The 72,089-nt window shown below is 36.4% G+C and overlaps 5 protein-coding genes across 5 annotated transcripts; 3 read left to right on the top strand and 2 right to left on the bottom strand.

Annotated features, from left to right (window-relative positions):
• The first annotated feature begins 6,469 nt into the window (after window positions 1–6,469).
• Window positions 6,470–7,483, top strand: LOC121427972 (5-hydroxytryptamine receptor 6-like). The gene has a single exon (XM_041624550.1). It carries the CDS (start codon window positions 6,470–6,472, stop codon window positions 7,481–7,483), a length of 1,014 nt encoding a protein of 337 aa, XP_041480484.1.
• Window positions 7,484–15,416: 7,933 nt separating this feature from the next.
• Window positions 15,417–16,076, top strand: LOC121427967 (G-protein coupled receptor 52-like). Its single transcript, XM_041624546.1, has one exon. It carries the CDS (start codon window positions 15,417–15,419, stop codon window positions 16,074–16,076), a length of 660 nt encoding a protein of 219 aa, XP_041480480.1.
• Window positions 16,077–17,010: 934 nt separating this feature from the next.
• On the bottom strand, window positions 17,011–25,292 carry LOC121427716 (proton-associated sugar transporter A-like). The gene is made up of 6 exons (XM_041624246.1): window positions 24,387–25,292; window positions 23,705–23,857; window positions 21,693–22,595; window positions 21,199–21,309; window positions 20,220–20,428; window positions 17,011–18,989 (listed from the first exon to the last, which is right to left on the bottom strand). The coding sequence occupies exons 1-6, from the start codon at window positions 24,763–24,765 to the stop codon at window positions 18,777–18,779; spliced, it is 1,968 nt and encodes a 655-aa protein (XP_041480180.1). The 5' UTR covers window positions 24,766–25,292; the 3' UTR covers window positions 17,011–18,776.
• Window positions 25,293–33,133: 7,841 nt separating this feature from the next.
• On the bottom strand, window positions 33,134–34,183 carry LOC121427966 (rhodopsin, GQ-coupled-like). The gene has a single exon (XM_041624545.1). The coding sequence runs from the start codon at window positions 34,181–34,183 to the stop codon at window positions 33,134–33,136; it is 1,050 nt and encodes a 349-aa protein (XP_041480479.1).
• An 8,312-nt stretch (window positions 34,184–42,495) lies between these two features.
• LOC121428170 lies at window positions 42,496–61,709 on the top strand. The gene is made up of 3 exons (XM_041624776.1): window positions 42,496–42,982; window positions 56,741–58,479; window positions 60,086–61,709. Exons 2-3 carry the CDS (start codon window positions 56,747–56,749, stop codon window positions 60,180–60,182), a joined length of 1,830 nt encoding a protein of 609 aa, XP_041480710.1. The 5' UTR covers window positions 42,496–42,982; window positions 56,741–56,746; the 3' UTR covers window positions 60,183–61,709.
• The last annotated feature ends 10,380 nt before the right edge of the window (window positions 61,710–72,089 follow it).

Below are 72,089 nucleotides of genomic sequence, written 5' to 3'. Positions count from 1 at the left end.
GCCTTTTATCATGTTTATTACATGCCTGTCATTACCAATCTCTTATGCTTACAGATGCTTTGAACATATCCACTGCGATGAGTTCATTTTCGCAATTCTGTGAAGTCATTATTCTGTCAAATTATCGGCGGATCATGATGTTTCCAATGCCCTAAGTAACAATATTGACGGCACTTCCCTTACTTATTCAGTTACCAATGGTAGTCATTTAAAGCAAGTACTTCTCTTGGATATCCCAGTTGAAGGTTTGGGTATGAACACGATGGCGTCTTCTAATTCTAGCTCCGAATATCTTGAGACGTATTCAACCCTGTTTTACCTTAATGTAGCACAACTTCCATTGTCTGTCATTGCGAACGCCTTTACATACTGCATTCTTCGCTATTCAACAAGTGGCTTCGACTCTGTGACCAAAATGCTTCTTATGGCACTGACCGTATGCTATGCGGCCTCCGGGGTTGGCCAGGCGATTACATCACTCCTCCAGCTTGTCCCCATGTCTGCCGATGCCAGATTTACCATCTGCATCTACCAAGGTGTGTTGACTTTTCCTTGGTCCTTCGTGATATTGACTGTTACCTGTCTTCTTAATCTAAACCGTTATATAATGGTTGCAAAACCCCTTCGGTATCATCATATTGTTACTGATCGAAGGGCCGTTGTAGTCATGTCCGTGGCCATAACTTCCTCGATTCTTCTATCCATTGTGGGGTTGCCTATACCCAAGACACCTTCAGGATACTTCATGTTGAACTTCTGTAGATCAGATATGGATGCACTCAAAGCCAATTTCTTTCTGATTTCCTGCGTTTCCTTCTTGCTGATAGCGGTGTTCACAACAGTTGTTTCAACAGTGAGCTTGCTGGTCATTGCCCGAAAGCAATCGAAGGCGATTGCAGATGGGGAGATCGCGGTGACTGCAGCGGGTAGCACGGTTAAACAGCGCAAGGACCTCAATGACACCTCATATGCCGGAGAGGAAATGGCAACGACTAGGAGACAACGGAAGAGCAACAGAAGAGCACTTTTGACCATCTTTCTCCTGAACGTTGTCGTCTTTGTTTCATGGTTACCTGTCACCATCTTTTATGTCTTGTTAAGCGTTGGTGTCACATTTCCTCCTGTCTTTGGAAGTGCTTTTTTTATCATATCCATGTCTACATCGTGGTGGCATTGCCTAGTGTACCTGATCACAAATAGAATGTTCCGGGAGACAGCCAAAGATGTCTTTAAGAAAACGCTCAGAATATACTGCTCAATTACCACAAAATAATGTAGATTAATTAATGCTTCGAATGCTTCGATTCATAATTAGTTTAGTCTTTAATCACACATAAACTTACATTTTCGTGTCCTATTTCTCTCAAGATTTCACCGTTGTGTTTTCTCATTTTTTTCTCCCTTCACACAAGTTATGATACTACGAAGACTAAATTTCTCTTCGAATAGTCAACAACATGAACAACAGCTATTGAATGTGTTGAATATTATTTTTGCAAATTGAAATTGACCTAATGGGCAGGTATCTTGCTATTTTTTTTCTTTTGTTCGTGTATTCTATTTATATAAAAGTGTTTAAAGTCAAAGTGTGGGGGTGTTCTTCATTTATCCTTAAGACTATTCATACCCGCAAAAAGGCCCAGCCGGAATAAAAAAAAGAAAACGTTTCTGTTTGTGGTAACTCCCGTAGGAACTCGGCAGGACAGCATTTTGCTGGTAAACGCCAAGCTGGTATATAACCAATTACCTTTGAAACGTTTTACGTCTAGGTTTATCAGTCATAGTGGCTGACGTTATAGACGACAGATATCACTCTCGGGCCTTTTTATCAAAGTGGAGACAATGGCAGAGTTGGGGTTCGAACTCACAACCTTGCGATTATGATTCTAATGCTCTAACCACTGGACCACACGACCCGTGTAACGTGATCATTTAGGCTTGACAGATATCCACCTTTTTATAGGTTATCAACTTTCTATTTGAAATGTGAAAAGAAATAATAACGATATAATAAACCGACCCCTTTTTAATGGCAAGATGTGTTTACAATTACTGAGTGTCGCGTGCCACTATTTTCAGAACACAAAACGTTCACTGTCCGTGGTCGTAGATGACGTCTCCATATGAAATATTCATATTCCTTCGAATATTGATTAACGATTCAAATCATGAAAGGCTTAAAGCATCGATAAGCAATTATTTGAGCACGAACCAAGTGATGATTTCACTTTTTTCACTTTTATTTATGAAAAAACCTGAAAAGTCTTTTCAAAATTATCGGAAGCCAACAAGTCTTTTTTCAGTGTTTTTTTTTCTTTCTTTTTCATACATCAGACATATGTTTAATATAGTTTTGAAGCAAATCTGAAATTTTTGTATAGAGTCGTTAATTTCAATCACACCGAGTATCATTAAATATTTCGATCTTACAAAACCTGTCGTGGCCATTGAATATTTTTTCAACCGTTTAAATTCAAATTTGTGTTTCCCATCCTCAATCCTTAATTTTTATATGACTTATAACACTTTCAGCATACATCTTTCAAAGAAAGTAATTGAATACTCAAAAGCTACATATAATTACAGCCCATTCCATCTTAAGAAGTGTGTTTTTATATATATATAAAAGTAATTAATTGATATTTTATCCAAACTGTTTTAATGATTCAATGGATGTTATTTTTTTTTCGTTTTTACAATATCTTTGAAAACAAAATTAGAGTCATATTCTCAAGCACTATAACAAAATCATGTTTCTTGGTCACCTGAGATGCCCGGGGCACTGGCGTAAATCCCGGGGGGATGGGGGGATATATCCCCCCACACTTTTCGAGGAGGGGGGATGGCCTGTACAAACATCCCCCCACTTTTTACGGAAGAAATGGAAAAAAAATCACAAGAAATAATTGTTTTGTTGGTGAAAATTCTTCCTAAAATACCGCTTAACAAATAAAACAATATTATTGGATCATAAAATGCAAATAAAGAGCCAGTTCACCATTTGCAAACGAATTACCGGAACTTCTGTCCTTATTATAAGATTGAAGAGAAACCCCCGTTTCTTCCAATTCATCAATGTTGGGGTTTTGGGGAGGGATTAAGATGTAATTTCAAAACATTTTTGAAGTAATCTATAATAAAACCATCAAACCATCATGGGGTAAAAAGGATAACAATGTCGGAGGGGTATTTACCTATGGACATACAGTGGCGTAACTACCGAGGGGGGGCATGGGGGGCACATGCCGCATCCCATCGGGTGACCCCCCCAAAAAAAAAAAAAAAAAACGGGGAAAAGGAGAAATGAGGGAGAAAGGAAGAGAAACGTAGTGGGAAAGAAGAAAATATTATTAACTATAATGTTATATGTTTTACGATACTGCAACAAATAACAATCAAAATTTTATTTACATTTCCTTTTTTTTATTACAGGAAATAATTATACATAAATAAAACAAATAATGATCTTACATAAATCTCTTGAAGTGTCCGATGTAAAATCCCGAAGTGATGATACTATATCCAAGTAATAATCCAAATGATAAAATCCCAGTTGACTGGCGAAAATTCACAATGATGGCGATGATGAAACTGATGTTGAAGTCCGATGAATAATAAGAGTCACTGCAACGAGTTGAAATGTCCGTGAAGACGATGTTGATGATGATTAACAGTTAATTTCAGTAATCCATGGGTTGAAACGTGTTCATTGAACAGGTTGATGATGTTGATGATCTCGATGAGAACTGATAATTTCTCTCTCAAAATAACTGCAAACAGTTCATTGATGGTGGGCATAAACTGCTCTGATCTGATCTGGTGAAGTGATCTCATATGATGTGATGATGTGATCTCCTGTTCTCATATGATGTGATGTGATCTCCTGCTCTCATATGATGTGATGATCATCTTGAAAAATCTGCAGCTTTATACTAATTACAAGTGTTCTAGATCATTCTCAAATTTCAACTAATCTACAAGCTTCTAGAATTCACTCTTCTGGAAGCTTCTTTATTTCTAAAACATTCTTGAATGACCTCATTGAAATCAACATGTGTAAACAAAATACCTAAGCCTATTCATTTCCACTACCAATACAATTCTATTGTTTGGCTTTTCCCTATTCAACAATAAAACTCCTTGGCCTTTAAATAGGCAAGGCCTGCATAATAAAAAGACATTCTGGAAAGTTCTTTACAAACATGCTGTGGAATGTACTTGATCATTCTAGGCTATTCTTAAAGAGGAAATAACTAATAGATTAATGTAACTGCTTTCACAATTCTTCTACAATTATTCTTATATATAACATATGATAATTATTTATGTTACATTACATAAGAAACATTTTTATCATAACTTTATGAAACATAATTTGCCCAGGGCCTACGTCTTCATTGTTCCGGGTGCTCGCATTGTCTGTTTAACAAGATATACAATCCAGTTGTACTAAAACATCACGTTTTTAAGTCAAAATAAACCAAATATATTTCCTAGCACTTGAGTTATCATAAGTGACATATGCTTCTTTTACATGACTCAAAAAGTGATTGCCCAATGTTAAGGTCTTCGTATATAAACATTTCCTGTCCGTGATTACGTTCGCATTAGTGGATTGGTGATATATGTCTGCTCTTCATGAATTCCTAAAATCAGTCCTTAAAATGTCCCTTCTTCTGATCTGAATATCAAATATTTTCAGCTCGCGCTTCGCGCTCGCATCATTTGGTTAATGAAATACATATATGGTCCTAGTTAATTCCTACAAACAAACCTTAAAATGCCCCACTTCAGGTCTGAATTACCTAAATTTTCAGATCGCGCTTGGCGCTCGCAATATTTGATTGGTGCGATGCTTATGATAATCATGATTGCAAAGACTACAAAAAGGGTGTTTCATGTGTTCAGATGTAATTCTAATAAAATCAGCAAGCGCTTGGCACTCGTATTAGATGACTATGGTGAGATATGCATACTCCTATATATTCCTTAAAATCTCGCTGTTTGGGTTAAAATCTCGCTGTTTGGGTCAAAATATACGAAAATTTCCGCTCGCGCTTCGTGCTCGCATTGTTTAGCAAGACATCTGCCTATCATGATTACATAAATTTGATCATAATGTCCCTTTTTAGGTGTGAATATAAAAAAAATCAGCTCGCGCTTCGCGCACTCACTCAGTGGTTCAAAAAAATTGCTGGTGCCCCCACAATGCCTTGACCCACGGAACGCCAGTGTGGACATATCAATGACAATTCCTTGCATATCTAAAAACATGATTGCAAAAAAAATGCCAAATTATTTCAGTCAACCCCCCACCCATCAACACGGATTTATGCCAGTGGCCCGGGGGGCCACTTATATTGACGAGTGGATACCAAAAAAAAACACGTAAAAGGGATGACTTTTTCACGATAGGGCACCCTACGTACATTTTGTGATAAGGGTATCAAAACACAAAATAATTAAAAAAGGTATCTATTTCGCTAGGAAAGCTACGTGTTTAGGTAAAAATTTGCGGGGATGGTAAAACAAAATTAAATTTTTTTATAAAGGATGACCTTTTTGCCCCAACACTACGTGTTTAGAGATGTAGAAGGCGGCGTCGTAATATTAACCAAAATTGATGTGTATAAAGGTAAAACCGACGACCGAAGAACCCTTGACATAACAATAAAGTATTCCTGTACTTGTTTAGAGGTTCATTTTAGGGAATATTTGCCAAGAGTATCGTTTTGTTTCAAATACTTGTTAAGGGTAGGGGTTCACACGCCAATACTTATTAAGGGGATCATTTTCAGAATATAGATCGTGTTTAGGGTGCTTTTCGAGACCCCATGGTCGCGCATGGTATCAACTCGTCAATGAAAGTGCCCCCCCCCCCCGGGCTGAGATACTCACGTAGATTTTCGAACCTTTATACGGGTTTTCAATACCTTTCACATTCTTTTCAGAACCAGATAAGAATCCGATTTGCTGAAGATTAATATTTGTAGATAGTACTCAATTTATGGCGCATTTTTCAAAATAAAGAGAGCATGATTGCCATTTCAATATCACCATCGATCTCATTAACTTTTACTCTTACCTACGCATCCCAGAGTTTATTATTAAAGAAGCAATATTTGTCAGCGAAAGAGATAGCGAACTTGTGAGTCGCCTTGCCCATTAACCAATTTATATGTTGGCGAAGCCATGCACGAAGCGATTGAACGGCCTTTTATCATGTTCATTACATGCCTGTCATTACCAATCTCTTATGGTTACAGATGCCTTGAGCATATCCGCTGCGACGAGTTCATTTCGCAATTCTGTGAAGTCATTATTCTGTCAAATTATCGTCGGTGATGTTTCCAATGCCCTAAGTAACAATATTGACGGCACTTCCTATACTTATTCAGTTGCCAATTGTAGTAATTTAAAGGAGGTATTTCTCTTGGATATCCCAGTTGAAGGTTTGGGTATGAACACGATGGCGTCTTCTAATTCTAGCTCCGAATATCTTGAGACGTATTCAACCCTGTTTTACCTTAATGTAGCACAACTTCCATTGTCTGTCCTTGCGAACGCCTTTACATACTGCATTCTTCGCTATTCAACAAGTGGCTTCGACTCTGTGACCAAAATGCTTCTTATTGCACTGACCGTATGCTATGCGGCCTACGGGGTTGGCCAGGCGATTACATCACTCCTCCAGCTTGTCCCCATGTCTGCCGAGGCCGGATTTACCATCTGCATCTACCAAGGTGTGTTGACTTTTCCTTGGTTCTTCGTGACATTGACTGTTACCTGTCTTCTTAATCTAAACCGTTATATAATGGTTGCAAAACCCCTTCGGTATCATCATATTGTTACTGATCGAAGGGCCGTTGTAGTCATGTCCGTGTCCATAACTTCCTCGATTCTTCTATCCATTGTGGGGTTGCCTATACCCAAGACACCTTCAGGATACTTCATGTTGAACTTCTGTAGTTCAAATATGGATGAACTCAAAGCCAATTTCGTCCTGATTTTTTGCGTTTCCTTCTTGCTGATAGCAGTGTTTACAACAGTCGTTTCAACAGTGAGCTTGCTGGTCATTGCCCGAAAGCAATCGAAGGCGATTGCAGATGGGGAGATCGCGGTGACTGCAGCGGGTAGCACGGTTAAACAGCGCAAGGACCGCAATGACACCTCAGCTGATGCTGGAGAGGAAATGGCAACGACTAGGAGACAACGGAAGAGCAACAGAAGAGCACTTTTGACCATCTTTCTCCTGAACGTTGTCATCTTTGTCTCCTGGTTACCTCTCGCCATCTTCTTTGTCTTGATAGGCGTAGGTGCCAATCTTCCTCCAGTCTTTGCAAGTGTGCATATGTTTCTGTCTATGTCTACATCGTGGTGGCATTGCCTAGTCTACCTTATTACAAATAAGATGTTCCGGGAGACAGCCAAAGATGTCTTTAAGAAAACACTCGGAATATACTGCTTAACTACCACGAAATGATATAGATTTTTTTAATTGCTTCAAATGACATTTTCTTTTGTTATTGTACTATATTTCTGTGAAGAGAATTTGACCCTTGAAAAGTAATCCCTTAATTAATCATAACTTCATAAATTTCCATTTTAGTGGTTCGTGATGAGTTATTTTTTTACTTTCTTTTTAGGAGTGGGTGTGAAATAATTTCTTTATTGGTATACTGAAGGTACAATTAGATTTTTTTTATAATATTCTGAGAAAATGACACATTTATAATATTCTGAGAAAATGACACATTTATGATATTCTGAGAAAATGACAAATCATTGACCTTTACCATATACGATATGTAGGAAAGCTGCTCGCATCTGAAATCACAAATCAAAATAATCACAATTCTAATAACTTTTTTTATTCTTTAAAGGATTATCGTTAAACCTTTGCCAATTTTCTGCTTTATTTTAATAAGCTTTTATGTTTTTTTTTTAGGTTCTCTTAAGTATTGGCAAAATGTATCATACTGTGAGATTTTTATACCTTAAAAGGAAAAACTTTACCCCACCCCCTATTTATTTTTTGGAGGGGGCTCAAACACGCGTAACTTGTATTGTTTCCTTGACCAGTAAAGGCTCTGACACAAAAGGTTCAGGTAGACGACTCCAGAACTGTACCCTCCCGGAAGTGAGATCTTATCATATGAAAACTTAAAACCCATATTTTTGTCTCACTTGGTTACACGGGCCTAATTACAACTGGCAGGCAAAAGATATTCATTCGAGTCAGATCGATCACCACGTTGGTGTAATGAGCTTGTGATCTAATTCTAGTGGATTAAACCTTTTTTCATCAAAATTTTCTCCTTTTCTTAAAGTTGGAAAAGAAATCGTTTAAGTCAATAAAGTCCCTGAAGATTATGCTAACTTTCACAATGTTAGCAGGGCTCATCACCAGGCGACATTTTGAAAACCGTGTTAACAAAGAAAAATGGCTTTAGCATTAACACAAATGGTATTCTAATATTTTGAGCTGTAAGAACGATATAAGTGCCGAAACGAGCCACTATTTTGTTCGTTCGGGCAGAAGCCGTGATACAGAATACAATTAATGGTAATTTGGGAGCAAATGAAGTTTACGAGTTAAGCCTGCATAAAATCACCATTTTGCATGTGAGAAGTAATGATGTTATGGATTTAGTCATTTATTTCATCTCAGTCTGACCTCTCCTCAGAAAGGAAAGTATTCTGATCGATATAGGTTTCAGATAGGCAAATGTGTGTAATTTTTCCAACTCATTTTTGTAAACATACCATGCAATTTAATGATACCTCTATCGAATTTCACTAGATATTACATAACGATGTGGACAACCAATTTGAAATCAAAATATTCTAATTCAGTTTGCGGGATGGGGGTTGTCATTTTGGCACGTCGGACAAAGCTTTTTGATTTTGATGTTCATTCAATAAGCGTACAAAATCGCACAGAACGTGTTTTGGAGATAGGTATAGGCTAGAATTATTCAGGGACTTTGCTTTGATAATTTATAAACGTAGAGAAATGAAGATTTGTCAAATAATTAGTATTATTATGCGAGGATTGAGTTGGCAAACAATATAATTTCCGATAAGAAACACCAAAAAATAATCACTAAGCCAGTGCACTCTTAAAAATCTGGGTAAAAAATTTGCTTATTTGGATAATAATTGCCCAAAATATATATAGATATATATACATGTATATATTCCGCATGTTGGACATAGATGATATAAAAGAGGCAAAAGTGGTAATGCATTGTACTTTGTTCCAACAGAGTTTATTTTATGTTAGTTTAAACAAGAAGTTTCTAGGACTGTAGTTCCAACAGGCAACAAATTTATTCAAGCAGCCGTTCATTTCTAAAGAAGCAAGAAGAAAGAACGGCAGTTAAGACCTTTTTTATGTCCGCCCTCGAAGCCGCCAGTTTCAGTGAAAAAATCAGAAGTGCAATTTTACGTATATCCTTTTAGATAAATTTTCCACATTTTATATTAATAAACGAACATATTTTTTACGCATGACAAGACATCAATAACCAAGCACTATTACGCTGAGATATTTGCCAAGATTGTATCAATTTACCTTCAATTAGTGGAAAAAGTAAGAATTTGACCTTTACTGAAACCAGATTTTAACACTTTTCCAATCGTTTGCGGCTAATGAAAATTTCAAAAGTGGTCGATTGATTATTGCTATTCATAATTGTATATGTGAGATCAGTGCCTGCAGGTGCCCAGTCGAGGAAATTGGAGTCATATTTCTTGACATATTGCATAATTTATTTTCGCATGCCTCCGAGTGAAATGGGGTGTGTGTGTTTGGGTGCTTATGTGTGTTTCTGATGAGGATTGGGATTTTTAAAGGTTTAATTCTTCTATATTTTGCATATTATGTACTTTATAATTTGTATGTATTTTGATTAACAGGGCCCAATTGCAAACCAGCTTTTTATCTTTCTTAATGTTTTTTTATCGTGTATAGCTGAATTGGTTACCCTGTATAAAGATGTGAAATAAATAAATAAATTATGTACTACACATATAACCAGACCAGATGCGGCGAAAAAGTAATTATCATCCCAATAGCATATTTCCCTTTATATATGACCAATAGCTGCGGAGTCACGCGGAAATCATTTGTCTACACAATTGCAAGAGACGTTGAGCAAATCGCACGCCTGACATACTTTCTGTTGGCTTCTTCGAAGCTTGTTCAAAGGGATTTTGTTTGCTGTTATTCCATCTCATTTAAACCATCTTGGTTTAAATAAACTCTGTTGAAGTACAATGCATTGCCACTTTACCTCTTATATATATATATATATATATATATATATATATATATATGTGTGTGTGTGTGTGTGTGTGTGTGTGTGTGTGTGTGTGTGTGTGTGTGTGTGTGTGTGTGTGTGTGTGTGTGTGTGTGTGTGTGTGTGTGTGTGTGTGAAGTAATACATGTTCAACAGCTTTGGCAACTCTTTTATTTAAATATTTTGTGACAGGAATGGATGAAAAGAACAATGGTAGGCGTAGCTTGAATCACGGTTCCCCAGAGTTATCTACCCTTTGGAAAAATTGGTGATGCCGAAAAAATGTCTCTGCTGAGAATCGAACCCCAGCTTTGAACGCCGGTGCCTTAATCAATAGTCAAGTAAATCCAAATTCTTACAAAATTACGTGTCCCCGTTTACATTGTAGATAATAGTGCTCGGGCTTAAAGGTCAAGTCCACCTCAGAAAATGTTGATTTGAATCAATAGAGAAAAATCAGACAAGCACAATGCTGAAAATTTCATCAAAATCGGATGTAAAATAAGAAAGTTATGACATTTCAAAGTTTCGCTTATTTTCAACAAAATAGTTATATGAACGAGCCAGTTACATGTACATCCAAATGAGAGTCGATGATGTCACTCACTCACTACTTCTTTTGTTTTTTATTGTTTGAATATTATTATACAATATTTCAATTTTTACGAATTTGACGATTAGGACCTCCTTGCCTGAAGCACAAAATGCTAAACTAATGGAACTCCACGTGTTCAGGGCAAAATAAAACTTTGTTTCACAGGACAATGATTATTAGAATTAGATTATTTTCTATTTCATATAATAAAATACAAAAGAAATAGTGAGTGAGTGATGTCATCAACTCTTTCATTTGGATGTAACTGGCTCGTTCATATAACTATTTTGTTGAAAATAAGCGAAACTTTAAAATGCCATAACTTTCTTATTTTACATCCGATTTTGATGAAATTTTCAGTGTTATGCTTGTTGATTTTTTTTTATTCAAATCAAGTTTTTGTTGGGGTGGACTTGTCCTTTAAAGGGGGCCATTTTGAATTTCACAATACAGCATTTATCTCATGCATGGCAAAAGATATATGTTTTGCTAGAAAACATGTTTTCAAACTAAGCATTTCAGACATTATTTTACTCGGTGATCACAGTTACATGCATTTTATAGTTCTTACTCTTGTGAAAATTAATTTCTCCAATCGCATTGTACATATTGTATAATGGGCCTATGGCGGCCATTTTGAATGACAAAGCACAGCATTTATCACATGAATTGCATTTATATTTCGTTAAAAAAATCCTGTTTCTAGCCAGTATTCCATTCGCTTATCTTGATACTAGAAATATGCATTTTGGCACTCACCCTTGTGATTTTCTTTTGTCCCCATTAACATTGTACATTACAATGTCGGGGCATTTGGTGGCTTTTTAATATCAAAATGCGTCATTTATAACAAACATGACATTAAAAATTATACATTTCGTTAGCAATCATGTTTTCATCCATTATTTCACTAAAAATCACAATTACTTGCATTTATTGCTCACTTTTGTGAAATTTAGTTTTCCTCATTTATACTGTACATAATATAGAATGCAGGGGTCTATTGCGGCCATTTTGAATATCTTGAAAATATTTTTTGTCAAAAATTGGGGGGGGGTTCAGAGTATTTCACTCCTGCAGCACATAAACGTAGATTTTATAACTAATGTGTTGGCAATTTTATGATTTTCATGGGTAATTTGCATATTTTGGCGGCCATTGTATTTTACTAATCTATGGAAAATGCTCAAGGTTACACGAGTGCCATCATTCAGAATCGTAATCAGCACCCTCGAAATGACAAGAAACTATCAAATAATATTGTATATATAAAAAACAATGTTAGGTCAATTTTCTATGGGACCTATCCTGGACTAGAGGCCTTCTTCTTTTTTGTTGAAGGATGGGCTTTCCACTATTTCCCATGCAGATGGCTTTTCCGCTTTCAAACCGCCCGGATTCCTTGTCCAATAATCATAATAAATTCCAGGGTTTTTTTATCTATTGCTTAAATTGACCACGACTGGATAAATGAGTAGAATTTACATCAGTTCATACGAAGTAAAGAATTGTTGCCCAAATTGGTAATCAAGTTATCCGAATTTAAAAAGGAATTCAGTTGGTGGGTTTATTTTTCTCGAAGCGTATGAATCCTGAAAATACTGAAAAGTTCGAATCTATACACAACTCTTGAATAAAAACGGTCCCCCCCAGCGTACCTACCGGGGGCAGGGGCAGACGCGTCACAACCCATGCAAAAGACGTATCCCTGTCCCCCTGATGAGCTTGAAGACCTTTATTGACCCCCGCCCCCTGACGAGCTTGAAGACTTTTTTTTTGCTTGTCAATCTTTTTTCTGTTACGAAATCCTATATTTGTGGTTGAAGACCTTTTTTGGGGCTTGTCAAATTTTCGGTGCACGACTTTGCCCCCCCCCCCTCCCGTGAAAAATCCTAGGTACGCCACTGTACCCTCCCCCCCATGATTGTTGAAGTGAATAAAGGGATAAGGTGGAGGTGAATAAAAAGGAATGAAGAAAGAATAGCAGGGCTATGGAAACGATTTTTAATGTTGGAGCTGATGTAAATTTGAAAAGCAAAAAATAATAACAGTAAAATAAAGGTTTCCACTACAAAATGGAGAATCGAATTTGTCCCGAAGGATTCGAAGAGCAAATAAAATTTTAAAAAAGGGGAAGGTTCACTTCAAAATGAAAGTCATTTTGGTAACATTTTTACAAATCTTCCAGGATTCCCGGGGATGGAGAATAACGCATGCAGCACCCCCAAGGAAAGTTTTTTTTTGCAGTGCTTCAGCACTCCCGCTTCCCAGGGCCATGCAAAATAGTATAATTTCATTGAATTAAGAAAAAAGACGTAAATTTTAGGTCGTCTTTCTCCCCCACACTACCACAATATCATGGAACCTGTGAGGACATAAAACACCACTGAACACTATAATTATCGAGTAATACACATGATCAGGATGGGTCAATAAAGGAGTCGGTGATACAGACAATCCTTAATTCAATTTGATACACGAAACGATTATAAAAACACATTTATCAATGTTTTACTCAATAGTGGCATTTGATAAGGTCATATGAAAATATGCTAGCCATATCATTTATGATATACAGTATGTATGCATTGTTTAGCACCTACATGTGTTATTGTGATTCTTTGTTTCTTGTTGAAAAAAAGTACAAAAGAGCTGGAGAGTTGCCCCCAACCACCAGATACTATTTACTCACCAAGATTCCTGTTCAAGATTCATAATTAGTTTAGTCTTTTATCACACACAAACTAATATCTTCGTGTCCTATTTCTCTCAAGACTTCGCCGTTATGTTTTTCTTATTTTTTTTCTCCCTTCACACAAGTTATGATATTACGAAGCTTGCATTCTTCTTCGAATAATCAATAACATGAACGATAGGTATTGAATATGTTAAATATTGTTTTCGCATATTGAAATTGCGCTAATGGGCAGGTATCTTGTCATTTTTCTTAGTTTATTCGTGTATTCTATTTATATAAAAGTGTGGGTGTGTTCTTCATTTATCTGAAGAACGTTTCATATCCGCTAAAGACGCTGCCAGAATTAAAAAAAAAAGAAAACGTGATCATCTAGGCTTGACAGATATCCACTATTGTATAGGTTATTAACTATTTTTTGAAACTTAAAAAAAAAACAATAACGATATAATAAGACGACTCTTTTTTTTAATGGCAAGATCATATTTGTTTACGGTTACTGGGTGTCGCGTGCCACTAAATTTAAAACACAAAAACGTTCACCGTCCATGGTCGTAGATGACGTCTCTATATGAAATATTATTGCTTCCAATATTGATTAATAATTCAAATCAGTAAAGGTTTAAAGGGTCGATAAGCAATTATTTGAGCACGAACCAAGTGATGACTTCACTTTTTTTAATTTTTAATTATGAAAAACCTGACAAGTCTTTTCAAAATGATCGGAAGCCAACAAGATTTTTTTTCAGCTGTTGGTTTCTCCTTCAAACATCAGTCATATGTTAATTGTCATTTTTAAAGCCAATTTATAGCTTTTTATAAAGAAAAATAATAAACTGATATTGAGACCAAACTGTTTTAACCATTAAATGGATTTTTTTTTTACTACAGTCATATTTTCATGCACTAAAAAGGAAATTGTGCTCCTTGATCATCTGAAGGTTCGGGTAGATTTTCAAACTTTTATACGGGGTTTTCTCTACCTTTCATAATCTTTAGAATCAGATAAAAATCGAATTTGCTACTAGATTAAGAGCACTTTCGATAAGTGTACTCAATGCGTATTTTTCAAAATGAAGAGAGAATGATTGTCATTTCAATGTCACCCTCTCGTTAATCTGATCCGCTTACCTACATGATTTAGCGTATATTATAAAAGATCCAATATTTGTCAGCGAGAGATAGTGGACTTGTGAGTCGCTTTGCCCATTAACCACTTTGTGTCAATGCAAAGCCATGATGCGATTGGGCGACATTTTGTTGTGCCTTTCATCATGAACATCTTATGCTTACAGATGCCTTGAGAATATCGGGTGCCACAAGTTCATTTCACAAATCTGTGAATTCATACTGTCAAATTATTGTATTTTTTTTTCCAATAGCGTAACGACACTTGCTACAATTCAGTTACCAATTTGTTAATTTGTAGGAAGTACGGCTCTTGGATACCTCAGTTGAAGGTTTGAGTATGAGCACGATGGCGTCTTCTAATTCTAGCTCTGAATATTTTGAGACGTATTCCACGCTATTTTACCTTAATGTAGCACAACTTCCCTTGTCTGTCCTTGCGAACGCCTTTACATACTGCATTCTTCGCCATTCAACAAGTGGCTTCGACTCTGTGACCAAAATGCTTCTTGTGGCACTGACTTTATGTTATGCGGCCTACGGGGTTGGCCAGGCGATTACATCTCTCCTCCAGCTTGTCCCCATGTCTGCCAATGCCAGATTTACCATCTGCATTTACCAAGGCTTGTTGAGTTGTCCTTGCTTTTTCGCGACATTGACTCTTAATTGTCTTCTTAATCTGAACCGATATATAATGGTTGCAAAACCCCTTCGGTACCATCATATAGTTACTGATCGAAGGGCTGTTGCAGTCATGTCCGTGGCCATAACTTCCTCGATTCTTCTGGCCATTGTAGGATTGCCTATACCCGAGACACCTTCAGGTGACTTCATGATGAACATATGTGAATTTAATGTTGATGCACTCAAAGGCAATTTCGTCCTGATTTTCTGCGTTTCCTTCTTGCTTATGGCGGCGTTCACGTCAGTCCTTTCAACAGTGAGCTTGCTGGTCATTGCCCGAAAGCAATCAAAGGCGATTGCACATGGGGAAATCACGGTGACTGCAGCGGTTAGCACGGTTAATCAGCGCAACGACACCTCAGCTGATGCCGGAGAGGAAATGTCAACGACTAGGAGACAACGAAAGAGCAACAGAAGAGCACTTTTGACCATCTTTCTCCTGAACGTTGTCGTCTTTGTTTCATGGTTACCTCTCGCCATCTTCTATGTCTTGTTAGGCGTTGGTGTTAATATTCCTCCAGTCTTTGGAAGTGTGGTTGTGTTCCTTTCCATGTCTGCGACGTGGTGGCATTGCCTAGTGTACCTGATCACAAATAGGATGTTCCGGGAGACAGCAAAAGATGTCTTTAAGAAAACACTCAGAATATACTGCTCAACTACCACAAAATAATATAGATTAGTAATTGCTTCAAATCATCACTTTCTTTTGTTACTGTGCTATTTTTCTGTGACGTTGATTTTTTTTAATTCGATTCTGGAACTTGGACCCTTGAAAAAGCAATCCCTCAATTAAGCATGACTCTCCGTGGATTTCAACATTTTTTAACATACATGGGGTTCGAACTCTCTGATGGAATGATGCAATGGCTGGTAGATATAGTACCGAGTGTAAATACTTCGGAAATGATATGTGAATCTGTACGCACCAATCATTGATTCAGGTAGAGAGAGTTTGATCATTCTGCTAACGTATGGAGCAAGTGCTTTGAAGTAAAGAAGTTGCCTAATCGCCTTCTGATGATGTGATAGATAGAGAGCATGGTGCTTCGTGCAAGGAGACGACGTATTTGTCCAGTTACTCCCATCCACACATTGCAGCAACCCCAGCAACACATCAGCATCATAATCACGTAGGATAACGTGGATACTATGAAGTATTGCAAGCTGTAAAAGACAGGTTGCCCATTTGATATTGACAGAGGAGAAAGTTTTCTTTTAATATTATTTTTAAGAACTAATGGCTGGACAAACGATTAGAAGAATTTATAAGAACTTAATGTGCCAAGACATAATATTCATGAATAGTTCTTGTTTGTGTTTGTTTGTAGGATTTTCGGCCCGTTGCATTTGAACGCAATTAAAATTTAAAAAACAGGTACAAATATGAGCTTCTGATTGGTTGAAAATCAAGTTGCATTAGATTTCTTGAGTTTTATTCCATTGCATATCTTTCTACAAAGAGTCTTATAAAATGTTACATTATAATTTTGAATGACCAAATATGATTGTATTGGCGAAATATATTTGTATTGCACTTTCGTATTTTAGGGAGAAGAAAGTACTTAAAACTTTTGCTTGGCCATTGTGCGTTCAAGAAGTACACAATAATTTCTTCTTTAATACATGTAATATCTATGATCACTTCTGAAAGAATTCTCAATCGGTAAAATTCAAAGAAAAATAACACATCACACTGACCATGTTAACCATGGTGACCACAGCCATATGTGTTTTACATAATTACACATAAGACTGTGTAATTATTAAGTATAATAATGTATTTTTATGAGCATTATAGCAATGATACAGATTATGTCAAAATTACTTCATGTGAAATGAAAGAACGCTTGTATGGCTAATGTTTGAAGTTCTATTTGAGTATAATTATGTCTCAGTAAATTTAGATAAAATTGTCAAGAGAGATACTGACAACAAATATTGATTCTATATGAAGACGGTAACCATGACAACCAAATTTCACCATAATATGACACATTTTAGTGGTGCATCTTACAATGAAATAATATATAGAACTCAACGTAACTCATATTTTTGTTTCTATAGGCTTTCAACTTTTAATAGGTGTCAATGATCGTCCCTTACAAACTGTCTGGTCTCATACTTGCAATATTTTGATGATTGGTTTCATTTTTTTTCATTCGAACTATGCTCTTATAAAGATTCTCGTAAGAACGTTTATTTAAGGAAATATAGCGATTGTGTGAAATACTCCTTCTCCCTTTGGCATAAAACAATGTCAATCAACATGTGAGCGATGACAAAATTATTAGGGGGAAAACTATTCAATTTCAAAATCGATTTTATCGGACGAATTCGGCTTTGTAGGAGGATTTTGTATCATTCTGCAAGTGTAATAAATTTCGATATTAAAAGGTAATCAATAAATGCACTTTCATGGTAATAGAATTATCCAATCTATGATCTTGAATTTTCTGACCCGACCATAATCTGATAATAGACGTTATGCATATTACGTCACAATTTCGAATCGTCCTCCACAGAGAATAGATAGTTTTTGCATTACCTTCGGAGCTGCTCTCTGTTACTGATAACGCACCAATTCCTTTGAAAATGCAAGTCGAATCATAATGGAGAGCTGAGAGGCTTTTGCCGAAAGTTGGTGGACCGGAAAAGCAGCGTAGTCTCTTGCTTTTGGAAAATCCTGAATCCGCCCCTAGGCCTGCTCTGTAAAACCAAATATTGCAATTGTTCGTCTGGTGCACGGTGCAAATCTTCGGATGATCTGCTGTCCCGGTCCACCCACTTTCAACAAATCCTCATCTCTACATTGAGATTTGACTTGTATTTTCAAGGGACACGGTGCATTGTAGAGAGCGGCTCCGAGTTATGTGCGAAAACTCTTTATATATGCGCCAGCTGAAGGTCACCAACGCATGCCAGGCAGGCAAATGGCATCTGCCTCGAAGATGACGTTAATGCGCAAGGTCAATGCTCATGTTACCGAATCTCACCTTCGGCGTGTGCACTGTGCACCTAACTCTCTCTCTCCCTCTCTCTCTTGCTCCTACTTCTCTATCTCTGGTCCTCCGCCCTTCATTTAAAAGAAAACAACACAACATTTGAAATATAAGACATCAACATACTGAAATAATAATTTAGACTACCATACGAGCGTTATTATTCCAATAAAGTAAAATGATATGAATTCACACAATCTTTTACTTTGTCCAAACCGACAAAAGTGACTTTGTCCCATCACATTCACCGATAGTGATTATTTGTTTTATTATGATGCAGACTCGAGTAAGATGTTTAAAAACGCAATAGCTATATCCTCATAGCTATGCTGGAAATGTCTAGCTCTCTCACCCAAAACACTGTTCGGCCATCATAACTCGTAATTTACAAAACAAGCTGAGAGGATACACGAAATAAAGGCAGTTGATGACGCAAAGACGACGAGGGCGAGTCGAGTACCGGTCGAATGGACGATGGGACCGATCAGCGTGGAGACCGTGATTTGAGCGAATAGGACTTGACTTCCAAGACCAGCCAGATCACTAGACGAACTGCGAACCAAGCCACCATCAGGATTTTTAAACTGAAAAAAAAATAACAGTAGAAATCTGTGAAATCAATTGAATAAGAAACATAAGACTGGTATAAGGGCAAAATGAAATCAGTTGACTTGCCTTGAGTCACTCGAATTGGAAATGATAGACATGATATTGGGGAGAAATAAAATTCATTTGATTTGTTTGTGTATTTCGGTTTTATGGCAATGAAATATGAAGATCATCTTTGTTGCCCTGAAAAGGATGAAACCTGACAAATACTTGGGTACGGGGTAGCGAAATGCGGACTAACATTGGGAGTACGACCCACCCCCTTCCCCGTCAATAAACCAACTACTCGTTGCTGATGTGGTGTACGGTACAGCATGTGGAGTGTTATAGAAACAGTGGATGGAAGAAGAGAAGAAATGGATAGGCGAGAAAGTGGAGATTTGGAGACGGACAGTCAACCTGCCCGAAACGTCGAGTCTCTCTACTACTCATCATCTCTACTCGCCGACTCAAGCCAGCATCTCCTCATCAGCTCTACTACTCAAGCTGTTCTCACTCAACATTCCTTCTGGTTTACAGTCCTTTTCAGGACTAGTTTCAAGAAAGAATACTCTACTCTCAAATCTCCACTTTCTCACCTATCCATTTCTTCTCTTCTTCTATCCACTGTTTCTATAACACTCAACATGGTGTACTGTAAACCACATCAGCAATTGTACATGCCAACATGCAAACCTTCAATCAACTACACGTTATCATCTGATTTTGTGCTTGTACGGTCAGCCATCTTTCCACCTTCATGTCAACATCCCCCGCCCCCCCCCCCCAAAAGAAAAACCTCTCAGTGACCCCTGGTAATTATCCTCGGGGCAACGTTGTTACGCTGCGAGAATGTTAAAACTGACACCAATTGGTGTTAATAGAGGACCACACAGTGAGGTGTTAAAATTACACCCTAGAGATTAAACATAACACCAAAGAGTGTAAATGTAACAACAAAAGGTAATAACACCTATAGGTGTAAAACTAACACCACCAATTTAACACCGGTGTAAAAAAAACTGGTGTGGTCCTCTATGTACACCGGTTAACACCACAGTTAGTGCTGTGTACTAAACCTTTGGCAGATCAGTGCTGAAAACTCAACGTCCAAACAGAACATGATGAAAACGCAGATCGAGTTAAAAAGCATTTTCCACTTAAATTTTTCAATCTCTATGAAGCCTTTCTTTCTTTGAAAATAAACTAGGTTTTAACAACTGTACCTTATGAGAGCGATGGTAGGCTGCGATGATACATTCTGGTATCCTTCTGATTACAGCTAACTTGATTCCGAACGTCACACACAGAGAGATGGTCACGAATGGGTAACTGATTGTCAGGAACATCGACCCGATACCGACGGCGTAAATGAGTTGACCAAATACGTAAATTGTTCGCAAGCTCCAGCGTTTTTCGAGAAATTTGAGCACAACTGTAGTGTGTTAGGGGGGATGTAAACAAACAGAATTTAAAAAAAACATTGAAAAGCTTTTTAGTATTTGACGTATATAAAGGTAAAGAATGTATGGTTATGTCTAAATTGCAAGATGATGAAGAGGATTATGATGATGATAACGACGATGATGTTGTTGGTGGTGATGATGAATATGATGATGACGAAGATGATAATGTTGATGATGATAATGACTTATAGATATACCGTGTGCATATATATATATATATATATATGTATATATATATAGATATATATATATATGTGTATATATATTATATATACCAGATATTTATATATGTATATATATATATATGTGTATATATATATATATATATATATATATATATATATATGTATATATATATATATATATATATATATATATATATATATATATATATACATGTATGTATATATATAGATATATACATATACATACAATTACATATATATACATATATATATATATATATATATATATATATATATACATATATTTAATTGTGACAAAATTAATCCTTGATATAAAAGTTTGTATTTAGGAATGTTGGAAAAAATAATGACATCATTTCATAATTAATATAAAAAGAATAAAGAATATATTAAGGTACATGTCATGGCCCCCAAAACATATTAATAACATCATAAAATGAAAATGAAAATATTGATGACTCAGTTTGTAAGATTTTTTTTAAAGATAAAAGAAAAAAAAAATCATTTTGAACGAGGATGAAATAAATACGTACGGCTAGAAATAGCAGCGGAAAATGAGAATACACATAGTCCCCAACATCCCATCTTTACACCATGTTGATATCTTGAGTAAGCTGTGGAGTTTGAAGAGGCGCTGGGATCACCTGGGAATAGACATCAGATTGATGGTGGGTGTTAAAAAAAAGTTGTTCGTAAGTTATTACGACTAGTGATCATTTTTTTTTCATGCTAAAGGATATATCCTTGTCACCTAGCACAAAAGAACATAGTCCAATGGTGCGTAACTCTAAGAAACGCTTCCAAAAAGCACGCGTCGGACCTTCATAACAAAATTTTAATTTTTCAAAGCAATATTTTTCGAGTAAGATTTTTTCTGGTTACATTTTAAGAACAGTCGAATTTCTCAGACAAATTATTTTTTAAGATTACACATACATGTACGGAAAAAAATAAAAATGGAGTCGCATAGAACCAAAGAAGTGACCTGAATTTGATCTAAACAAACAAATGACATAGATTTCCTTACCAAGATATACAGTACAACCAATGAAATCGGTGAAGTATAAAAGCATCGTTAAGAAGGCTATCCAAGAGATGTAACTGCAGAACATTAACTTCCGGAGAACACATGGCATGAATATGGCTGACATCATCAAATGTTTCACGGAAACTAATTCTTTCTCATCCGAAGACAACATTCTCTCTTCATCACCAGCACTACTGCTTTCAGCCACCAGGCTAATTCCGTGGCTGGACGCATCACCGTGTGTTGTCGATGTCACGGGTAAGATCGCAGCCGAACTACTGGCGATGGTAGAACGATCCGTACTGACGTCGCAGTCGAAATCGATGTTGAGTCCGTTATTCGTGTTCGATGATGACACCCTGAAGGGACCTCCCGCGAAGTTATCGTGTATTTGAACGTCATTGCCGTCTAAATTTGGGAAGAACTCTAAATGTGATGGCTCGGGATTTCTTGCAGCCGATTTCTTAAACCGTTCCGCATCATATCCACACATACTGCGATCCCTTATCGTTTTTCTAGAAGGTGCGTTCCTTTTTAGGGGACGTTCAGGTGTGGGTAGATCAGAGTGAGCTATGTTGCTTTTTTCGCCAAGTAAAGGCTGTCTCTCATCTACATTTATGTTAACATGTACGGATGTATTTCGAATTGACGATGGTTGTACGTGTTCGTCGTTGTTGTCTACATAAGTGTATGAAACCGGCGCGGATAACGATGAGGAATTCGTTTGTTGTTCGGCTTGATGTGCAGTCTCGGGGATGCTGAAGAGTGTAAGTGCCAGGGTGATCGACAGGAAGGCAACGTTGAACAGGCAGATGACGCGTAGTTGACTACCCAGCGCTCCCCCGATAGACGTCGACATCCAGTCGATGGCTACGAAGATGTATCCAACCCCGCCACCAAGACCTCAAATTATGGGAAGAAAGTAAATATTCAGAGAGAAAATATGTTTCATATACACTCTAAAAAAAGGTTTACCCAATATTGGGTAAAATGGGGACATGCATGTTGGTTGGGTAAAAAAAGATACTCAATTGCAATATTTTGTACATTTTATACAATGTTTCTTAGAAATAGCACAATATTGGGGTAAAAAAGAAATGCAGAAAACAAGCATGTTACCTTTCTACCCAATATTGAGTAAAATTGGACTCAGTGTTTTTAGAGTATAGACTGCGGAAAGCTGGCTAAAAATAAAAAAGCCCTTATGCATGAAATAAAACTGTACAGGAGATTAAGATCTTAGGCAAATATTATGTAAGGTTTTTGTACACACGGGCTATCTCCATCGTTATACTGTACTGTAACCAAACCTTCACTGTTTCGGGTCATACACCAAAAAGAGGTAAATATTTCGATAATCATACTATGGACAGTTATTCCACATAAGATTCACCGTAGAAGTAGGCTTTAAGTTTTGATTGAACACCATCATGATGAACAACACAATAAATTAATCATCTGTCTTTATAGCCTCATGAGAGCGATCTTTATGAGATCGTAGCTGCGTCGTTCCTATGTATTCGATGTAAATACTCGAAGGATATCATACGAACAGAACATTTTATTGACTGACTCATAAGAAAAACTGTGCAGTTCGCCTTGATGTGTGATCCACTCCGGGGACCCACTATAATTCTTCAGCCATCTTTCCATCTATATGATAAGTTTCAGGTATAATAATCATTTTTTTATCCTTTGCGTGCTAAAGTTTACCAATTTACTTATAGCAGCTGCTATTCCTTTATTTACATTCAAGAAAGGGATACATAGGGAGAAGAGAAAGTGCAAAAGAAGAAAATGCAAAAGGATCTCAATGTTTTAAGCAATCAGAAGAAAAATCGACCCCATTTGCCTATGAAATGATCATTGCCATGTTAAGTGTCTAACAGAATTAATATCTTGGTTGCATGTGGTCAAATCAAGTTCTGGTCAGATTATATCAGAGATTTGATTATTTAGACTACATATCATTCCTTTATGCATGTTAAGAGTGTATATCTGATCATTTATACCTGAAAAGATGATTCGGATGTTGTTTCCTGTGATGAAGTCGTCCTGGTCACAAACGTCGACTAGGTAGGCCTTTGATGGTATGTCACTGGCGTTGCTGCAGAAGTCCACGAGCACAAGACCAAAGACAGTCAGAAGAATACAAGCCAACCTGTCTTTAAACGATTGATTAAAAAGTAGAAACGATAATCCATGAAGTTTGAGAAGCTTAGTGTAATTTTTTAAGAAGAAAAATTGTCTTGATTTATCTATTTGGGTCTGCTATAAGCATCTGAAGGATGGTCCTCTTGAAAGATCTACTGCACGAGGATTTTTTACTTTCTAGGACAATTTCACCTAAATGTGGTTTCGCCTCCCTGGGTAGATGCATACATGAGGGGTGCGTAATGTGTCTTACATGTAAGTTGTCTATTACCCTTGGAAGAAAATCATAGTCTGATGTGATGATCGCTACAGTCAACGAAACGAAATCATCACCAAACCAGACGGTGTGATATCATATGAAATAACGTAAAATGTTTCGTCAGTCTAGAGTAGTCAAATGATAAGATAGTTTTCAAGTAAAATGGAATATTGTAGAATTAGTAACACTGCTTAATTGGGAATAATCTGTTAAGCAAATCGATAGTAGACGACTTAGCATGGGGATGGGGGGAAATAATTGGACCCTATAATGCAGCCTACCTTGTGTGTCGTCAGTGATTATGAATCCAATATCTCTTCCGTTTAGGAAGAGGACAACCCCGACGATGAGACCCATACCAAGAACAAGAAGAAACGGTCTCCTGCGTCCCCAACTGCTCCTGCATCTCTCACTGGTAGCCATGATGATAGGGGAGAGGAAGTACCCCATGACTGGCCCTCCAAGCCATCCGATCCCGAACAACTGGTTCGGGAGACCAAGGGCAAGGAGCAGTGGAGTAGCGAGGGATGTTGCAACTGCATATCCGAAAGCCACACCGAACACAGACGCGTTGAGACGCAGTAGTTGCCATAGTGTTTTCTTTGGTTTTCTGCGTCCAAGGTACTGGGAGTCATGAGGGTGTTGCACGTCTACGTCCATAGCTGCAACGTTGCAAATTAGCTCGATTCCTTAATCATATTTGTCTCGGCATTGTTTATTGCTGACACAGCTAGAAACAAGAAATACATCTCCAATTTTGCTCATTTGTGAAGGTTGTGAAAAATCGTTGTGATACTGCGGTACGTAACCTCCTATCATTTTCTTTTCCAAACGATATTACACTGAATACCACTAAAGCACATGACTGTAAAACGTATTATAGCGAGTGGATGCTGTTCTTTGTTTTTATCAAAGGCATCTTAGTGCGTAAACATGGCAGCTTTATTCTGTACACAAACCTTCCTAGGTCTCTACCTCGACAGCCTAATCACTTTGTTTAAATATTAACCCAAAACATTACCTTAGCGATGTTTGTCTACCGCAATTGCAAACTGTACTGATATGTCCCAATAAACATCAATCAACATGATCAATGCATAATGTGAAAATCTCGTTCACTCTTGAAAATGTATAAAAGTAGAGACGTACCCTCGTAAAAAATGCTTACAGACTTGTAAAAAAGAGGTGTACGATTAACTTAGGAGAAAGCTAGAAATGTCATTATATAATAATGTGTTGGGAATTTATCCTGTGCTTTGTTTTTGTACAATATCTAGAAAAGGAAATGAATATATCATCAACAATATGCAGAATCGTATCGACAATATTCTGATCCCTCAAACATGTCAAATTGCTTGCAACAACCTTGAAACCATCAAATTTGAACTTAAAATCTCTCTTTTCCAGCATCTGTGTGCATAACGTGTTGTATTTATGGGAGTCGGCGCCTTTGAATGTAGCCTATTGTCGAGGTCCTGGTGGCTGCTTCCCGAGCGAAACGAGGGATATAGCGGAGCATCGCGCAGCCCGGCTCGCTTCGCTCAGGAAGCAGCCGCCATGGCCTCGACAAGAGGCTACTTTGAAAGTTTTTCACAGATAATTGGAGCTATAAAAATGCTGTTCATCATCAACATCATCATAATGGATATTATACCAGAGGTCTATAGTGGAACTGCCCCCATATTGTAAACACACAACAAATAGAAATACATTATAATAATGTAAATCGAATGTTACAAAAACAAGGGAGTCACATTCCTCAAAAATAATGCCTGTATTTTTTTTTAAGACGGGTCAAATTTTTAACCGCACTATCACAGTTTCTTCACGCTTTTTTCCTCTTTCCATCTCTCTCATCACCTCTCTTGCACCATCTATTCACTACATATCACTACAAACAGTTCAAACGGGAAACGACTAAATGGGAAAAAAACCTTTAATATGTAACAGGGACTAATGGTGGAATCAATTTTATTCTTTCTCCTCATTTTGTACATATTTTATCTCTTTTCATGTGTATATACTGTTTTCGCTTAGTTTTAGGTAACATCTGTACAGTATCATATTTTATTTGTTCTGTTATTTTCCATAGTGAATTATGCTTATTTCATTTCATTTTTTCAATATTAGTATTAATGCTCTATTCTTTGTTTATATTTGAATAATACCATGTTTTATATTTGTGTTTGTTCACGAAGGGCCTCAACGAAAACCAGCTTGTTGCTGATTGAGCTACCCTTCTTTTAAATATTTGAAATAAATAAATAAATCACACACGCACACATACCTCCCCTGTCCCTTTCTCTCCCCCCCCCCTCTCTCTCTCTCTCCCTCCCCCCCCCCCCCCCCCTCTCTATCTCTCTTTTACTCTACATGTTTCATTCAATTTGAAATAAAGCTAATCACTTAACCCTCATCTTGTTTTCATTTTCTTTCTTTTTTCCCTTTTTTTGCTCAATACTATTCATAAATGTAATTCCGAAAGTGCCAGTGCATTTAAACTAGGGTTCCAAATGGTTACAATAATTAATCTGACTTACGCGTGTAATATTGATTACATTGTAATATTAGATTTTCAAGATGAAATAATAGGCCTTTTATCATCAAGAAATGCTTAATTTTTTTAACAAGTTTACTATCAGTCACTCAAATTCAATGATTTCAGAAGCTTTAAACTGCTATTGAAATTTTGTTATAATGACAAGTGTTATGAAACGGTCCGGCCAGATTTGGTGTGAAGCTTATCTCCGATTTTATTTGAAAAAAAAACACGCGATACATTCTACTTTTCATCATTAAGCATTTATTGAACATCCATCAAGCAAACATAATTACTCAAATAATGATAAAATAAACAGACTTGATCACGATGGTATAAAGCATATAATTGATCACGAAAGTATAATCACGATACACGCAGCTGATGTGGCGGTATGGAAAGTAGAGAAAGGCATTTAATTTGTCAAAGCCGACTCCATTCCTTACTACCTAACTATATAATGTTAAATATAAAGCGTACAACAGTATAAAAATTACATCATGTGTACAAATAGAAAACAATAGCATCTTGAAATTACACCCCTTTTTCCTTTCTTTTAAAATAGACAGGCTGGCACATCCAACGATAATTGGAAAGTTGTTTTAGTTCCAATATACGTTTAATAAACATAAAAGTAGAACATGTGTGCCAATCGATAATTCGTTCCAAATACCTGGCCTTTTTAAAGCGTTTTTTTTTCTTTCCTTTTTATTCCAGAGAATAAAAAAGAACCTTTATTTCATAATATAAACAAAACGATAACGAATCAAATTATTTTACATAACTCTTTTACGTACAATGTTTTACATACATTCATTCTTTTTAAATCTTGTCCGCATAACATACACTATTTTATATAAAAAGTACTAGTGATGCCTACTTCATGAAATAATTTACAAATAGCGACCACTTCTGATGGTATTTCTCACATTGATTGTTTTTCATAAAAATGTAATTTTCCAAAAAAATCTTTGAATTTCACTTTTAAGTAGATTGAAATAAGGTTATTTATTATTCATTTTCATTATATATATATATATAAACAACATAACTTAATAGAATGATATTAAAGCACAAATATTAATTGATCTAATTCCAAATAAAAACATTTCTCGATCAAGCTGTAAATTAATAAAATGGTAGGAGGTTGGTGTTGTATTGTGCCCCTGTAGTCCAAGCTATGTTGGAAAGTTACAAATGCAGAGGTTGGCGGTTCGAGCTCTGGTCACCTCTTTCAGATGGTGAACTTAAAGGTTGGTCCCAGACGTAAATCATCATCATATCTGATTGATACACATTTGACAAAACTCGATTTTAAAACACACAATCATGAGCGTTTTGTTTAGTCAATTGTTGTAACATCCTACATTTCAGATCCCTCAGATCCCGTGAAAACTATTTCTTAATCAAATCATACATATTAGTGTTCGGAAATGTTGGTATTAGATTTCAAATTACCAAATCGATGATAACGATAATACTAATAAACAATTTAAATGATGCAGATTTACAAAGCACAAACACGCCGTTAAAAGACATTCATGGTGCTTGCCCAGCAATAGTTCTCCTGCAAAGCTTCAAATTATACAAAATCTGAAAATTAATCCTAAATAAAAGGATAGAAGCGTTTGCTAGTATGTACAGTTTTTAAACATTGGCAGAATTCCTCGCTACCTCCTGGTGGCATCCGGTGCCCTCCTGCTGGCTGCTGCGTTACCAACAATTTAAGAGACGAGTCAGGTTGAATCAATACTAACCATTGTAATATGTTTCATTACAGGAGCTCTAACAAATGAAGACACTAGCCCCCAACAGGAAACCAATTAGATCAATGAGTGATGAAAAACAAGATCTAGATGTGCGTAATATACAAAACATTAATTTCTCTAACGATGGCATGTAGGCCCTACTGTAGATCTAGAACGATTCCAAATAATCGCCGTGGTATACGAGAAGGACACAATATCCCCTTATAAAGTACATGACTTAATATCATGTTTAGTTAATAAACCGTTTAATTACACTTTCGTTCTAGTTAAACTTACAAAAACCGCTTTCGGGCACCCAATGTTGAAAAACACAATGACTAAATATTATGTTTCCTAGCTAATAAACCGATAATGACTTATTTTCTCTTTGAACCAACAAAAAATGTCGCCTTGCAGCACCCTAATTGAAAACCACAATACCTTTCGAGTCCAAACCATAAGCGCATATGTGAAACTCAATGTTGTGATTAGTGCCAACGTTTACCAATTGACACAGATCGAGATGAAAGTACAAGGTGGTATTATTACTCTGTATTTTTATACAAATCACTCGGATGCCGATGAAGATGGGAATTCCAGCTCATTCCAGCGGACTGGAGTGTATCTCGAAATGCGAAACCTCCGGGTGTACACGGTGCATGCCGTCAGCATATTCCAGCTATCCAACCAACCTTTCAAGGTAGGTTGTGTAATAAGAAGCTATCGAATCCGCCAGCATGAACTTGAATTTGAATTCTCTGAATGAACATGAAAATAAAACCATGCCCATGTTGGCGCAAATTCGAGAGGTTTCTATATAAACATGCTCTCTCTCTCTACCGGGCAAAAAAGGCCGGCGTATGCTTGTCAGAGGCGTCGATCCTTGGGGAAAGGGGGGGGGGCGATCGCCCCACCAATGAAAATATTGGGGGGCAAACACATCGTTTCCCCCCCCCCAAAAAAAAAAAATTCCGCATGTGCAAAAATAAAATAAGATTGTAATGTTACATAGAAATTAGCAAGCGAGATTGAGATACACAACTCATTCTTTATTTAAAATTCTGCTCAAAATGTCCGCTTTTCAGATTGGAAACGAAAGGTTTTCAGCTCGCGCTTCGCGCTCGCATCATTTTTGTAGCAAACACTCATACTTTTCATGATTATATAGGTGAATAGAATGTCCCGTTTTCAGTTTCAAACCCCAAAAGAACTCCCGCTTCGATTTGCAATAATCTTTTATTGGATCTTATTTTATTTATCTTGTTCTTTATGAAAAACGTCTATAAAACTCAATTTTGTTCAGATCGAAATATAAAATTGTTCAGCTCGTGCTTCACGCTCGCATCTATTGTTTTTATTAAATACCCATCTTAATCATTGGTACCAAAAATGCTAAGAATATCAAGCTTTCAGGCCTCAGCTCGCTCTCGGCACTCGCATTATCTGTGTAGTGGGATATGTATTCTCATTAGTTACTACAAACAGTGCTAAACAGGCACCTCTTTCCTGTTATCAGGTCAGTATATTCAAAAAAATTTAGCTCGCGCTTCGTGCTCGCATTAATTTGTTGGTGAGATATGTGTCTCTATCTCATGAGTCACATATATGTGAGTGTATATATATATATATATATTCTTTTTTTTTTGCCTTTGGAAAGTTCATCCCTGATTTTGCCCCCCCCCCCCATCTGAAAAATGGATCGACGACCCTGATGCTGTAAGTATAAGCCGTGTGCAGAATTCGAGAGGACCACACTGATAGACATTCCTTCGAATCGACCGGAATAACCTGGAATTTGGATCCTCACTATAAACACGACTAATGACCGTCAAACCAGTAACAATCATAAGTCAACATTCGGGAACACGAAACTTCTTTTTTTATCTAAATTTGAACAAACTAGGCGATTTTATCGGTCTTTACCATGTTTATCGAGATAAATTTCCATTTTGATGTGGCAATATATTCATTACATATTCCTACTGTAAACATTACAATATGAAAGAAAGAGATATTGAAGGAAGTAAATGAAAAACAAGAAAATTATCAGGAATTATGAGAACGAGAAATGAGCTCCCTAACGCTGGGATAATCTGGCCCAGAATTTCTGAAGGATATCCAAGGTTGTTTCACGAAACAACTTGTTGGTTGTGATATAAACGAGCCAATGCCAGCAAGTTGCTGACATGATGGATATCATCATAACGCACTTCATGATTGGCGACACCTTGACACCGCTAAAGGCAAGGCTGTAGAAGATAATCAGAGGGATCCATGAGACAATGACCACAATGTTCAAGATAAAGATGGTCAGGAAGGCTCTCCTATTACGAAAATGCTGTCTCTTCGTGATTGCAGCCACGTTGTCACTCCCATCCGATTTGGAATTAGCAGCCGATGTGTTGACTGTCTGAAGGCTCTTTCGGGTGACATGGGTCTCTCCTGAACTACTGGAGGCTCCTTTAACGGTATGTTCTTGAAAAACTGCAATGGCTTTCGATTGCCTTCTGGAAATACCCAGCAACCCGATTGTCGAGATTACTGTTATACCAGCCACTAGGATCACGTAGGCAATCAAGAACATGAGATAGTAACTGCCTTTTACTTTTTCTTCGTCCTGCGAGCACAAGTGTCTGTTAAACTGTTCCGCGGGAGTTCCTGGAAATGGTGCTATGATTGTGGTCAGAAGAAGGGCTTCCACTATTGCTATTCCAATAGCCACTGACACTCTGTGTTCAGTTACTATCAAGTGATATCTAAGGGGTCTTGTGACCGTGATATAACGAATCATGTTCAGGAGACAAGTTAAAGATAGTATAAAAAAGAAACAAAGATAGAGGAATGGGCCGTGGTAAAGGCAAACAATGTCTCTCGTCAAGTCCGTTGAGAGATAAAGCTGTGCCAGCGATACCAGTGCTTCTCCGATCCCGAGGACAATGTTCGCTATCGTAAATGACTTCAGAATTTTTTTCGTAACATCGTCAAAACCACTCGTCTCTCTGCTTAGGACGCTGAAGGTAAATCCATTTCCTAGAAGTGAAACAGGGGCCATCACCAAAAGGCAATAATATAAGGAGACAATTTCTGGATCGTATGTCGGAATTATCAAAGCAGGGCCAAGGCCCGTACTTGAAGTGCTTACGCCTTTTGCAAAACTTCTGGTGTAACGCATGATCATCATTGTCACAAATAAGAAAGGTTGCAGAGAACTCAAAACAGACCTGCACTTATTAGGATCAGCTAGTTCTGCGAGTGAGAAGAAGCTTCAAGCGAGGTTGGATATATACTGAACCAGCCACACGAATGTATAGGGAACTTTATCATCCATTATGTTCAACGTCAATCATAATGTTTAATTTTAATCTGTAAGCGATTGATCAAATGGGGATAAGTAAACTGAAATAAATTTGCAACCCTTTTATTGACCGTCTTTTTTAAAAAAAGGAAGTTCATTACGATGGGTTAGCAACCTAATTACTTCATGGCGATTACTTCACTGTCGGCATCATTTTAAATTACTCGAATTTCGAATGTTAATCGAATCCACCACAGACTTGAAAGACAGGCCTAAAATACAACTTAGACCTAATTAGCTTCCAGTCGTCAAAGAAGAACGGGGGCACTTGACTCAAAGAAGGTAAAAAGAAACTGATTATGACATTTAAAAGGAGAAGCTTTGCTCCGCGATAAGTATCCAGTCAATCAACATGGATATGGCTCTGGGACATGGTTAATTTGCACTCGGGCAGCACCACTTGAGTAGCAACCCTTTTGATTTTTCAAGTCGGGAGAATAGAATGATAGGGAAATAAATCAGGGCCCTGTCTTACAAAGAGTTGTGATCATGGGCGAAAATCCCGGGCGGACGTGTCCCCCCCTACTCAAAGAAGTAGGGGGGACACAATATCAAATGTCCCCCCTACTATTTGTGGTCTTTTATGATGGTAAGAAATACATCACTCAAAATCGAAATAAACCATGTATATATTTTTGAACGAGATGACCTTACTTTTGGGAAGAAAACCTTTTTTTTTTGCTTGTCAAATTTATTTTTGTCGAAATGCCCTTAAATTTGGGGTGATTACCTTTTTTTCCTTGTCAAATTTTCCAGCCCCTTACCTTTTGGGAGAGATTTCCACCCCTGGTTGTGACTGATCTGATCAATTACAACTATAGACGACCAGCAACGTCAACATCTATTATTCATGTTCACAATATTTTCGAACTATGATGTATAATCATGCATTCAATGTTTTCTTGAAAAGTTCGTCTTTCCATGCTAAGTAAAAACAACGTGAAACTAGATTTATGATTTTAATAAGAATTTTAAAGAAATTGTCGTCACTTTTAGGTCTTTTTACGACCCCTCTTTTTTCCTACAGAATACACTGGCGCAGCCGCTGCAGACTTTTCACATTCTGCTGCAGATTGAAGCGTCAAGAGAAGAAAGCAGCCGTGCCCCCTCTCATACCGTCTAGCTCATGGTCATATGAGACGATGTATATGTTACAATAAGTAATTTAGATAGTACAAGTAGTAGTAGAAGTATTATTATTATTTTATTATTATTATTATTGTCAATATCATCATCATCATTATTACTATTATCATAAAATGAAAAGAAATCAGACGCCCAATAATGTCCCATATCTCCCGTTTACATGCATACATACATAAACGTCGTACGATCATGACGATAAGATACATTTTTGCGACTGACACACCTTCGTCTGTAGGCCTACTACCAAGAGAGATTGGCCCGGAATTTCTTGAGGATGGACAGGGTTGTTTCACGAAACACCTTGTTAGTTGTGATATAAATCAGCCAATGCCAACATGTTGTTGACATGATAGAGATCATCATAACGCACTTCAAAATTGGTGAAACCTTGACACCACTAAAGGCAAGTATGTAAAAGATAATCAGAGGGATCCACGAGAAAATGACCACAATATTCAAGATAAAGATGGTGAAGAAGGCTCTCCTGTTACGGGAATGCTGCTTCTTCGTAATATTAGCCACATCGTCGCTTCCATCTGAGTTTGAATTACCAGCTGATGTGTTGACGGCCTGTATGCTCTTGCCGGTGACTTTCGTTCCTCCCGAACTGGAGACCACATTATCTGTATGTTTGCGAAAACCTGCAATGGCTCTCGACTGCCTTCTGGAAATACCCAACAACCGGACCGTCGAGATGACTGTTATACCAGTGCCTAGGACTACGTAGGCAATCAAGAATATGAGATAGTAGCTGCCCTTAGTACCTTCCTCGTTCTGCGTACAGGAGTGTCTCTGAAGTTGTTCTGCAGGAGTTCCTGGAAAAGGTGTCGCGGGGATGGTCAGGAGCACCGATTTAGCTATGACCACTCCAATCATTACTGATGCTCTCCGATCCGTTACTATCAGGTGATGTCGAAGGGGTCTTGTGACCGTGATGTAACGATTAATTTTCAGGAGGCAGGTTAAGCTTATAGACAAAAAGAGACACATATAGATCAGTGGGGCTTGGTACATACACACCTTTTCTTTCACGTTCAGGTCTAAAGGGGCAATCTGTAATAGAGACACCAATGCTTCCCCTATGGCGAAAACAGCATAGGATGTGGTTAACGAGTTCAAGATCTTTTTCATGACGTCATCAAAGCCACTCCTGTCATCCCGAAGTATTTTGTATGTTAGTCCATTTCCCACAACTGCAACAGGGGCTATCGCTAGAAGAATGTAATACAAGGCTGCAAGACTTGGGTCGTATATCGGGATTTGCACATCTTGAGGTATGCTAATGTCCATCGTATTATCTACCATGACTTCATCACTACTGCTATAATTGCCGAACTTCCTATTCCTGAATCCATGCTACGCGACAAGCTTTCATTTTGGAACAACTTGCTACTTGCCGAAATTTTCGGACTTTCAATTCCGAAATCCATCATTTCAGTTTTAATATTTGTCTCCAGCAACGTCAAATGCTTCTCTTAGTTTTATCGAGAACCAAAAACAGGCTCTTTGAAGCTCATCTAGGCGCATGCCGATCCGCTCAAGCAATCTACGTTAATGATTTTTTGTTGTAAAGTCTTCCTCTAAAAAGAGGTTGCATAGAAACCAAAAAAGACCTCCACTTATTAGGATCAGTTACTTCTGGGAGTGCGAAAGAGAGTCAAGCGCGGTTGGAGATATACTGAAGCAGTCACACGAATTTATTGTATAGCGAGCCTTATAATCCATCATGTTCAACGTCAATCCTTATGGTTATTTTTAATCTGTGGGAGGTTGATCAAATGGGGGTAATTAAACTGACATAAAATTTCCAACCGTCCGTTGAAGCTCATCTTAGTTCATGCCGAATCGCTCAAGCAATCTACATGTACGGTAAAGATTTTTTGTAGACTGCATCAACCATGTCAACGGTATAAATTAATACAGATTTATGAAGCCCTCTCCACCTATGAAAAGCATTCTGATTTTATATAACCTTGATGCAATATGAAAAAAAATCCAATCAAGGTGTATTGAAAAAAATACTACTACAGTGTAAAATGAATAATTCGTGATGGACGACCGCATTTTCATCGCGATGGGATGTCAACTGCCACAATTATCCCCGTCATATCGGGTTAGCTATAAAAGCACAACTTTTAAGTGGTGCTTAAAAGCCTGGCATTCTAAGCGGCACCACTTTACTTGACATTGAATTATTTCGTCTGAATCACGCATCGTACGCAGAAAGCAGGGCCCCATTTCACAAAAAAACAAACGCACATTTGCTATCACAAATTTACCATCAGCCAATCGGATTGAAGGATTTCAGTAGGTTTAGCCGTTATCGTACAACCAAACTTTGATAAAGCCCCATACTAAATGCGAGCCAACATTGGAGAGGTGGTGGTTCTTAAGCCATCCTACCAACTGTAAGTCATTACCCTCTGTGAAAATGTCAGAAAATCGAGCTCAAGTTTTGTGAAAAAAGAAAAATAATTGGTGTCGCAACAGTATGCAATATATATTACGTTAACTAGGCCGGATGTGGAGCTCTACGGTTTATGATATCCAATTCAAAACAAAATAGTTCATATACTATATTCTGGCAAAATGTATTGAGAAGAACGATTTTCAACTTGGTGGGAACGGAACAACGTACTGGCACGGCTTATAGATGTACACTCAAAAAAATATTGAGTACAAGTGCTCCATGAGGGTAATTATGTGTCAAGCCAAAATTTGCCATTTCTTTGGAAATTTTTATTTATCCAGTGTGATGAAAATTTTGCCCATTCAAAATAAATTACTGCTGAATGTTTAACGTTACTGGACAATTATGCTTCCCTCATTGGGTAAAATACTGCCGCAAATTGGTTGGACACATAATTACCCTCGTGGTGGTAAACAAAACTTACCCGATATTTTTACAGTGTAGTTGAGAATGGTCTGAGGATGGTTTGGATGTGAAGGAAAGTTTATAATATTATGATATCATAAAACAGCATATTTGTTCAAGGTATCCCCACTCAGTGTTTCAGACAAATTCTGGCCCATCACATAGCGCTAATATTATTTTAAAATAGAAAACCTTGCACAATAACACACAACAAATGTTGAAATGTGCGAACTACTAAGTTAAATATCAACTAAGCAATTCAATATTGTAAGCATCTTCAGAAAGGAATCGTCTGATTTGTTTCATTGTCTACCCGTTTCAGACCCAATTAGAGCAAGCTGTCTTGGAAATGATGATCAATAAGTGAACGTTATTTTTAAGTGCTGATTTATTGTGGAGGTTAAAACGTTATTGAAGCCAAGGTAGATCACTCGTGCTTGAATAAAATATTTGGAAAACGTCACAAGCGACATTCATTAATGCTGAATCAAATGGAAAGAGAGACGCAAAGAAAATCTATTCCATTAGCACTTAGACATGGCGGTGCTGCAAGAAGTGTATAGATTTTTAGTAGATCTCTAAGATGGTACCAAAGAAAAGTCTAAAACGCCAAAGAAAGGTCACCTTTTTTCAAAAGGGGTTAGGTCCATTTCAGTTTTGTTGCCAAAAGAGTTAGGTCCACAGAGATTTTTTGGGAAGGAATATCTAAAAAAATATCAAGACAGGTAGATTTCTTGTATACTCAATTTTATGTTCTCATGGTAAGGTATCATGAAAATTTAGTTTCGCATAAAAATATTGTAATATGGGAGAATAAAAAAACGGATTTTCTTGGAGTGGACCTAACCCCTTTTGCAAACAAACTATTCTGAACAGCTCATTTTTCAAAAGGGGTTAGGTCCATTGTTCTTAATTTTTTTGTTTTCTGTCTCAAAACCTCTAAATTTTTATTCGTTCTGATGAGAACAAAGAAAATTTGAAATTCATATGAAAACGTAAATTAAAAGTGGCAAATAAAAGTCACTTTTTTATCAAAATAGATTGGATTCATTCCAATCTAAAAGGGGTTAGGTCCACAATGATAAATTTTAAAAGAATATTATAGAAAAAAATTGAAGACAGGTAAATTTCTTTGATATCCAATTTCATGTTCACATAGTAGGGTAGTACATCATGACAATCTAGTGAAAATAAGAAACATGTTTTTTCTCGGGATGGTAAAAAGTGGACCTAACCCGTTTTGCAACTAAACTCTTCATATATATATATATACTGAAGCCCCCCCCCCCCCCAACACCTACGTAGGCAAATTCGCCATCAGCATCGTGAAAAGGAATAAGAATGAATCAGCGATGCGCTTTTTATGATTTTGAAAAGTTAGGAATGAGTACGGTGCTTATAATTCAATGGAATTTCTCTTTTCAGTGGAATTCCGATAAAGGTTCTCAACTCGATGATTCGAATCAAATTACTTTCCAAACTTAACAATTCATTAATAAATTTATAATCCAATCCAAATAAAAACTTGTTTTTAGGGGAAAAAGAAAAATGAGACAAGCTAATAGGTGAAAATTTGCACAATTTATGAATTTCTAAGACTTCAAAAAAAAAATCATTATACCCATGGATACTTCAAATTGGTTATATGTTCGGCAATGACTACTTTTCCATGTACTCCAATACATAATAGTAATAATAATACTTAAGAAACGTTATTCACGTTTGTACCTAGCGCTTTACAAAAATTTGCATCGAATACAATAATACAACATAATCATAAACCATACAAAACAAAATAAATCATGCATTAAAGAGACATGACTTCAGGTGCTTCTTAAACGTAGGGGTATTGGCAATTTCATTAATGCTTTTTGGTATGTTAATCCAAATATTGGGTGCTGCCATTCCAATGCGTTTGCCGACGAGTGTGAAGAGGAATCTTGGTTTTAATAATTGGGTCTTGTTATCTGATGATCGGAGTGTGTAGACTGATAGATTGTTGTTAAAATAAGATGGAGTTTGATTGGTGACAATTTTAATTACATATAGACAAAGTTTGAAATCAATTCTACGATTAATAGGCAGCCAGTGTTATTGTCTTAAATAAGAAGATGTTTGTGCTTACCGCCCTAACTTAAAAATAAGTCTGGCTGCCTGATCTTGGACACCTTGTAGACGCTTTACATCTTTGGCAGACAAGGGAGAAAACAGACCATTACAGTAATCGAGTCTGGAAATTATCAGAGCGTGAACAGCATGATGACATGTCTTCTGATCTATAAATCGTCTTATTCGCCACATGTTTCTTATATGAAAATTGCATGTGCGTACTACATTGCTAACATGGTTGGTCAAAGAAAAGGATGAATCTAGACTAACACCAAGGTTGACTACACTACGTGACAATGGAATGACATCATTACCTACTTTTAGAGTAAGATTAGTTGTGGATAATGGAGTACGTGTGAAGGCAATAAAATAGGTCTTTTGGACATTGAGACGTAGAAAGTTGGCAGACATCCATGTTCTTATTTCACTAATACCTGCAGCAATATTTGACAAGACATTATTAAAATCAACATTATCGAAATGAATAAAGAGTTGGATATCATCAGCATATACAGTATAATAAAGGTTGTAACGTTTAATTATATCTGATATTGGTGTAATATAACTTGTAAACAAGATGGGGCCAAGCAACGATCCCTGAGGGACACCATATTGTAATGGTACAGATTCAGATAGATGGCCCTCAATTACAACTTGGGGTGACCATCCTGACAAATAAGATCTCATCCACTTTAGCACAGTGTCCTTTACACATAATTTAGATTCAAGTCTATCAAGTAAGAGTTCACTTTGATCGACAGTATCAAATGCAGCACTTAAATCAAGAAGAACAAGAAAAATCCCACGTCGTTGATCAAAAGCAGATAAAACAAAGTCCTGAAGCCTCAAAAGGGCTGTTTCTGTGCTAAAGTTTGTCTTGTATGCTGATTGCATTTCATCATTCAAACCATTACTTGCTAGATGATCAGTGAATTGAGCTGCTGCCAACTTTTCAATAATCTTTGCAACATTACTTAGATTGCTAACAGGCCTATAGTTCTTAATCTCGTCCTTGTTGAGAGAGGGCTTCTTGAGGATTGGAGTAATTACAGCTTTGTGGACATCTGTGGGAAATATACCAGTTTGCAAAGACGTATTTACAATTTTAGTTAGAGAAGAAACGTTAGTCGATGCATACTTCTTTAGGAACCAAGTAGGTTGAGAGTCCAATAAACATGATGTTGAAGACATGTTAGAGATAACATATCTTACATTATCCTCAGAGATTACATCAAACTTAGAGAATGACACAGTTCAGGTGATAGGCTAATATTGTCATCAAACTTTACAGGGCTATTATCTACCAAACTCTTGCGGATGTTTTGAATCTTAGAGTGAAAAAATTATGAGAAACAGTTTGCTAATTTCATTGGACAGTCGAACGGTGGAAGAACTCTCTCATTTCGTCGGAGAAGATTATTAACTGTTTTAGATAGAGTCTTAGTTTTGGCATTCTCCAGAGTTCCAATCAGATAGTTTTGCTTGGCTAAGTTAATTGCATCATTTACATGTGTGATACTATCGCTGAGAACCTTACGAGTAGCTGTAGATGGGTGCTTTCTCTATTTCCGCTCTGCTCTTCTAACTCTGCGAGCGATTAAGATGTCCTCATTAAACCAAGGATTCCTAGTTCGTGATGACTTTCGTCGTTTATTTCTAGGAGCAAACCTATCAAGAGTCTCAAGAACAGTTCTATTATAGAACGCAACAAGAGTGTTCACTGCCAATGTGTCAGGAGTCGCAGTCAGATTTCTTTGCAAGGAATCAACATATTTGTTACCATCAATCTGTTTAAAGTTCCTCACAAAGTATTCAGATTTTGGTTTAACCGGTAACGGTAAACACAACCGGAATCGTAGAAAGTGATGATCGGAGATGAAACTATCATGAATCACAAGATCTTGCATAAAAGTCATATCATCCATTGGTCTGCAAATGCCATATGACATTACATTAGATGAGAGATCAGTTCTTGTCAGAACTAGGTCAAGAGTATGGCCCATACTGTGTGTTGGGCCTTTTACATGCTGAACAAGATTAGATGACTCAATGATGGACAGGAATCCTGCCACCTCTGGTTTGGTGGGTAAATCAAGATGAAAATTAAAATCACCTAGTACAATTACATTTCCAGGAAGTCTCGTCATTTCATTCCCGAACGATTCAAATTCTGACATGAAATCAGTGACTCGTAAACCATTGGTAGACGAAGGCGGAGGGCGATGGATAACCAAGATGGAGTAAACCAGATTCGGTCACAAGATGAGCATGTTCAAAAGTTCGACACGATGGCAGAACATCCATTTTCCGTAAGAGCTCGATGGATGATCTGAATATTACAGCTAAACCTCCTCCACAGCTGTCATATGGTCGAGGAACACTCACTGTAGAATATCCTGGCGGTGTGAACTCACCCACGATTACTTTGTCATCTTCTTGTAACCAGGTTTCAGTGATGAACATGCAATCAATGCTGTGTTCAAGGATATAATCATGCAAGAGTGCAGTTTTTTTCTCAAGAGTGTGCATTCCATAGACACATCTTAGAATCCGATAAGGAATTGAGACTGTTGGTATGTTCCACCTGCTTCAAATTGGTATAGGAGTTCTCGGTATTGGCAAAAGAACGATGGCATCTAGAAGAAATTCTAACAGGAATAATGTTATGAGAGACATCATCAGAATTAGAAGAGGCTTGGATAACTAACGAATCCTTCGCATGATGAGGAATACCACCGAGTCTAGGAGTGGCATCGAAAAGAGGGATTTCTCTGTTGCTTTCCGCTTAGCTTTAATCCCACCCTTCTTCCCACGTTTAGTAGGCTTTGATCCAAGTTCAAGGTTACATATTGATGACCAGACATTTTTTGGAAGGTACGCCTTGCTGAGAGGATTAATTCGAAGCTTGAGTAATGAATCCCTGGCATATGTAATACGACAATGGTGAGTAGTTTCATCGTGGAATTCATCAGGTCTATTACCAGTACCATATCCTGGACCAGGATTAGGGTGGACATCTCCATAGATCAAAATAATCGAAACCAGGAAGGCAGAACAGGAGTTACTGCTTTCCAATGTACTTCACACTCTCCGAATAAACTTGTGTAGAATTAAGGATGCACGGATTTGATGTGAGTTCAGAAAAATTCTTGCTTTTAATAGAAGAACGAAGATTAAGCTGATAATCTTCATAGTGTATAATCCAGTAAACTTCCCCAGTCTAATAGAGTACATGTAGCTCTTTAATAGACTATGGATCAATGGTCTCATCCCATTTCAGTGCCCTTGTAATTGGACCATGTAGACCGTGTAGAAAATGTCTACCTTGGTGGTGTAGAAAAACCAAGACCTGCAAAAACTTTGAAGTAAAAATACTCCACAAGTATTTCAAAACGAAGACTCAATTTTGGTCTAGCTGTATCCATATACATTTACTAGTACTCATTTCTAAACAGGTATCAGCTAACCTCACAGAAGAATAAAAATCAACGAGATCATTAAAGAGCACTGAACAGCTGCCTCACAGCGCTGTTCGGTTCAAGCTTGCCAGTAAATGCATAAAATGGCGAAAAATTGGATTTGATTTGATTTTATTTTATTGTTTACTTCTGCAATCACATCATTCGTATATAATACATTTTCCATAACATATATAGTATATTGAGAACTTTTTTGGCATGAATCATAACTAAGTGTACTAAAATTATCATTACAAACAAAACTGATCTCATACCAAATTAGTTAACATTTACAATTTGCAGGAGAAGGATTGTCATCAAAAGCAGATTGCTTGAAAAAATGACGGGGGATTTTGTCGGGAAAAAATGTCGGGGGATTTAAAGGTTTTACTTTATATTACTTTTTTATGAGGACATAAAACAATATACTACTTGGGTTATATTAATATTACTGCCCCAGGGGACTGGGTAGTCAAATTACTCGTTTTTCTTCAATTTTCCGAATTTTAGGGGGGCAACTGCTACGATGGGGGGGGGGCGAATGCCCCAATGTACATTTGTGTAATGAGTGTGGAAATAGCGCACAGAGATGTAATGTAACCTTTCGCAGAAGGAAAAAAACATCTTCACCCACTTTGTTGCACATTTATAAAAAAAAATGAATAAAAGGACACGATAGAAAAATAGATTTAAAACAATATTATTTGTTGTTCGGTTACTACGGTAACCAATGAAATGAGTTTTAATAAAAAATAATAATCCCTGATTCTCATGCATTCAAAATGCGGTTAGTTTTGTGTTGCTTCCCCTTCTTTTTTCAGAATTATGTGTATGGTCTTAAAGACTTGTTGACCGGGGACGTCCCTGATTGTATAGGACGTCCATAGTTGGCCAGTAAAAAAAGTTAGGAAAATGTCATCAGAAGTAGGATATTACAGGTTACGAACCATTACACACACATACACACATACATTGGAGCGTTCCTTCTGAGTGGAAAGAGGTGTGCGTGCATAGAGTTATAACTCTATGTGTGCGTGCCATTGGTGCGCGTGTGAGTAAATGTGCTCTGTGAGTGTGCGTGCGTGTGAGGATGATTTCGCAGACGCATTACAATCAAATATGTAATCCATAGTTTTTTTATGATTCCGGGGGTAGCTTCACTCATTTCAAAGTCATTCATCATCCAAACAGATAAAATACCCAGTTTGAATTAGAAACCATGATAGTCGACTTCCTGATTAGATTCGATAAAGTTGATTCCGAAATAGACTCGTCAGCTTTCTTATGGTGTATTATGAAGACGCAACATCGGACTACAGTCATTCGGAGTCGGTCACTGCAACATTTATTGGTTCCAGGTTTATAAGTTTACATCTGTCTCAGATAAAACGAAGGGATTTAAGAGTTGGTCAATGTGAAATGCTTTACTGTTTTCGGTTACTGCGAAGGAATTTCTTTGAACGGTCTACATGGTCCAAAGAAACGATAACTTTTGACCCGGTTAAACAAACCGAAGTGACTAAGGAGTTGGTCACTGCGAAAGTTACTATTTCGACCTTTTTACGAGTTTCTTTACGAATAATACCTCCGATTCGGTCGAAAAGAAAAGACACTATTTTGTCCTGTCACAATCTGTGCAATTTATAGGTAAGTATAATCCGTTAAAAAGTTATGAAGATAATAATGCTAAAAACATTGATATGTTAACGAAACCCAAATTTAAATTAGGAATGAATGTAAAATCCACAAAAAACAGTTTGGAAATCTGACTTTGATCGATTTCTCCTCGGTTTTAATGAATATCAATGTGTGATTGATATCAATGAATAGATCATTTAATTGTCTTTAAAGTGATACCCTACAAGATACTATTATGGGTCACATGGAATTGCAGTGCCATGAAATGTGGGGAAAGGTCAAAATGCAAAAGTTGCAAAATGACACAATATTGAAAGTTTCTGTTTTCTTTTCCGTGGTGATGAGTGAGTTTCTCAGCGGTTTCATTTGTTTTCATGCACCTAAACATCAACATTAACATGGAATCAAACACACCTCTGCACAAGCAAACACATACCAAACCAACAAATATACATGAAAAAACCACGACTCAAACCATGTCATCTCACGGAACCATCTCTACATAAAGCACAACATAAAAAAATGAAGAAGTAGCTAGGGGCTTGATTTGAATGGAATTTCATCTCTATTGACACCACAGACAAAAGAATCATGTACTTTATTTACCCTTCATGACTATTTCTGCTGGTTTACAGCTTTTCAATTCAGACTTCATCCAATACTATTAAATCCTGCTCTTTTCGTGATGTCATGATCATAACAAGCATGGTAACGTTGTAAAGAGAATTAAATGGTCGTTTAAATGATGTCAATAATGCATTGTGTAAAATTAGGATTTGGGAGAATTAATGGCCAAGCTCAGATTTTAAAACTTTTTTGATCGTTTTGCAGCTTTTCAATTCAGACTTCATCCAATACTTTTAAATCCTGCTCTTTTCGTGACGTCATGACCATAACAAGCATGGTATCGTAAAGAAAATTAAATGATCGTTTAAATGGTGTCAATAATGCATTGTGTAAAATTAGGAGTTGGGAGAAATTAATGGCCACACTCAGATTTCCAGAACTTATTGAGGGGTTTATGTCTTCTAGGATCGAATATATGTGTATATTTTCAGCCAGCTATTCATTCTGACATTGGAAAGAAACAAGTCATTCGCCTTGTTATTTATAAAATACTCATTTTGATAAGCTACACTGTAAATAATAATGGGTAAAATTTTAACCAGCAAGAGGGTAATTTATTTGTCCAACCAATTCGAGGCAGTATTTACCCAAAGCGGGAAACATTGTCCAGTAAGGTTAAAAACATAGGCAGCAATTACTTTAGAATGGGCAATATGCTGTCCTGCCGAGTTATACGGGAGTTAGCACAAACAAATTGTCATCATACTGGATAAATAAAAATGCCCCAAAGAAATGCCAAATGTTGGTTGGACATATAATTACCTTATGGAGCATTTTCACCTAATACTTTTTTGAAGTTTATATATTTCAATTTCAGCGGATCTACTTTAGAGTCAGTGAAATATAAATACGCCTAAAGTTAACTCTTTTTTAATATCATAATTATGATAATAAACTCCATTTATATAGCGCAAAAACTATTTCTCTATATTCTATTGGGCTGGAAGAGCTTCCAAGAAGCTTACATACTACTGCAATAGATATATTTTTTATTTTAATTTGAAATTATGTAGAGTTATTGAATTCCTAATGCCGCGGGAAAGTTTGTTCCGCATTTGTGGGGCTGATATGAGAAATCTCCTAGTGTTGCTTTAATCTTGTGGGAGGGTACTTGCAGTGTGAGTATATCTTGTGAGCTACGAGCCGGTGGTCATGAAATCAATATTTTAATTTCAAGAGGTCTGAGATATAACTAGCAGTCTCACCGTTAAGAACTTTTTAGACAATCATCACATTTTTTTTCCATATTTTGGAATGCGCAATTTCATTTATTGTAAATGAGAAGTTGCACACAAAAACAGATGTCAAAATATGGAAATAATATCCATTATTTAAATTAATGGTACTCTGATTCATAATAAACCTGATTATCTTGTCATTCATAATAGAAAGGTATAACTTTCATTTAGACAGTAAATTCACATTACCCTTTATATTTTTTTAAAGAAAAAACAGATACCTTTGTTCAACAGTTGAGAAATATTTTTCCCGAGAACAATACAGCATTTCATTTTCTTCGTGACTATATAACAAAGATGTAATCTGTGAGTAGAAATGGAGGATGATATCTACTACCTTAAATCAATATTTTCACTGAAAATACCCCCTCCCCCCACCAAAAATAATGATATTAAAAGAAGAAATAAAATAATTAAAAAAAATGTTAACAAAATTGATTAGGTTACCATTCTCCAGTCCACAAATGTGCTATATCTTAAGTGACTTATGGTACTCTCACACCAACGAAGCTGACGCCATATAGACCAATGGCTTGTGAGTTGTAAAAAATATATATATATTTTGTCGATTTGTAATCGGTCTCTTAGGTGTAACTGTAGAATGAGCAACTGCCACCAAAAGATAACTAATCTTCACTCCAATCCACGTGACTGAAGCTCACGATGGTCAGATTGAATTATACCATTAATACAAGTTTTGTTCATGAGCATGATAAAGAAAATCATTTCGACATACCTACCACATTCATTTGATAATTGAACACTTACTACAATTGAAATCTGAATGATTTATGTCCCCCAATGCACGTTCAAAAGCAATCAATCAAGTGGGTTTTTAAGAGGGTTTTTTAGTGGGTTGTGGGTTGTAAGCAATCAATCAAGTGGGTTTTTAAGAGGGTTTTTAGTGGGTTGTTAAGAGAGATTAACAGATCTAATATGCAGGGGGAAGCAATACTAATATTCATATTGTCGTGTTTTTTTTGCTAACGCACAACATCTCATCCTCGCACGCACACACGCGCAAAGCACATTTACTCACACACACCAATGGCATGCACACTACTTCGCACGAAGAAGGAACGCTCCAAGTAAATGTGTGTGTGTGACTGTATGCATGTGTAAGAGCGTTTGTAAAAACTGTAATATCCTGCTTCTACTGCAATACTATTGACATCCTATACAACCGGGGACATCCCCGGTCAGCAAGTCGTCAAGACCATATGCATAATTCTGAAAAAAAGAAGGGGAAGTAACACAAAAGTGACTGCATGTATGAGAATCAGAGGCTAATTTTAGTTTTGTTATCAAAACTCATTTAATTGTTTTCAATAGTAACCAAACAACATACAATTTTTTTGTTTCTGTCTTTTATTCTTTTTTTATATAAAAGTGCAAAATATATTACAATATAAACTTCTCAAATTTACATATTATGTAAATTTGAGAAGTTTATATTGTAATATATAAAAAAACACCAAAATCACAGAATACCAGTGATATTTACTGGAAGGATTATGAACATCAGTACGCATGGTCTTTTTCTGCGTTGATCATGCAGCCATAAATCAAACAAGTAAAAACATAATTTTAGCTGTGATTGCTTCCACTTAAGTAGATTAAGCTTATTCCAAAATGCAATTGTAGACATATCATTTGTATTTAAATACCCAGCAATGTATTTTCGGAGGTTAGCGAAGCCGTTTTTAAACCTCTACCGTTAGTATTAATTATAAAGAAATTAAGCATTGAAGCTTTACAGAATGTAGTTTACCAAAATGTAAATTTTTTTAATATATCATTATTCCAATGAGGGCGCTTAGATTAGTACATTACATTTCATTCTTGAAGGCTTGGTATTGGTTAGAGCAATGTTGAAGTAATAATTTTTATTTAACAATGACATAATGAGTGATCCAAATCGATGAAAAATACATGTTTGTGGGGGAATAAGAGCGTTATGATAATTATAATACTAGCCAGTTTTTATATAGCGCTTTTCACAATGTATAGATCAAAGCGCTTTCCCGCACTGACTCCCGTCATTGGATTCGTTTCAAAGTGCACAATTTCCACTTGCATTCATCGCAGGCTCAAAAGGCGCTAGCAGATTCAAACATACAATAACTTTCGCATCCTCCCGGGTACCAATTAATACCTGGGTGGAGAGTGGCAAATGCAGATCGACGTCTTTTCAATGGACGCTAGCGCGTGGGATTCGAACACACGACCCTCTGATTGAAAGGCGAGAGTCAGAACCGCTGTACCACGACACGTAGCTCGCGTACCACTCAGATGTAAATATTTACACCTATATGAATGATTATTCATATTTTTGTGATTAGGAAATGATGCACTGCTTCACCTGCAATTCGTTTAGATCTTCTCGTTACAAATTATTATTAAAATAAATATTTTATGGTAAACCTGGAGCAGTACTTTGAAGGAATATTAAAAATATATATTCTCTCGTCAACCTGGTGCATTACCCTGAGCGAGTTTATCAGCTTGGGCTTGCTTTCAAAAAAATAGTATTCAATTGCACATTATAAGTCCTAATACAGTCTAAAATCACTTCTTTATTTTGTTTTGTATTGTTTTTTCTTTAAGTTTCTTCGTTTTTTTTTTTGGGGGGGGGGGCTTATCGGTATTATGATATGCTTACTAATATTTGCATAATGGATGATTTTTCATAAGATGAATAAGAGGGTTGAATATGGAATAGGCATTTCATTCTCAGCCAATATCAATGCTCCTCCAAAACATCAATAGTTTTACGTCACGACGATAAAAGACCCATCACCACCATCATCAGGTTCAATCTTTTCTTGCGTCCCACAGATAAAGAGTAGATAAATATTCGGTTAATCGATCTCGATTTAGGATGTATATCCATTGACCATATTTATCTAAGAGTGAACAGTGAAAGCTAATATTAATTCAGCTCGATGGATATATCAACAAATTCAGATAAATACTGTGGACAACGGGAAAGTACTATGGAATCTATATATTATAAGATTAAAGTGATTGGTTAACATAGGTTTGACTTTTAAAAAATCTGAGCTAGAAGGTCACACTTGTCACCTGTGTCTGTGATATGTTACAAAAATGAAGCCCAGAAAAAATTGCGTTCGAAAATTATTATTTAGTGCTTCAAAAATTGAAATATAAAGTGACCGGAAACACCATCTTAATTTCATCCCATACACTTATGTGTACTATTTAGGCGTCTATAAGACGCCTATTTACAAAATCGGGGTTTGCCTTGTAGTTTTATCTTTTCATTCTCAATAATGGTTGTTTTCTGGGTTTATTAGCTCTAATTACTTGTACACATGTTTTATCTTGGTTTTGAGAATTTTTTAAATCGGCTGCTCACAAAGTTAAACAATACCTTTAAGATGTTTCCGAACTCATTAATAGTTGGCCGCCTGCTGGGAATCATGAAATCATTGCTTGGTTCAAGGTTTTTTTTTCATTGGTTCAAATTGTTTAGGGGCGGCATTCTGGGGCAGGGTCGAGCGCCCCCCCCCCCCCCATGATTTCAAAATAGTGAAAGATAACTGGAAACGAGCAATAAATAGAAAAGGGGAAAATGAGATATAGATTGTGTAACACTACCTTATAATTCAATTGGCATGCATTCCCACCCCCCCCCCTGCCATAATAACCCGGCCCCTACCCTTGTGCTAACATTATTCCTCATTTGCTAGTTTGCCTTTCTCCACCAAGGTGAAGTATGTATACCTGGTTTCACTGACATATATATATATATATATGGGGGCTTAACGGCGCCATGGACCCCAGAAGTTTCACCACTAAGAAACAAAAGAGAAAAGGGAAAGAAAAGGAGAGAAAAGAATGAAATATAAAATCATTTTCTGAATATCTCTGAAACGGAATGATTTTTGTATGAAAAAAGTTTAAATGAAAAAGGTCCCCCTTTTTTTTTTTGCTCATTAGGCCATTCACGGTCCGGTTTTAAGAATATGAAGGTAGATTCACCTTTTAAATGCCCTGTATGAAATATTTAAGGCTTTTTTTAAAAAATCACCTCAAGCTATCAATTTCAGGATCGTCCTTGGGAATTTTCGCTGACAGATTTAACTGGAAACAATGCGATAAATGATATCATCCCGCATTATGTATCAAATGACCTAGTTAACCCCCCCCCCCCCTAAAAAAAATTATTACATTTATTGATATGGTAGGTTCTCCGTATGTCCATGCCTCGATATCATATTTCCTGGTACCATTGATTGCGGATATACGTCTTTTTTTTATAATACACCATCCGGGTTAAGTATAACATTGCAATTTATCATAAAAAGCTTATATGCCCAGATATATCAGCTTTTTAAACTTCCGCCCTTCATATAATCTTGTATCTGTCTCATGTCTATTTAGTGAAAAAGCGTGCGAAAGAGCTATATAGGGTAACAATTTCAAATAGATTGTTTTACTGTTGATGTACATGTAGGCTTTTGTAGTAATGTAACACAAAATATGTGAAGGGGTGGGTGCGCGCGCCTGTGAGAGTGGGCGTTTTTGAGAATGTGTTTTGTTGTGAATGATTGATTTATGAAAAGTGTGTGTCTGAGGGTGTATCGGTATGAGAGAAAGGGTTGTCAGGGTGTGGGGGTGTGCGTGCGAGTGTGGAGGTGTCATAATGCGTTATATAGGTAATATATATCTACAGTGCGTCCCAAAAAAAACTATACACTTTTAAAATGGCTGCCAAATAAAAAATGTAGCACTTTGGGGGGAAAGACTAATAGATATGGAAAGCCAATAAAGTCAACTTTCAACTGACACCAAAAAGTTGGAAAACTGTTCATGCTTGAGCGAGCACTGCCCACTGAAACAAAGGGTATGCAAATTAGGATGGGCTGGAATTAGCCTTCCAATTTCTTTCAGGTTTTTTCGTTTGGTACTTGCAAAGTTGAAGGTTATTTGATGAATTAAAGATCAGATGTGATCAGTTTGTTGTTTGTGAAAATTTCATGCGTTAATAAATTGAAATTTAATGCATGAGTGATCATGACTTTCAAGTTTTAGTGCATCCTTATCATGTGGATCTCAACAATGTGTTCATGACAGTCAGGAGAAGAGGGGGTAATATGACTTAGGTAGGTGAAGTAAGTTGATGGGGCAAAGGTCAACAGAATATTTAGCAACCCCTCCCCCCCCCCCACTTCTCTCCTCCTGAGAGACTAAGCTTGGCTAGGCTGGGCAGGAATTAGCCTTACAGTTTTTTGAGAGGTTAGTCCTTTGGAAATTACAAAGCTAAGGGCGTTATGGTATTCAAGAGTGAGATAAGTTTTGGTTTTAATAGGCAAATTTCATGAATTACTAAATTGAAATGTAATGCATGAGTGAACAGGAATTGTAATTTTAGTGTAGCATATTCATCTTGTGGACCTCAGAAGTGTGTTCGTGAAGTAATGTGATGGTACCTGTTACAAGCAAGAGGACGAGATATGCTAAGACTTGGTTAAATGGGCATTCCTCTTCTTTTTGTCCTTTTCCAAATTTCACATGTAGCCTCCCATCTCCACCTCCATTTCCCAGCCCCCCATCCCCTCCCCTCTCTCTCTGTCTCACTTCCTGGATTGTAGCCTATTCAAAACTTAACTGCCAAGTGACCGGTGGCTGATGGTCAGTTTGAACGATTACCAAGAAATTTAATGATTATGATGATTAATGAAATAATTTATTGGAAAAAAAAATTTTGATTGATCACATTGCACATTGAATGAATTGTTTTACTGATAAATTGTTGATTAAATGATTGATAGAAAAAAGTTGATGTCCTAATTCAGAATTAAGCATTAAACCAAACATTCTGCTCTGGACTTCACGCGTACATAGCGATCAGTCTCTCAACAGGAGGGGAGGGCGGGAAAAAGGGAGGGGGCGGGGCTGAATGTTCTGTTGACCTTTATTCCATCAACCTACCTCTCCCACTTAGCCCTATCTCACCCCCTATTCTCCCGACTGGCCGACTCCCATGAACACATTGCTGAGATCCCCATGATAAAGTTGAAATGCTGCCCCAAAAGTGTAATTTGTGTTCACTCATGCATTAAAGTTCAATTTAATAATTCATAAAATTTGCTTAAGTTATCAAAACTGATCACGGTTGATCATTTATCACAACACTCTTTACTTTGCAAGTTCGAAAGGATTTGCCTCTCAAAAACTGACATTAATTGGAAGGCTAATTCCAGCCCACCCTAATTTTCATACCCTTTGTTTCAGGGGGCAGTGCTCGCTCAAGCATGAATAGTTATCCAACTTTTTGGTGTCATTTGAAAGTTGACTTTATTGGCTTTCCATATACATGATATATGTGAGTCTTTTTCCCCAAAGTGCTAGATTTTTTATTTGGCAGCCATTTCAAAAGTGTATAGTTTTGGGGGGGACGCACTGTAGAAGTGAATGGGAATGGGGGTCAAACATGGAAGATGTATGATATTTTGAATGTGCCCAGGTTCAGGGAATGTGTGTGGATGTGGGTGATTGATTTGTAAGTATTTTGCGAGTGCGGCGTTCGTGTGCTTTTATGTGCATGCCTATTATTGGATCTACGGCGTGTGGGAGAGGCTATACGGTTGTGTCGTGTGTAAATAATTATGTACCGTTTGTCTTAATTTACCACCAACGCACTCCCGCACATGGAATTATAAGAACTACTACGTTATGATCTTCATGCATCATATCAAATCATAATGTGGTGGCCATCAGTATTAAAATAGGCATATTTATTTCATACACCCTTTACCTTCTAAGAGACCAACTTAGGAGAGAGATTGTGAATGATCATACCAAACTCTTTTATTGACTTATAATCCATATCATCATGAAGTATGATACCCACTGATATATAGATGAAAGAGGCATAGGCGATACTTGACTCCCAAACGATCCACTGACAAAAATAAAAGAAAACAAAAAAAGAAGAGAAGAAATAAATCAAAATGAAGTAAAAGAAAAGAAAGACAGGACAAGAAAAGAAAGGAAAGGGAGTTGAACTAGATTGTTGAAGTTTTTCGAAGATTTAGAAATTTTGACTTATACGTTGTCTTCGGCCCCCTAAAAATTGGGTCTTTACAATGCTGGATTTTATACCAATGATCCCTTTGATCTCATGTGTAAGAGGGGGGGGGGCTATAACTGTACCTTGGTCATAATTGTTTAAAACTTGATCATTGTTTCATTTTACTCCCTGCCAGTGACCAGACTCCAGTATTTCCCGGAATTGTCCCGTATTTTGGTCCTTTTTCCGGCGTCCCGACAAACCCTCCCCGGGACGCCTATTTGTCCCGTATTTAAGAATATTGAAAAAAAATGTAGTTAATACATTTAAAAGTGATGAATTTTCATCAAATAACCAACAGATGACGAAGCAGAGATACATGTAACAATAAAACTAAATTGGAGATGTAATCGGTGGAACAAATTATTGAGTTTTCATAACTAGATCTTGTTGTTTCAGCTTTCGTTTTGAGTCTTTTTGTGTATGATGCCGCTATGTTTCATCTAATTTTTAAGTTTGACAATGTTTCAGTTTGAAATTTATTATCTAAAATATTTTAGTTTTTCAAAATTCTAAAAATGTATTAAAAAACATCAAATATCGTTCTGATTTTTGTTAGATGACTGGATTTTTTGTTTGCTTGAAGTTTGAACTTTTTTCCTCTTTCTTTCTTTTGTATCATTCTTTGTTCATCTTTATGTCCTTTTCTGCTTACCCTTTTTTGTTTCATCTATCTTTATTTCCGATCTTCTTTTTTCCTGAACCTTTCTCTCTCTGTCCATTTGTCTTTCTTTCCTTCTTTCTGTTACTTTCCTTTATTAAATTTCCATTTTCTATTTCCTGAATTCATTCTTTCTTTCCTTAAACTTTTCTATGCTTCCTTCTCCCTTAATTTTTTCGTACTTTCTCTCCTTCCATTATTTTCTTTCTTTCATTCTCTCTTCCCTTCATTCTTTCCTCCCCCTCTTCCCTCCTTTCTTTCATTATCTATTTCATTTTCCCTTCTAATTCTTTTCCCTTATTTCTTCACCTTCCTTCCTTCCTCCCTTCCTGTTTTCTTCTTTCTTTGTTTGTTTCTTTTTTCCAAAGAATGAAGGAAACATTTTTCTTTCCTTCACTCTTTCTTTCCACCCATTTTTTCTTATTTTCTTTTTTCCTTTCTCTCCTTTATTTTGTCTTTCACACATTTATTCATCTTCTCTTCCTTTCTTTTTCTTTCTTTCTATATTCATTTCAAAGAATGACGGTAACCTTTTCTCTCTCTTTTATTCTTTCATCCTTCTTTTATAACTTTCTTTCATTTTTTCTCTTCATTTCGTTTTTTCTTTCTTTCTTTTCAATTCATCTCTTTTCTTTTGTCTTTTCTTCCTCTCCTTCATTCTTTCGTTTACCCTCCTTTCAATTCTTATATTTTTCACAAGTCTAACACTGTGTATCTTTGTTGATCCTTTATGTTGATTGTTCCGTAATTCATTTTGTGAAATCTGGTCACCCTGTACATATCTTTGATTTTATATTTTTATGCGTGGACTTGTATGGACAAATTATGATTAGAGTTATTTAGCATGAATTAAGATAACTTATGAACTTTAATTGTTGATGCCGTAATTGTTGCATCACTACAACCCTTCTGTTGACTATATTCATATACATCTTTATTCTTTTTATTTGGCAATATTTCTCTTCATTTGTACAGCATTGTGAATAATTACTGTCTTCAATATTATAATTGTAATTAGCCCTTTTGTTATTGTTGTAGCATATCAAATCATTAATAAAACACAATGGGTTGGTCATTATAACTCAGGGGGGTTTCTTTAATACATGCGTTCTCTCTGAATGGTTTGAATTTACGCATTGATTCTCATTAGGTTTTCCCTAAACAGCTGTTTAAGTCTACATCGAATTGGCATTTATTACGAAAACAAAACTCGAATAATGAGTTTGTGTTATTACGTATAGCCTACATTGGCAATAACAATACATCCCAAGTTATCTCTTTCATCCTGTGTGTGTGTGTGTTTTTCATTAAAAAATCCAGCTCATTCTGTGAGAATGCGGAATACCTTGCCATTGTTCTGTGGTGCCTTTTATATACAAATCATGCACTTAGTGTTATCCTTCAGAACCGTTCTTCTCGCACAAAAGTAATTTATTCTATTGTTCAACTACAAGGTTATGATGAGTATACCTCCTCTCTTAATACGAGCAGTATATCACCTCAATAAGTTATCCCATCAATAACTATAATTCATTCCCTTAATTCTTTATCAATTTCCGCTACAATGCGCAAAGGAAATTATAGGAGTGTGTGGGTGTGTGCGTGTTTGTGGGAAGTGTATGTGAAGGTAAAACTTCTATGTAAAATATCATAGAGGGTGAAAGCGACATTGGAAAGAGAAAGGGGCATTTATTAAGGGAGAAAATCGGCTAATGAGTTTCTATTATTACAGTACCTTGTTAATAGCAATAGATCCCAAGCTTGTCGATGAAAGCCCGTTCTGTGAGAAAATGAAAAATCGGAAAAGAACTTCCATTATTCTGATGAGCCTTTTAAACAAGTCCTTTAATTAATGTTATCCCTTCAGAACCTCTCTCCTAGCGTGATATTCTGTTTGTTTGGGTTTTTTTTATCTTATTAGCACATGTATTTCTACTCTCTTAGTACGATCATTATATTACTGTTAATAAGTACTTTTTTACTTATTATGTTATCTTGTCTTGTACTGTATTGTCTCTTGTCATGCCCTCTCACTTTCTGCTTTTTCTCCTGCCTATATCCTTCACAGCGAAGACCACTCTGTGTGAATAACTTTGCACTTGTTCTGTAATTACGCTTACATCAATATGATTTCGACCTTTTTGTTCCTTCTCTTTTTTCTGTCCTGTATATAAACGCATATCTGAAATATTATATTTTCTTCATTTCCAAGGGGGATCCACACTTAACAAGCTTTGCCTTTTAGTTGGACCCCCCCCCCCCCTCGTGTCCATTTATGCTAAATATCATACCTTTTTTGCTTTACGAAGTAAGAATGCTCGTCTGTAAAATTGTATTTGATTTGTATTACTTTATATTACTTTGTATTATGTTTTAATGGAAATGGAATAAAGAATTGAATCGAAGAAGAAATTGAAAGTAATCCTACTAATGATTACAACCGGTTTCTCAGTTCTTTATCGATTTCTGCAACAACGCACACAAAAATATTATAGCGGGTCTATGCAGGAGGTGAATGAGGAGGTTGTCTGAAAAATAACACGGAGGCTGAAAGCGACTTTCGCAATATTAAAAAGGGGAATGGAAACCTTTTTTTAAGGGAATGGGCATAGTTTTACCAGCAAGGCATCATGTTTCCATGTTCTACTTTTCCCGACATTCTTTATATTTCTTCCATCATTTGTTTCATCAAAATCAAAAGGATGATCACCCTTTTGTCCCTGCCCCCTGTAGGATCTATGTATGATATGCTAGTCTTCTCATTTTTTCCCTCATAGATACTAATTATATCATCCTTCAGTCCAGAGTAAATAAATATCAAGTCCAATCTTCTTCATATTATTAGTTGAAAAATTATTTAAAATGCTCCTACAAAATAATGTAATGTAGGTTAGTGATGATCGTACTTTAATTAATCAAGAAGCTGTACCGCTATCAGTTTCTTAGCTTTCATTACTAGAGTCGGCCTTTTTTTTAAACTAGAATATGCCGTATGTTGACTGAAATGGTTAGCATAAAACCTTCATTTAAACATTAATAAGCCAGTAGTTTCGTCCTTGTGCACTTTTTCTGTTTTACTTGAAGTATGAATAAACACATCAAATGTGTATGTTTTAAAAAAAATATTGATTGATACAGTGTAAGATGGTAAATTTTCACGCATTTTGAAATTTGAAATACGACCTCTCTTTCATTGGAATTTCGTATCAATACGCTTTATCAAGTTTATAGGAATAAAACGCACAATTTAGCTGTATACCAAAATTAACCATTGCCGATCCGATTTTTTTTTCAATCCAGAACATTCCGTCTTAATTGGAATTAAACTCTATTATGCTAAGCTAATTAAGCAATCGTTGATCATTCGTATGAGCAATCGGTCGATAAAATAAACGGAACAATTATCGACTGATGTCAAGCGCGGGAAGAATACCACTATGTTTGATAATCACCAAGGTAGTGAATGCATATTCAATTAAACTTCTTTGCCTTTTACGCCACAGTCACATAGGACCGACTCCTGACCGATCAAAGCTTACTTTAATACCAATGACATACTAGTACCATTCCATGATGTAAAAAAAATATCGTTTTTGTTGGTGTAACTGCATCTATCGGTAGATCGCTTATTGTCATTCATTCAAAGCTGCTGATGGGAGTAACGTTTTACGCAGTGTGGCATTTTGGTGGTTCGTGGAAAACGTTATCATTATGATGTCCATCGTTTCCAAAAATATATTCATAGGTCAAAACAAAAATCATTCAATGTTCTCTCGGTATTGAAACTAAATGAGGCAATCTCGAAATTAATTAGGCCCACTGTTCATGTGATGTAATTTTGTAGATACAATTTAATTATTATCGTCTAAATAAGTATTTTTTCTGCTAACCAATGCAGGAGAGCGTTTCATCAACAGATATTGTCCGTCATGTTGCCAGATCTGAAAACTTTCATTGATTTTTGTCAGAAACACAGTTCCCACATTGTGCGGTCAGCTGGCACATTCGTTGCCGGATATATCGTCTGACAAGTCCTTTCAAGAAAACGCTCTCCAAGTTTTCATTTACATCTTTCTTTAATAAGAATATTTGCCTATTCGATTTGTTCAACGTCTGTTTGTTTGTGTGTGTTTTTTTAATAGTACATAATGGCTGAGCCAGAACCGGAAATCAGCGTTGAGCCAGAAACCCATGTTGAGCCTGAGCCTAACGTTGAGCCTGAACCCAACATAGAGCCAGAACCCACCGCAGAGCCTGGAATGTTTGGAGAGCCAGAACCCACCGCAGAGCCTGGAATGTTTGGAGAGCCAGAATCCAACACAGAGCCTGAAATCTTTGGAGAGCCAGGTCCTGATGTCAACGATGATGGACCAAATGATCATCTCTTTGGTAACCAGACGCCAGATGCAGAACCGCAGTATGACTTTTCCAGCACCCTTGGAATCTGGTGGGATCTTCACTGCTATGGACTAGGGACAATCTTCTTGTTCATTGCCATCTTCGCTGTCAGATCAACCATCCTCATGCTACGCAGAAAGCAGGGCAGAGTATCCACCACCAAACCGTTCCTCCTGTTCGTCAACATCCTAGTGGTGATTCTTTGTCTGCTCAGGGCGCTCTATCTCTTTGTAAATCCCTACAATGTGTCGGGATTTTTTCCAGTGGTAGTCAACAATATTCTCTTCAATATCCCGTTCCCATGTATGACGACTTGCTTCGCGATGATCCTGTGGGTGTTTCGTGAAGTCGGACAGGTCAAACTGACTGTGCAATCCCGCAGCAGGAGCTTGAGGGTGCTTTTGACCATAGCCGCCACTCACCTAGGTTTGGTGATCATCGCCAGCGCAATAATCGAACTTACGCGGAATGAGATCTTGTTAATTGTGATGTGCCATGGGTTCTTCGTCGTCTGGGAACTATTTCTCTGCTGTTCTGCAATCGTTTTGATGTACAGAATCAGCAAGGCGATCAAGGAGACGGGGAAAACTCTGGTCAGTATTTCAACAAGAGGACGTTCGCCAACTCACAAAGACAACAAGAATGATGAGAACATGAACAAACGTAAAGTGGAAGAGTCAATGGATGGAAACTGTGACAAATCGTCTTCTGATCGAACTCTTGACAATACTTATGACAAAATCAAAATCAGCAATACAAAACTTACAAATCCATATATTAGGCCTATTGATGAGAACCCCGATGAAAAGCTTGATTACAAAGTCAGTAAAGCCTCCCTTAAGCAACAGCTTGATCCTGCTTTGTTGGATGTCGGGACAATGGAAGAAGTCACCAAAAAGACAAGCACTAACGGAAATTGCGACTGCATAAATTCTCTTGCTTCCGGTCCTAGTAAACCTATTCGGTCAACAGTGTTCGGCGCTGCAAGAAACTTCCTCTTTTCCCTCTCTCGATGTGGCAGCAGCCGAGACAAGATGGAAATGAATGACACCAAAGGACTCTCCGTCGTGTCATCTGAATCTTTTGCCACTTCAAAAGATGGCGACTCCCTTAAAACTACGGATCACCGACCAAGTAGTTCCAATTGTGACTCCAAGAATACAATGGACATGAAAATACACCAGGACTCTGATCACAAGCTGTCCTTCGACCAGAGACAGAGCATCGAAACCAAGCAAACTGGACCTTCGGGACAACTAAAGCACCCTCAACGAGGCAACAGTCGTTCAGCTCATTCTACCTCGACAGACATGGGCAAGAGAGCGAGACTGACGAGGAAGGTCACCCGTATCACTGTGGTTACTACTTTGACAAGTTGCATCGCAGCCATCCTCAACATTTTCTTCGTCTTGTCTGTGTTTCCCGGTACCCACATCTTGAAGAATTCCGAATATTGGCTGTTTGTCTTCTATAACTGCTTCAGGTATGTGCAATCTGTTTTGAAGTAAAAGAAATCTTTTAAAAACATTAAAAAGAAGAGGGGAAACCTTTTTTTCCAATAAAATGAAACGATTGTGCTGCCCTTTTCGCCTCTACCTTTCCAAACACGATTCTCTGTCAAATTCCCTGGCGCCTTCTCTGGGATCGGGTCACAAAATATGAATTGATAAGTTTATGATTATAGTGCATATCCAATCATTAGATAAAAAAAATATAATAGGCCTATTATAGCAAAGAACCCAGCACAATTAATTTTTAAGTAAAATAACTTATAGAGAAAAGAGGAAAGGGAAGACAATAAGGGTAAATCAAACTAACAAAAGAGCACTTTGTGGTAGATAAGGAAAACAAGTGTCTGTATGGGAATAAGATATTGATCATGATTTAGCACTTGTAAAGAATACTAGTAGGTCTCTTATGACATTCTCCTCCTCTTTTTCTTCATTTTTGCATTACTTGAAATATCGTATTAGACGGTCACCAACTGTCCGCCATCGCCTATGGGAAGTATGGCACCGAACCTGTTGGTGGCAAATATCATCGCCATTCCGATACCGAAATTAGCTCTTGAATAAAACAAAGTCATTTAAACGATGGAGAGAGCACTTCGGGCTATTAAAAAGATATCGCTTTTTTTTCAAAAGTAGGCCCTATGGTGGGATTTAAAAAATGTTAACGACACGCTTTTGATTTAAGAAATCTAAGAAGAATGAAATCTTCAATAAGCTTGTGTGGAAAACTGAAAAATCAAAGGGTAATATCGTTGACAGATTGAGAGCCACATCCATGACAAATGTTAAGAAAGCTATGAGATTTTTACGAGTTGAGATTTTATGGAGATTGTCCCTTTGGCAAGACAACGATCAAGAAGTTTGATGTCACACATTTACAACTCATTAATTTGTACACTGATAATTTACACAACATCTAATGTATTTGGAGAAAAAAACATCCAAGTGTGACATTGCATATGGCATTGCCAATGTGAGGATGCCCCATAACGCATTGTGGTCTCAATTCAAAAGCTCATAAACTTTCTTAATGTTTATCCAATTGTTCTCAAACTTTCGTTCCTCTTATTCGTTGATTTTTCTGCTTTTACACTAAAGCAAACTTGATTCTAGAGTTTAATTTTCCTTTAAGCACGTTAAAGTGATTGGTTAACATTGGTTTGACTTTTTAAAAAATCTGAGCAATAGAAGGTCACACTTGTCACCTGTGTCTGTGATAGGCCTATGTTACAAAAATGAAGCCCAGAAAAAATTGTGTTCGAAAATAATTATTTAGTGCTTCAAAAATTGAAATATAAAGCGACCGGAAACACCATCTTAATGATTTCATCCAATTATGTGTACTATTTAGGCGTCTATAAGACGCCTATTTACAAAATCGGGATTTGCCTTGTAGTTTTAGCTTTTCATTCTCAATAATGGTTGTTTTCAGGGTTTATTACTTCTAATACATCCACTTGTACACATGTTTCATTTTGGTTTGAGAATTTTTTAAATCGGCTGTTCACAAAATTAAACAATACCTTTAAGCCAATTTATCTCACAGCATCTATTTTTTCTGTCTCTCATTCTATACAGGGTCACTGAGATTGCTATGGCTTGTGTCATACTCTACTTTGTAGCTCAACCCATGCCCAAATCAAGGACACAGGCAAGATCAACTGTGAAGAAATAACTTGTAAAGGGGGTGTACACCTAACTGGTCCACGAACAGAATTTTCGAGCAAATCGCATTATGCTCATTTTCTGGAAATGTGAATGAAAAAGTATCTCTTTACTAGAAGTTCAAATTAACTGAAAGAATATTAATATAACAATTTTGGATTATTGCAAGCCTCTATTTGGAGTAAAGACCAAATTTATATAGTTTGTAAGATTGCTATGACGTCATTACGACTAGATATTATTTGGTTTTTTTTATGATAATGATAGCATAGTCACAGATTTGAGCAAAGCTATTTGTACGATGATTTAGAATATTACACAATATGATATTCCGTGTCTTGATATGAGCATCAAATGACGTTCTATTCCAAACTCGGCATTTGCAGACCGATCGTAAGGTGTGCAGTGGCCTTGAGATACATTTCCCAACGTGTCATTAACATAATATGGAACTACTATTCATCTCCAGAAGACGTCATCACTATCACCTATAGATAGTTCGTCAGTTGCACTTTAAACAAAAAAAATGTACCCATAAGCATATATATTAATAGGTGGGAACAATCATGTTACGAAATATGTAAAAGATAAAAATAATACATTTTTTCTTTCTTTCCTTCAGCAAACAGGCGTGTTTATGTTTTACTAACCCGATAAAGGGCCAATTTTTACTCATAATGTTTTGAGAGCGAATGTGAAATCTCAGTTTGCAAAATCTACTTTCTTAAGTTGTAATATTTTATGTTTGTAGTCACTGGGACGGACTACAGAAGCTACAGGTATAGGTACCACATATGTACCTCACTATTACTCCGGAAACGAGATGCTGATTATCTTGAACATTATTTTGGTCCGCACGCTGCCGACGGTATACTTCGATAATAACATCAAATAAGATATTCTGTCAGTCAGTCGCTCCCTCCGCCTCTGGTCATGCTGGTGGTATATTACAGAATAGTTTCCGTCCGGACCTTAAGTGGTGAAAAATACTAAATCATATTCTGCTGTTTAAAATAATATGATCGAGAGATATCTTCATTCGCTACCGTCGCTCGTATGATACTATGTTGTAGATGTAGTATATTTTTAAATCAACATGATTCAGAGAGCCTGTTCAAGGAATAGTATTAGGTCTAATTGTGTATTTTGATGATAATCACATTATGATGGTTTTAGAAAGCAAACAAATTAGAATATGCAGGGATAGTGTATTTCGATGATGAAACCATCCTTCCTTCCTGAAAAGATTATTTGTCCTCAGTCTTCAATCGCTTTGATCACTATTGTACGACCTACATGCACCCTATACGATGATTTTGGAAAGCGAAGAATCTATACCTGGTGAGGTATAAAATCCCCTCTCTGGTAACAACAAACACAATAATAATAATAACTCTATAGTAATGATAATAATTAGTTTACTAATTAATACTTAGTAAATTAATGGTTAATCTATTGATAAAGTAATTTATTGATTTATTGATAACTGGATTGATAAAATTAATGGATAAATAAAGAAATAAATGGACAAATAGAATTAAAAAAAGAACAAATAATGATATGATTCCATACGTGTCGTACGGGACATTTAGAGAACATTTGACAGTTTTTGACAAGAAAAACAAAAAAATATTCCAGTAACTATAGGTGGTCATCAACTACTACCAGAGTGTAAGAAAAACCAAGACTTAACATGACTTGAATTCACATCCTGTATAATACAGATTAAAAATAGTAATGTGTCGTACGGACGCAGAAAAAGTGGCATTTTTAGAAACCTCAAGTTTGTACTCAAAAGTCTGTGAGTTGGGCAGATAAATTTCATAGAAACTGAACTCAAATTGACACTCAATTACCCAAGAACAAACACATTTATAAAAGAAAGCAAAATAAACATTCATGAATAAATAAAGGAAATTATAATTTTCGAGAACATTGTGGCGTACGGGACATTCAAAATGTGTCGTACGGGACATCTCTAAATTGAAGCCAAACTTTCTTACTTTATGTCACTTTGACTTCTTCAATCACATTATTTGGCTGATGGTAATGATAACCCTATCAAACTAAGACATTCATTAGGTTAGAAACCACTATTAGGTGAATATTTCTGTCAATATATCATAAACAAAATAATGTGTCGCACGGGACAATTGTGTGTCGTACAGGACACTTGTGTGTCGTACGGGACACTTGTGTGTCGTACGGGACACTTGTGTGTTGTACAGGCACTTGCGTGTTGTACAGGCACTTGCGTGTTGTACTGGGCAGCCTGAATAAATAAACATGAACTTTTCATCAATCAGAAGGAGCTTTGCCCCTAAATTCTTGCTTATTTATGAAAAATCTTTTAATAGGTAGTCATTCAGGACAATACAATTAAGTAACCTCAATATATACAATTGGGAACAATATGTTATGATTTTTTTCATGATGGGAAATGTACAAGTGTTCACAGCATTTTACGAGCTGAAAAACTTCAGGTTTTGTGTGAAGTTATATTTTAGGGAATTAATTGATGATTTCCAAACACTTAACAATGAATGAATGAAACTTTGTGTAAATTATGGGGCTAAAATGTTATAATTTTTTAATAAAATGTATATCTACATGATATATGTCACAACTGTCACTTTTTTTTTCCTTTTTTTAGTCAATTTTTTTTCTAAAGAAATGCGGTTCTACTTTTTCAAACCCATCTGCATTTCATGAAACCATATGGTTTGTCTTATTTTCCAGATTTTTTTTACAACTTGAAAAAAGTAAGGAGTTTCAATACTGTATTTAAAAAATAGTGATCATCAAGGGAAGTCCAAATAGATGATCATAATGATTGATATGTATTTTGTATACATCTTATAATAATTCCACATTAGCATGCAAGAGGAAGTAATCTTCTAGGCTAGGTTTGAAATGATTATAAAAGTTTTCTTTTCATGCTCAATGAAAAGATATTAACCTGCTCTGATCAGTGAAAATCACCAGTTTAGCTGAAGGGATTCACAAAAGAATATTAAAGCCTACATGAAATCAATTAAAATGTTTAGAATCACCTATTTCATGTTCTGTGGAGGTAAACAAAGTCATTTTTCAGTTCACTTTATGTTAAATCAATTAAATGAATTTAAATATGCCTACTCTTTATGGTTTCTGAATCCAAATCCTGCAATTAAATGCATTATTATATTGTGTGTCGTACGGGACATGTCCCGTACGACACAGCGTGTGTCGTACGGGACAACTTTTAATAGGACAATAATTGAAAAATGAAGGGCAGTAATTAGATCCTTATGGGATAAATCGATCACCCATGGGTCAAACAAAGAGAAACTGATTTTATGAAATTGCATCATCAAAAATAAAATTGTAGGAAAAACTTTTGCATTGTCATGTGTCGTACGGGACATTGCCAAAAATAGGTTCGGAAAAATCAGGGCTGCCCCTATTATCATGATTATGGATCATGAAAATGTTGTAGATATTATTTGGAACCATCATTGATATATTATTCTATTGACCTGCAATATTTTCAATCTTCTCATGCTTTGCAAATAATTGTTTCAGGCGGAATTTGTACTTGACTATTCAATGAGCAAAATTATTGAAAATTTAAAATTCCATTGTTCTCCCCAAAAAAAACTATATCTGTCTTCACTTTTGGTTAAAACTCATAATTTTCATAAAATTTAGGTATCATAGTAAAATATTACACTATTTATGACTTATTGAAAGCATCTTGAAATTTATGATATTTTTGAAGTTCTAGTGTGGAATCGCCCATATAAGCAACAATAACTTTTAAAATCCTGAAGAGAAAACTGTTCTACAACCTGTCCGTCTTCGTTACACGATACGCTCTGTCAATATGTGTAATAGCTTGTTATGTTTTTAAAGTTTGAGTGCCGGTTCGAACAAAATGTTTTATATGAACAATTAAATTGATTATTAATAGATGATCAAATTCATGTCCTATTATGTTCCAGGGATAATTACAAATGTTGAAGAGAAAAATTTATGAATAACTTGAAAAAAAAATATTAAAACTGGGCCATCCCGGTTGTTTTCTAAGTGTTATCTTAATAATATTTCTATGTCTCAAACATGATTACTGGTGTAACTCATTTTTTTATTTGGTTTGATCGAAACGCCAATGAGCTTGGTTCTTTGCAGTGGTAAAAAGTAAAACGGAAAATAGGTGAGAAAGAAGCCAGAAAGAGATTTTAGAAAGAGAAAGAGAGAAAGAAACAGGAGAAAAGGAGTCAACATATTAAAACAAGTGTAAGAGGGAGGAAGAAATGAATAATAATAAAAATAAAAATTTAGAGAGAAAGAAAGAAAGGGAAGAAAGAAAGTCTTTTTTGTGTAACTGTTCTTCACATTCTATTCCACTTTTCTTTCCTTAACTATGGCTGCTAACACCAATGCTCCATTTCACTTCTTGGATAATGACTTATATGATGCTTTTCAGTCTGATCTAGATACCAATTTCAATGACTTTTTGAACAGATTCAATGAATTATTAAATCACTCTATATGCTTTATAACTAGCACATCAATGATGTGAAGCTCATCCGGCATCTCGCAACGAGATTCAACACAATTTTAATTTCAGCCAAGTTGACGCTGTAGTGAATTATATTGGTGACATAAAATGAGGATATAGAATTGAAATTGATGAAGGAATGACATAGAAGCATTTTTGTGATCTATAAATAAATTTCATATAAACTAAGCATAGTTTTCCAGTCAAAATTTATTAACTCTGTGTAGAACCTTGGTGAACCTCATGTAATTCTCAGATGGAACAAAAAATAATCAAGATCAATCAACAAATAAATAAGTAATTTTTGTGAGTTTTGAAAATATATGAATAAATTAGCATTTTTAATGAGTTTGAAAATTCTGTGTAGAAATTTTGTATCACCACCTCGAGCTATGATATAAAACAAATTGAATTTGATCAAAGAAATGAAGAAGAATTTTTTGTGATTTATGAATAAATTTTGCATAAATAATTTTATAATGAAAATTTCAAAATTTTGTGTAGCAGTTTGGTGAACCTTATGAGGTTCTACCAGATGAAAGAAAAAAAATCAAAATCGGTCAACAAATAAAGAAGAAGCATTTTATGTGAATTTTTAAAAATATGCATAAATTAATTTCGCATAAATTTGCATAAAAATTGTCAACATTTCAAAATTCTGTGTAAAAATTTGTTGAACCTCATGAAGCTCTACCAGATGGAAGCAAAAAAATCAAAATCTCTCAACAAATAAAGAAGAAACAATTTTTTATGAAATTTGAAATGTTGACCAGAATTTTGAAAAATGCGCATAAATTAGCATATTCAATGAATTTCAAAATTCTGTGTAGAAGTTTTGAATCCCCACCTAACCAAAATTTTTTTGACATGCAAAAAAAAAAAAAAAGTTCTCAACCAAAAATTTCTAGGGAGGACGTAGGCAAATTAACTGACAACCAAAAAAAAAAAAAAAAGGTCATCAACATCAAATTTAGGGGGGACACGTCCCCCCTGTCCCCCCCGCTTCCGCCGCCTATGCCACCTAGTGATATCATATAAAGCAAACAGAATTGAAATCGGACATGAAATGGCGAAGAAGAAGCATTTTGAAACTGTGGACAGACGACGGACGCCATGCCACGGCATAAGCTCATTTAGCGTTTCGGGTCGGATGAGCTAAAAACTGCTTTTGCTAGGTGATTTCAATGCAGACCTCTTAAATAAATTATGCATTCATACAAAAACAATGGATTTATTCCTTACTGCGGTTTTTTTTACCAGCAAATACTAACCCTGCCAGAATTTTTAAAAACTTGGCTAGTCTTATTGATAATGTCTTTACAAATGTACGACTTGCGCTGTCATCTGGCATCAGTGGCATATCGTGGGTCACTGCATTGGGGGGCACCAGCAAAAATTTTGAGTCACCTAGTGAGCGCGCTTCGCGCGCTCAGTTGTCAGGTATACTGACCTAATAGAGACATTTTAAGGAAGCACTGGTAGTCATTGTAATCATGAATAAAAATACGCATCTCAGCAATCAAATAATGCGATCACGGAGCGCGAGCTGAAAATTGTTGATAGTCAGACCTAAAAAGGGACTTTATATAATCGATTTTGAATTCATGATACGTACCTGTCTCGCTAAACAATGCGACCGCGAAGCGCGAGTCGAAAATTTTGTATATATTGACCCCAAACAGGGAGATCTTAAGGACTATATTTTAGGAATCCCTTAATGGTATAAATATCTCACCATAGTCATCTAATGCAAATGCCAAGCGCTTGCTGATTTTTTTAGAATTACATCTGAACACATGAAGCACTTTTTGTAGTCATTCTAATCGTGATTACCATACGCATCTCAATAATCAAATATTGCAAGCACGAAGCGCGTGCTGAAAATTTAGATAATTCAGACCTGAAGCAGGGCATTCTAAGGCTTACCTGTAGGAATTCACTAAGACCATACGTATTTCACTAACCAAATGATGGATATTCAGATCAGAAAAAGGGACATTTTAAGGACTGATTTTAGGAATTCACGGAGAGCAGACTTATCTCACCACTCCACTGATGCGAACATAATCACGGACAGGAAATGCTTTATATGGGCAGTCAATTTAAGTAGTCATAAAAAAAAGAATGTCACTACATAAAACAATAATACGTTTGGTGAATATTGACTTGAAACGGGAGTTTTTCGTACAACAGGTTTATATATCTCTTTAAACAGACAATGCAAGCACCAGGAACAGTGACAACATAGGCCCTGAGCAAATTATGTTTCATAAAGTAATGATAAAAATGTTTCCTATGTAATATAACATAACATGATTATAATGTAATATACTATTAAAATGAATAATAATTTCTTCTTTCACACTACGTTTCTCTTCCTCTCTCCCTCTTTTTCTCCCCGCTTTTTTTTGGGGGGTCAGCCGATGGGAGGGGGCACGTGCCCCCCATGCCCCCCGTAGTTACGCCCTTATCTGGCATAATTCTCTCCGCCGATCTCACTGATCACTTTCCAATATTCCTCCATTTCCAACTCAATCATAATATCTCGGCGAACTCGGATTCTTTTAGGGAACATAGACTGGTCTGGAATCTACACTATACATGCTATAGAAAATGATAAAAATGTTTCCTATGTAATATAACATAACATGATTATAATGTAATATACTATTAAAATGAATAATAATTTCTTCTTTCACACTACGTTTCTCTTCCTCTCTTACTCTTTTTCTCCCCGCTTTTTTTTTGGGGGGGGGTCAGCCGATGGGGGGGCACGTGCCCCCCATGCCCCCCGTAGTTACGCCCTTATCTGGCATAATTCTCTCCGCCGATCTCACTGATCACTTTCCAATATTCCTCCATTTCCAACTCAATCATAATATCTCGGCGAACTCGGATTCTTTTAGGGAACATAGACTGGTCTGGAATCTACACTATAGAAAATGCAAATGATGCCTTTGATTCATTCATGAGTATAATATCTTCTAAGATGGATCACTGTTTTCCTTTAATTCGAAAAAAACAACTAACTACAAAAAGATTCTAAGATCCCCATGGATCTCCAAGAATGACGATCCAGTAACGGGAAGAATGATCTTTATTTGAAATCAGTTGTTAACCCTATCTAGGCCGGGGTATTTTGGTAGTTCATATGGCTGGGGGCCTCCTAGCCCCCCCCCCCCCCAAGATCTCGGCCGTCGACCGCGCGATCGTGCCGAAAATTGGCACGAGAAAAAGTACAAGGATTTTTAGAACATTCTTACTGGTGTTTTAGGAAAAGTATTTTTAAAAATATATTTTTGTAATCAGTTTCAGTAATTAAAACATGATATACAAAATACCTGGAAAATAATTATTAATGTTTTGCCGGGTAATTAAAAAAAATCTATTGTTTCTAAAATAGTTGTTGATGGCGAAATTATAAATCCACTTTCTTTGGCTAACGCTTTCAATGATTATTAGGCCAAAATTAGGACCAATATTAGGCCCGAACTTAGGTTCGTAATTATTCCGAAACACGTAAATTGCCTATACCTCGATGTTCGTTAATCCGAAAACGTAAAAGGGTTCGTTTACCCCGAACATTTGTAGCGTTATTCTGAAGGTTCGTTATTCTGACGGTTCGATAGTGCGAAAAAAAAAAGGTTCGTTGTTCCCCGAAAACGAAATAGGGCGATTCCACACTAGAACTTCAAAAATATCATAAATTTCAACATGCTTTCAATAAGTCATAGGTAGTGTAATATTTTACTATGATACCTAAATTTTATGAAAATTATGAGTTTTAACCAAAAGTGAAGACAGATATAGTTTTTTGGGGGGAGAACAATGGAATTTTAAATTTTCAATAATTTTGCTCATTGAATAGTCAAGTACAAATTCCACCTGAAACAATTATTTGCAAAGCAAGAGAAGATTGAAAATATTGCAGGTCAATAGAATAATATATCATTGATGGTTCCAAATAATATCTACAACATTTTCATGATCCATAATAGGGGCAGCCCTGATTTTTCCGAACCTATTTTTGGCAATGTCCCGTACGACACATGACAATGCAAAAGTTTTTCCTACAATTTTATTTTTGATGATGCAATTTCATAAAATGAGTTTCTCTTTGTTTGACCCATGGGTGATCGATTTATCCCATAAGGATCTAATTACTGCCCTTCATTTTTCAATTATTGTCCTATTAAAAAATGTCCCGTACGACACACGCTGTGTCGTACGGGACATGTCCCGTACGACACACAATATAGTAATGCATCTAATTGCAGGATTTGGATTCAGAAACCATAAATAGTAGGCATATTTAAATTCATTTAATTGATTTAACATAAAGTGAACTGAAAAAGTACTTTGTTTATCTCCATAGAACATGAAATAGGTGATTCTAAACATTTTAATTGATTTCATGTAGGCTTATTCTTTTGTGAATCCCTTCAGCTAAACTGGTGATTTTCACTGATCAGAGCAGGTTAATTTCTTTTCATTGAGCATGAAAAGAAAACTTTTATATTTCAACCTAGCCTGGAAGATGACTTCCTCTTGCATGCTAATGTGGAATTATTATAAGATGTAAAAAAAAATCATATCAGTCATCATGATCATCTATTTGGACTTCCCTTAATATTGAAATATTGAATATTGAATATTAAATATTGAAACTCCTTACGTATTTCAAGTTGTAAAAAAAATCTTGAAAATAAGACAAACCATATGGTTTCATGAAATGCAGATGGGTTTGAAAAAGTAGAACCGCATTTCTTTAGACAAAAAATTGTGACCAAAAAAGGGAAAAAAGTGACAGTTGTGACATATATCATGTAGATATACATTTTATATAAAAAATCACAACATCATGATCATTTTAGCTCCATAATTTACACAAAGTTTCATTCATTTATTGTTTAAATAGTGTTTGGAAATCATCAATTAGTTCCCTAAAATATAACTTCACACAAAACCTGAAGTTTTTCAGCTCGTAAAAATGCTGTGAACACTTGTACATTTCCCATCATAAAAAAAATTATAACATATTGCTCCCAATTGTATATATTGAGGTTACTTAATTGTATTGTCTTGAATGACTGCTTATTAAAATATTATTCATAAATAAGCAAGAATTTAGGGGCAATGCTCCTTCTGATTGATAAAAAGTTCATGTTTATTTATTCAGGCTGCCCAGTACAACACGCAGTGCCTGTACAACACACAAGTGTCCCGTACGACACACAAGTGTCCCGTACGACACACAAGTGTCCTGTACGACACACAATTGTCCCGTACGACACATTATTTTGTTTATGATATATTGACAGAAATATTCACCTAATAGCGGTTTCTAACCTAATGAATGTCTTAGTTTGATGGGATTATCATTATCATCAGCCAAATAATGTGATTGAAGAAGTCAAAGTGACATAAAGTAAGAAAGTTTGGCTTCAATTTAGAGATGTCCCGTACGACACATTTTGAATGTCCCGTACGCCACAATGTTCTCGAAAATTATAATTTGCTTTATTCATTCATGAATGTTTATTTTGCTTTCTTTTGTAAATGTGTTTGTTCTTGGGTAATTGAGTGTCAATTTGAGTTCAGTTTCTATGAAATTTATCTGCCCAACTCACAGACTTTTTAGTACAAACTTGAGGTTTCTAAAAAAGCCACTTTTTCTGCGTCCGTACGACACATTACTATTTTTAATCTGTATTATACAGGATGTGAATTCAAGTCATGTTAAGTCTTGGTTTTTCTTACACTCTGGTAGTAGTTGATGACCACCTATGGTTACTGGAATATTTTTTGTTTTTTCTTGTCAAAAACTGTCAAATGTTCTCTAAATGTCCCGTACGACACGTATGGAATCACCCAATAAGGTTCGTTGTTCCGAAGTTATAGTCCGAATAAGGTTCGTTAATCATTTCGTTTTTGGACTAAAGACCCTTCGGAATTACGAGCCTCATTTCGTTTTCGGATTAACGAACCTTCGGAATCACGAACCTCCGATTTCGTTTTCGGACTAACGAACCTTCGGAATTACGAATGTATGCGAACAATTAAAACAACAGAAAAACAAAAGCATAAGTCATGTGTAATAACATTCAGGGTTTTACAGGAGGCAGATAAAATGAGTTGGATATTAGAAAGGGATGAGAAATGGATGAAGGGGAAAGAGAGAGGGAGAGGGAAGGAGCAGGAGGGGTGAAGATGAGCAAAACTGATGACAGAGAATGGGAGCTAAATAAATTCTTAATGATCCACAGTATGGTTCAGACGTTCAGTATGGGGTGTCCAAACTTCGCGCACTTTTCAAAATATTCAGCAGGCTCAATTTTGTTCACAAATTATTCATAATTTATACAAAACCAATTCAAGAAACTGTCCTCTGCTTCATCATCAAGTAAGTCCAGATGAATAGATTTATTTTTTTCCATCGATATTTGACTTTCCTGGATGAATCAAAACATACATCAGTTTATCAATTCAAGAAATAGTTACCACATTGACGGCAAGATCGTAAACTATAAAATCATGGACGAAAATGTAAAGTAGGTCAAGGGGTTTCGCCGGTATCGCGTTCTCAAAATTCTTTTCCGATCGGCGAATGCGGGCTAGCTGTGCTGGAAAACCGTTCAGAAAAAGTGTGACCTAACTTCGCGCACCAAAGCTTTTGTGGAGATTTAAACAAAAACTTAAGCTCAAAAAGTGAAATATTTCTGGCAAAAAGCTATGGAATCGGTTAGTACCACATTTAACTCACATTTTTAAACTGAACTGAAACTGAAACTGAACTTGGGAGCATAAAAATTGTAGGGGTGAAGAAAGATGTCCGAGGCTGATATCCGTTGAATAATCACGAAAATATCGATCACTGGCAGACCGTTGATCCCATGCAGATTATGTGCCCACAGCAGGCAAAAGCCACTAACAGTTTTCAACTTGGACACGCTGGCTCAAGTTACATCAACTGTGGACTCAGCTCCTTCTTCATGGGAAACGAGACAGCAATCGGAATGCCCATATCCCAAATAAGCAACATTTTTCTGAGGTGGACTTGACCTTTGCAAAAGTACACCAAGATATATCATGAAACATTTGTCAAAGAAAATAATTATATACCGTATGGGCACTATAGTATTCAACCCGGTATAATTCAAAGATTTTGATATATTCCCCCAAATATTTAGAAAAAGGGAATTTATCTTAATTTCATACCTTTGTTCATATATTCCAGGATAATCTGTTGTCAGAATAACCAGCATTTGCTCTTGGAAATAGGACGGGTCTGAAATTCAGGTAAATTCTATATTTCTATATATTTGAGGAAAACAGTTTGAATACTAGTGCCCTTACGGACCTTTGAAAGATTTG

Source organism: Lytechinus variegatus, chromosome 14, assembly GCF_018143015.1.
Source record: "Lytechinus variegatus isolate NC3 chromosome 14, Lvar_3.0, whole genome shotgun sequence".
NCBI classification, from domain to species: domain Eukaryota; kingdom Metazoa; phylum Echinodermata; class Echinoidea; order Temnopleuroida; family Toxopneustidae; genus Lytechinus; species Lytechinus variegatus.
This window is presented reverse-complemented; position numbering and strand designations above follow the sequence as displayed.

Bases quoted from the DNA above. Each gene is read 5' to 3' on its own strand.
- LOC121427972 (XM_041624550.1), top strand. From the start codon at position 6,470: ATGGCGTCTTCTAATTCTAGCTCCGAATATCTTGAGACGTATTCAACC.
- LOC121427967 (XM_041624546.1), top strand. From the start codon at position 15,417: ATGGTTGCAAAACCCCTTCGGTACCATCATATAGTTACTGATCGAAGG.
- LOC121427716 (XM_041624246.1), bottom strand. From the start codon at position 24,765: ATGGACGTAGACGTGCAACACCCTCATGACTCCCAGTACCTTGGACGC. The intron at 23,858-24,386 runs GTAGGCTGCATT...AATCGTTTAAAG, and splicing joins AATCACTGACGACACACAAG to ACAGGTTGGCTTGTATTCTT. The intron at 20,429-21,198 runs GTACGTATTTAT...AACACACTACAG, and splicing joins TTCCGCTGCTATTTCTAGCC to TTGTGCTCAAATTTCTCGAA.
- LOC121427966 (XM_041624545.1), bottom strand. From the start codon at position 34,183: ATGGACATTAGCATACCTCAAGATGTGCAAATCCCGATATACGACCCA.
- LOC121428170 (XM_041624776.1), top strand. From the start codon at position 56,747: ATGGCTGAGCCAGAACCGGAAATCAGCGTTGAGCCAGAAACCCATGTT. The intron at 58,480-60,085 runs GTATGTGCAATC...CATTCTATACAG, and splicing joins GTCTTCTATAACTGCTTCAG to GGTCACTGAGATTGCTATGG.